General features: G+C 41.9%; 3 protein-coding genes across 7 annotated transcripts; 1 reads left to right on the top strand and 2 right to left on the bottom strand.

Annotated features, from left to right (window-relative positions):
- Positions 1-11,486: 11,486 nt before the first annotated feature.
- Positions 11,487-48,108, bottom strand: LOC311006579 (uncharacterized protein). Of its 5 annotated transcripts, none has more exons than XM_083999430.1 (29): positions 47,989-48,108; positions 45,102-45,161; positions 43,830-43,988; positions 42,004-42,141; positions 41,572-41,688; positions 40,654-40,809; positions 40,290-40,469; positions 40,052-40,174; positions 39,714-39,827; positions 39,274-39,577; positions 38,484-38,599; positions 38,106-38,223; positions 37,900-37,991; positions 37,645-37,795; positions 33,201-33,307; positions 31,870-31,960; positions 30,221-30,354; positions 29,470-29,579; positions 28,475-28,643; positions 28,262-28,366; positions 23,579-28,078; positions 16,248-16,297; positions 15,820-15,856; positions 15,584-15,730; positions 14,616-14,738; positions 14,248-14,345; positions 14,051-14,143; positions 13,839-13,953; positions 11,487-13,313 (listed from the first exon to the last, which is right to left on the bottom strand). In XM_083999430.1, exons 2-29 carry the CDS (start codon positions 45,144-45,146, stop codon positions 13,155-13,157), a joined length of 7,851 nt encoding a protein of 2,616 aa, XP_083855556.1. In that variant the 5' UTR covers positions 45,147-45,161; positions 47,989-48,108; the 3' UTR covers positions 11,487-13,154. The 5 variants fall into 5 exon arrangements, with proteins under 5 accessions (XP_083855556.1, XP_083855555.1, XP_083855553.1 ...); XM_083999429.1 differs by having other exon boundaries at positions 16,248-16,300; XM_083999427.1 differs by having other exon boundaries at positions 16,577-28,078.
- Positions 48,109-49,436: 1,328 nt separating this feature from the next.
- Positions 49,437-51,151, top strand: LOC311008160 (guanylyl cyclase-activating protein 2-like; the record flags this gene model as incomplete). The annotated part of the gene is made up of 4 exons (XM_084001594.1): positions 49,437-49,853; positions 50,164-50,313; positions 50,816-50,915; positions 51,027-51,151. The coding sequence occupies exons 1-4, from the start codon at positions 49,653-49,655 to the stop codon at positions 51,149-51,151; spliced, it is 576 nt and encodes a 191-aa protein (XP_083857720.1). The 5' UTR covers positions 49,437-49,652.
- A 5,643-nt stretch (positions 51,152-56,794) lies between these two features.
- guca1g (guanylate cyclase activator 1g) lies at positions 56,795-58,949 on the bottom strand (the record flags this gene model as incomplete). Its single annotated transcript, XM_083969378.1, has 4 exons — positions 56,795-56,916; positions 57,472-57,568; positions 58,521-58,670; positions 58,755-58,949. The coding sequence occupies 4 exons, from the start codon at positions 58,947-58,949 to the stop codon at positions 56,795-56,797; spliced, it is 564 nt and encodes a 187-aa protein (XP_083825504.1).
- Positions 58,950-65,121: the final 6,172 nt, after the last annotated feature.

Genomic DNA, 65,121 nt, shown 5'->3' on the forward strand with positions numbered 1-65,121 from the left:
TTTGTTGTTTTCTTACCTGAGAGAAATAGATTCAGTCTGTCAGGTGCAGGAGGATCTCCAAACTAACACAGAGACACATGTCCGTGAAATCTCATCCCTTTGATGCAGACGGACGGCCGCACTCTCACAAAAAAAGGTCATGGCCTTTGAAGAACAGGAGGAGACATAAACTAAATCTGTTCCCTAAGTGAAGATTTATTTCTATGGCGATAACCTTTCAGAGGAGGAATGGCATCGTCTTCACTGATAATAAAAAACAGGCAGGGAAGGAAGAGGCACAACAAAGAAATCAAACACACAACCGGTCAGCCAAGCATCTGTTGCTTTGCTGTACTCCAACATGAATAAATAACAACCACAACATTAAGGTGCCAGAACAAAAAATAATAATTGCAGCAGTGAAATGAACCCCCTCTCTCTCCTCTAGTCTCAGCAGCTTCACATGATGCTTTTGTGTTAGAAACGTGTTCCCCGCTCATTACTCTTAAAACCATGGGTGGAAACCAGAGATTCTTTCCTCTTGTTGTTGAGCGTGGCGACGTCTTCCTCTTTATTAAGAAGGAATTCCTGCAGGGCGGTAAATACAGAGCGACTGAGCTGACTTAATCTGAGGGAGAAAAGAAATACAGCAATTAACAGTGGGATCTCCACCCAGCGAGGCTCTGCCCTGCATTCTCTCTTTGAACCAGCTGACACATGCAGTTTTTCTGGCTGCCTTCATAGATATGTACAGTATGTAAATAAACAATTAAGATCTGGAATGTGAGATTAGGGGAAAACTCATGCTCGTGCTGTTGTGTTATTCATAACACCACAACCTCATCCTCTTCCTCCCATTTATCATCCTCCATTAATTTTTTTCTCCTCAGCTTGTTTAGTTTGTTCATAGGTTTAAAAATGATAGATCTAAAGATGAAATTCAGTGTGTGACAGGAGCTTATTATGAAGTGGTTGTTGTAAGCTTGAACATGATGCTGTGTCATTTATTCTCTTTACATTAGTAGATTAATATTATATTTGTTTGTTTGCTTTTTTGACCAACTTAACTATAGAGAATATTCTCAAACTTCTCATCCTTTACAACATCTGCAGTTGTGGCATGTTTTTCCCTTCTACAGCACTTCATCACGAATCGATCCCAGTACGGATAGTGGTACATACAGTATGTGCTGCTGAAGCTGAAGTTTACATAACTGTCAAAGAAAATAACACAGACTTAACCAGCAAAGACAACAAAGCCTACACAATCGGCAAAGACATCACTTACTGGTCCAGCAACAAGATGGTTATCTTGTTGCTGCCAGTCTTGCATCCTGTCTTTTTTCTCCAAATCTAGCTAATGAGTAAAAGTCAGTCCAGGATTTACTCTTCTTCCGACAACATATGGTCTCTTCTTCCTCTGCCAAGATGAACGTACTGAAAATCATAGCTAGGAAGAGATGACAATGTTGGTGACAATGATGTGTGAACTCCATGCCAGCAGGGGATGCTGTGCCAGGGGTAGAGGACATTCTCCCTGTTACAAGTCAATTAAACATTTAAATGATTCATTTTAACATAAAATGCTTAGTACTGCTCCCAACTGCTATCAGTCTGTATAAGCTAACCACCTCTATAGCTGCAGCTTTCAGTGAATGTGGTTCAGAGAGAGGCGTCAACCCTTCTTACACACAGCACAAGAGAGACAGGTGTACATATTATATTCACCTTAAATGTAGTTTGCAGTAGGATGTGGATACTCTGAGACCTGATGGCGCACTGTAAAACAACAGCAGAGGAGCAGACACCAGTTTGTTGGAAAGAGTAGAGGAAACAGCAGAGAGGAGCCTGGAGAGAGACGGGAGAAGGTTTAATGTCAAGCTTCTGCCTTTTTGTCACTTCTGTTCTTTTCCGTGTCTGTGAATTCTTTCTCACGCTGACAGGAGACATTCAAAGCTTTTGTCCTCATGAAAACTTCAGGAGCAGAGGGGTTGGATCCTCAGGGTACAGCCCAGGGATGGTCCAGACCACCTGCAGACTTCACAGCTTTATTCTCATTTTCTCTTTTTTCATTTTAGTGCTGATTCTTTTAATATGAACACAGATTAATGTGTGTATTATCAGAAAACCTGGGAAGTGGGGATAGTTTTTTAGTAACATTGTAATGTTGTTTAAACATTGTACAGACATTTCATGTAATGACAAGAATGCACTGTTTGTGTTTTCTAAACTGAATGCATTTTGTCACATTCCTCCTTAAAGGGATAGTTCAACATTTTGGTAAACTGGCCTATTGCCATAATCCCACAGGAGTATCATTACCTTTAATTATTGGTGCATGTTGTTTTCAGATCCGCACGGCAGAGACGCGAGCTGCTCAGTGAACACAATGGAGGTGAATGGTACAGGTCCACTGTCCCTCAAAACTCATATACTGTAGGCTATATAATACACAATCCAACAACAAAGAGACAGAGACAGAGACAAATGAGACACGGCTGCTGGGTGGAGGGATTTCGAATGCGCAAGTAGTTCCAACTTCCAAGTATTTGTTTCATGTGTCGTAATGTTACATCCATGATTATTTCATAGCGTGGTGAATGTGCAGGTCACAACTTGTCCATGAGAACATTTTGAAGTTGTTGGATTGTATGTTTGATGAGTGTGATGAGGGACAGGGGACCTGTACTGTTCACCTCCATTGTGTTCGCTGAGCAGCTTGCGTCTCAGTCTGTCAAGCCTTGGTTGAATATTGGTTTATCAATATTTACCCACTCCTTTTATATTGCTACACTGATGTTTCCATCAATGCACAGCCTTCATACACTTTTGTTTTGTTATCTCCAGATCTCTAATTAATTATATCATTATCTCAGGAAAACAAAGCTTCTTTTTTTTGAGATCTGAAGAAAATTATCCCGTAAACTAAAAGTAGACACAACTGACTGATTTTGACCACATCACATGAAAATCCCACTGCACATGAATCTCTCAGAGATTCAGGTGAACCCAGTCTCTCAGATGTCTGCTGCTTTCTTCAGATCAGTCGCTGGGTAACATATGAAGCACACGGTCAACGAAGTGCAGAATTAAATGAGAATGAAAATATCTTGGGATTATGTGAAAATTAAGTCGCCTCATAAATCACTGTGCATCTTGACATTGTGTTGGATGGTGGAGAGCAGAGGAGCTGATGAACCTGCTGGGATTTGTCAGGAGAAATCACCAAACTCACGTCTCCGGTGTCAGTGCAGCTCAGCTTCCCTTCTGTTTACATCCATAACATCCAGTGGTGGAATTTAAAGTTACTGCCCTTAAATACTTCCCATCCCCCACCCCCCAAAAAAACTCTCATGTAAAAGCATCATCGCTCTCTCTTCCATCCAGTCAACCCACTTTTCTGGATCTAATGGGAAACTTCAAGTCTGTAGGGTTTTCTCTCGTGGATGCCTGCACTGCTGTGTGAAGGTTTTAAACATGTATAATTAGCAGCAAACACTCCATGGTGCAAACTGACTGCATTAGCACTGTGGTGTTTACATGTCACTGACTTTAGCCTCGGAGCTCACTCACCTACTGTAACAGAGTGTTTAGTCATCGAATGCACTCAGTTCATTACAGTTATGACTAAACAACATTTACTCTTTGAAGAACATTACAAAACAAACCTAAACGTATTTTGAGCCTTTATATTACGTGACAAAATTACAAAAATTTGAGTTTTTATTATTATCATTTTTACTTTTTTTCCCCTCTTAAATCCTTCAGTGGTTTGCAGTCTTGCAAAACAACATTTCCTCTTCCTAATATTAGCAAAAATGTAACCTCTGGTTTTGTTGCTTTGCCTCTTCAAGAAAATGGGAACTGCAGCTTGTTCTTCTGACAGAGTAAATGTCCAAGTCTTAGAATAAAGTCAATGAGCAGAGAGAGAGATGTTAGAAAATCTGCAGAGTTGCGTTTTGACGTCTGTCACATTATACAGAATGACTGATTGTGATTTGTTGATTAATGCAGGTTTTTACTTTAGTCCACAGAGAGTTACTGTGCAGCAGCAGCAGTTCTCCTCTCTTCATATCAAGTTCCCAAAATCTCTTTTTTCCTAAAAAATCACTCGTCACCGTCGTTGTCAGCACATTTTGCCCTCAGTTTTTCCTCGGTGTATAAATATCTTCACAGTGCAGGAAGGACAGAGGGGGAAGTCATCTGGACATGCTGTATTATGTATGGCTGAAGGAGTTGGGGGTCTTGAGCTGGCCGCCAGGGAAGACCTTGTTGCTATGGAAACTAATGAACCATGTTGGGAGGGGAGGGGGCAGGGTCGTGCATGTAGTCCTAGATCTCTGGAGAAGATGCTGAAGTGGGCCATTTCTGTCCTGGGTGAGAGAGGAAAGGAAGCTTTTTTCTTCTTTTTTACACATCCTGAGATGGCTGGATGGGTCGAGACCAGGTGCATCATGGGATCAGTGACCAGCGAGTGGAAGTAAAAGCAGAAGGTTGAGGCTGGATCACACCAACAAGGTTTCACTTAAAAAAACAAAACAAAACAAAAAAAGATTACATGATGGTGTAAGCCAAAATTATACTTAGTCCAGTGTATATTTTAAACTCAGATTAAATTTAATTCTGAATTTAAAAAACAAACTAATAAAAAAAAGATAGATAGATAGTTTGGCCAGAATAAAACTGAGAGACAAATTCAACCCAGTGAGTTATAATGATAAAGATTCATTTTTGTCCTGACACCACTTCACAGGGGAAACTGCTGGAGCTGAACAGGAGACTGGGTCGACTGTGGCTGTGACCCACTGATGCTCCAGCTCCTGCTGCACTGAGAGTTGTTTCCAGAGGGTGGGTGGAGACCTGTTTGCCACAACTGCACTGTTGGCTGAATTGTCAGAACAGGGTCTCAAGACAAAATTGAGCTCCACTATCACATTATAACAATTACTATTAAGCATTTATTTTAGCTAGCTATCTGGCAACAATGTTAAGTTTTATTTTGGAAAAGCAGCTGTACACAGTTACTGTGCTCTCTGCCACTCCTTTATACTGACAGGATCCTGAGAACATGAAGATCATACTTATTACATTATCATTTTCACATGCCTTCTTGTCCCTATGGATGAAACTCAGTTTAAATTCAGTTTATGTAGATAAGCTTGGCTTTAATAAACTGAAGCTGGATTAATTCATTTTAAACCCAGTCTTACTAAACTGATAAGAGCTGATCTGATAACAAATTAAACTTTGTTCAACCTTGTGCAATCCAGCCAAAGACGCCACAGGAAGTATAAAAGACACCGAAGAAGAGACAGGAGAAGGTTTCCGTAAGGACACGTTAACAAGTGAACTCAATTCAGCTTCCAAAGGTGACTAGTACACACACACAGAGACACAAATACGGCAGTCTGCAGTGCAGGAGGAATCTCCACCTCACTGCTCTCCTCCACACACACCAGCAGCAGCAGCAGCGTCAGACCTAATTGCAAAGTGGGACATTATATAGGGCACAGTGAAAAAATGGAGGCTAAAAAGAGAATAGGAGGTGAGTGAGAGAAGTGATGCAGTAAAGTCCTGCAATGTCCAAACAACACAAACACACACACACACACTTGGTGTAAACTTTTAAGCCTTTTGTCATTCAAGGTGCAGTGTCAGCCTGTAACCTGTAAATGACATCATCAGCATCACGGTCCACTTTTACTCTGATGTAATAAATTCATCCTGCATCTTATCAAGCCATCACTCGTCAAATCAAGTTTTCTACCGCAGTAATTCAGGATCATTTGTTCTCATTCGCTGATTAGACGTTCATCCTCGCTGTTGTTTTGAACTTGATATGTGGCTGATTGCTGATTGTCTGGCTGCAAATCGAGTTTCTCCCCAGGGATGACAAAGTTTGAATTATACTGATTATCACACACACACACACACACACACACACACACACACACACACACACACACACACACACACACACACACACACACACACACACACACACACACACTCTCTCTCTCTCTCTCTCTCTCTCTGTCTGCCTCACACACACACTTCGGCAAAGCAAGTAGGAATAAAAACCCGAGGGGAAAGAGATTGTTTTGGTTGAAAATTTTCTCCTGCAGTGATAATATGTCCACCTCAGTTTTCAGATGTAGCTTTGCAACAGAGGAAATGTCACAGGGGCTGTAATTTCACAGCAATTTGAGAGGTGGATAAGACAAGACGAGGAGAGTGCTGCATGAGTGTGGTCCTCTTAATTATATCATCAGCAGCAGTCAGGATTCAGACAAAAACGTGGAGCTGGAGCAGACGTTGAGAGACGGCTCTTGTCGACCTGTACATCTTGATCTGTGTGGATGTGGCCTCGTCTGTGTTGTGAGTTAACACAATCGGTTGAGCAATTTGCACCACGTTAGCAGCACAATATCAGTGAAAATGGTCAAAGTCTTCCAAATAGAGGGGCCTGAACCTTGGGGCTATAGCTGCTGATATTCCCCAAGAAATCACAATCAAATTACCACAAACCAATTAACTCAGACTGACCCTGGAGCTTCCGGTGGTCGGGTTGATTGATCAGTTTGCCTGCTGGGTAACACGGCCTCAATGCAGATGAACAAGATGATGGGAAATGTGTAGCTGCAGGATAAATGTGGATTATCATATATATATGTGGATTATTGTGCCTACGAAATGAACAGATTGGTTACCATGTTAGGTGTTGACCATGTTACACTTTTTTGATTCATTTATAGAAGCAGCACCTGTTTGTAAATTTTCTCTCATCAGGATTTTGGAGACATCAGGAGAGCAGCCGCACAGTGACTGTACAGTAACGTTAGTAACAGGAGCCTAAGCGACGCATAGTAGCCTGCCATGGTATTTTGAAGAGCTGTAATGTATCATGGGGCAGTTCTGTGTGTCCAGTATGCTCACAGCACATGCTCAGTCAACAATTCTTACTAATCTAATATACAAAGTATATCTAATAATACAAACATACACAAAATGCATACAATTCTATGTGCGAAATCTGCAGTGTGAATGCATTACACATGGTTCCCACAACACAGCCTCATGCTGAGCTGCTCCACCATCACCACCCTGGCAGTGTCTGACTCCGCCCCCCAACTCTCAGCTGATTCAAAAAAGACCACAGAGGAGGGAGGGGCCTGTGTGGAGCTGAGACTTCAGTGACTGCTGGCCCTGTCAGTCAAAGAAGCCACACCCTCAGTCCTCCATACCTTTAGTCATTAATAAGGTGTAACCAGGTGAGTTTGGTGAACAGTCGTCGTTATGAAGAAAATCAGCTGTAAAGACCAAAACAGTTTTTGTACCAGACTCTAAACATGTTAATGTGCTGAGGCAGATCAGAGTGTTAAGATTCCCTCCACTGCTCCGGGGGGGAGGAGGAGGAGGAGGAGGAGGAGGAGGTCACCACTGATGCCGTGGATCCTCTGGATCCTGTGGGTATTGGGAGGATCAAAGTGGGATGACTGATCATTGCATCCCTGCTGATTTATCTGTAAAGAGTCCTGCCTGCTTCCCTAGAGGGATGAAAAAATCATTGGCTCTTGGATGGGTTTTCCTCCCTGGATGTGGCCCCGGCTGCTTCCCCACCATGTTGTTTCATCATCAACGCTGTGACAACATCAGTGACAGTGACCAAACACCCCCACCCCGAGCGTGTCCGTCTGTCCTCTGCAGATTTAATTGCAGGAGTGTTTCTCCTGACGAGCTCCAGTGTTTCACGTTGATGCATTAAGATGAAGACAGGGTCATGTGTTTGTTGAGTTCCCAGAGCCTGTGCTTGTTCTCTTTCCACCACCACCACCACCACCACAACCACACATCACAGGTGCCCTCGTTCACTGGCTCTCTACCTCTCTCACTCACTCCATCTCTGAAAGCACATTAATCATAGCAGTCTCCCACATGTTTTCACCTCTACCTCCTCCCGCCCTTTTTCTCCTACTCCTCCAGTTCTCTTCCTCTGGTGCTGGAGGCAAGTGGGTCACCAGCAACTAGAGGACTGTGGAGGGAGGGAGGGAGAGAGAGAGAGAGAGAGAGAGAGATGCAGGTTTGAAAAAAAAAATTATCAGGACCCAGTTTCCTGCAGCCTCCACATCCAAACCGAGTAACTTCCTGTCAGTGTAAAGTGTAAAATTTGTGCTGTCCAGGCTTATAAATGTGGAAATGTGTGACTCACCCTTGTCAGTAAAAGACAGGAAAGTCTAATCCTGGACTGTGCCACATTTCTACACACACAAAACAAAACAAACTGACAAGAAAAAGAAACTTGAATGCAGAGAGATGTGATTCCCTGCTGATCGGTGGACAGGGGGCTTTTATTGTGAAACAAAGGGTGGAGGTTGGAGAGAGTGAGAAAAGCGGATTGTACCCCTCTTCATACTTGCCCCTTTGCCTGTAACAGGACATTCATTGTGTTGTGTGAGATGAGATCTGCTCAAACGAGAGAATGTTAATAAAATTAAAATCCACCGGAGGCAGGAAATCGGCTGTTGTAGCTGTAGCTGCTTTAAGAAGACTAATGGGGCAAAACCACAAAGTTTGTGTGAATTCACCTTGTTGGATCCATTCATGATGATCTCAGGTGACAGTGACACAGAGCCTCTGTGAGGATCTGCTCTGTGGTTCCAGCAGTAAATGAGTCAACTTTGCCATCTAGTGGCCGCATCTGCACATTACATCTAACAGACATGAACGAAACGTCCTGGGATTAAGTAATCATCATTTTGTTACATTATAACTTCACAGCTTCCCTTCTTCCATGTAAAGTAATCAACAGTGTTGTTTCAAAAAGAAGAAGAAAAGAAATTGGTGCAGTCAAAATAATGATATGCTAAATAATACCTTTAATTTTCAGAAATATATTAGACATTTTGAAAACTGTGGCCTACATATTTCATGAAGACAATTCAATACATTATTTCAGTAACAAACACATTAAAGGTTATAACTTTCCAGAGTGAATGGTTTTTCAGGTATTGACAATATTGCAAAAAGTGTTCAAACCATCCTTCATCTCCCCTCCAGTCATGAAGTAGCCTTTTGATTTTTTCAGTTCATTTCGCTGTGAATAATTTTGAACTTTTACATAGGTACAATTCTGAATTCAAGGCTTTTACTTTTTCAAATTGTTATTGCCCTTTCTGACATGGATTATATGTAGATTAAAAAATAAAAACAAAATAAAGACAGTATTTTGTGGAAATACACTGAGTTTTGTTTTGTTGTGACTGGTTTTGGTATAAGGTGTGAGACTGCAGATATTTTAATTATTTAAAAAAAAAGAAAGAGATTCTATGAAATTGTTCTTTCTGCTCCTTAGACACATTAGCATTTTAATTATTGTGTTTGGTCAATTAATTAAAGAAATTTAATTTTTATATTACATCATTGTGTTGCATGTGTCAAAAAATGTGAATGACTTTTCCTCAAATAAAGCATGAGTCTCTAGGATTCTGTGCTTTACTCTATATCTGCTGATGAAGATCGTGTGCTTTGCTCGAAAACTGCAAAAAGAATGGACTTTGGAGTTACAACTGTTGTGTGCGTGAGGATAAACCCGCAAAGCAGAGCTGAGATTTAGTCATGGATAATAGCTGGAGGATGTAAAGAACAGACTTCTTGTGGTCAAAATGTCATTGGTTATTGTCAGCCGATAATAGTGTTTGATTCATCTACACTGAAGAACATGAATTGGACCACTGTGCATTTCCCCATGTGCACGTTTTCCACTCGACTAATGGGTGCCTGCATGTGGCTCTTATCCCTCTGAAGAGGAGAAAAGATTGTCTGAAACTTTAATGATCCCTGTGAGGAAAAGTCTTAGTCATCCGCAGCAGCAGATATTAATTGGATGTGAAGAAGAAATAAAGGGATATACAAGTGAGTGTGGACTTCAAAAGCCTGCAGCAGCTGAACATCTCTCTGTAGATGGGACACAGTGTTTTCAGTGTATGGAAAAAAACACCACTCACACCAGGACAACTATTTTGGACTTTTCATTTTTGGCAGTTAAGACTTAAAGCAGAAGTAAGTGGTCCGGTCGTTTTCGCTAATGCTGCGTTCCAGGCAGGCTTTTGAAATCGTAAATTACAGCTTCAAGTCACAACTTACGACTTTGTAGCGTTTCAGGCAACCCACTCGTGTTTTTCCGACCTGTTTTACCGGTGAAAGTCACTATAACGGCCACTCGTAACTTCCGACCGGTGAACTCGTACCAGATCGAACTGGTACGACTTCACGGTCGGAAAAATACGAGTTTCCTTGAACGCACCATAACAGTCCTCGTCCCTACGTCGCCACATTCACGGCGTTCACTCATGGCTGCACACACAGCCCTGCATGCCGTTCTCTCTCCTCATTGGATAAAAACTGTAGGATACGATAAATGTTTTCTCTTCGGCTCAGAGCAGAGCAGGGACTGACAGACCCGTGTTTCAGACCAAACACTCTATGTAAGTGATTGCTGTCGGAAGATATAACTATTTAAGACTTATATTAACACAAATATATCACTTACTTCTGCTTTAATATTTTTGGCATAAGGAAACTACAGTCTGTGAATTTCTTTGAACTGAATATAGAGCTTCTAATATATTTCATTTAGTATTCAACTCACACTTAAACTGTGTAATATTGTGGAAGTGCAGACTAGAGCCAAAGCACAGCAGTTTCAATCCAAAGTGCGTATTAGCACTTCAAAGGAGAAGTTGGCCTCTTCTGTTCTCCAGAGGATCTGTGTCTGAGGAATCCTCTACGGTGGCCATGAGAGCTCAACACACTGAAAAGACAAAACCATTCAGGAAAAAAATTGACAACGCATAGGACTACCTACTGCAATAACTCACAAAACCAGCAAATACACAAATGCGCTGCAAAAACTCACAACAGAAGAGTTTGTATTGACCCAAAAAAGTGATGGTCGGGGTCAAAGACTAGTGCTAAGCTAACAGTAATATGTGAATCATGTGATACTGACCTGAACTCTCTTCTTTCCAGTGTGTTTGTATTTTTTTTTAGACCATTCGGCTCAATCAGACACAAGTCTGTCTGTTCTGCGCTACATACTACTATGTGATGATAAATGGTTCAATTTTCTTTTCTTTTTTTGTGCCTTATTTCATTAATTTTGCTTCAGTCACTGTGTCTGCTGGTGTTAATTGCATTATTGTTTTTGGACCTGTATCAGATGTTTAATGGCCTATTGTGTATTTGTTATTGTTGTTAATAAAAATAGCATTCTTACAGTTTTTTTTGTTGTTTTTTTAACTATGATGTAACTGAATGGGTAATTTTTTCGGTAGTGGCAAACAGGGATCAAAATAAATACATTCAATAATGAACACATACAGTTCAAGTGTGCATAAAGAGCAGGTCGAATGATTTGTTAACCCCACTGTGTAGTTTATCATCAAACCCAACGAGCGGACTGTGATCCAGGTTGTTAGTAAAATACACACCATCTGAGCAAACTGAAGAAAAGTCCAATAAGCTTTATTAAATGTCTTCTGGGATGGTGAAGGGTGAGCTGAAAATGTTCACCTCTGACACAGTATTGCACCAAGTGAAGCCTAATGTCACCAGAAGGCCAACAGCATCACTAACGCTTAAAAATAGAGGCAGTAGAGAAAATATGTCATCTGAACATTTATCAGTAGTTAACCTCTTTTTTTTCCATAAATAGATTCAGTTCATTGTTTTGTCCATCAGTCACCTTTATGTACAGATCATTACAATTATATATCAAACTTGTACTCCACCGAGGTTTTCAACAATAACAGACCAATAAACGAGCTCAAAGTCATCTTTCATTCACTTTTCTCCTCTTTAAAAAAAAAAAAAAAAATCTTATATTATCTTTCTTTTGTCTTGTTAGTTGAGCTTGTATTGTGAAAACCTCATGTCTCGTCAAATTTTCCACCTCTTTAACAATGAAGAAGAAATGTACAGTCATCATACATCAGGCAGAGTGGATAGAAATGCATATATACATACATACAGTCCATAACAGATACTGTACACTATACTTTCCGAGAATGCACGCATAAATACAGAAAAACTTTAAATACATACAGTATGTATTTTCGTATCCTTTGTTTTGTTTTTTTGCAGTAAACTTTCAAATGGCACGCCATGATACTGGGGCAAAAGATATTTTTAAACCAACGGTTTAAACCTCCCACTCACTTAAACGGCTTGACAGAACTTCTTCAAACTGCCAAGGTCAGGACACACACGCCTTTGGCTTCACGGTTTAAAGGGAACAGGGCGGGAGAGCTGTAGTGCCTCTGAGCTTAGATGAGATGATTACATTTACATTTGGGAGGATCAGTGCATAGTTTTTACTCAGCATCACGATTATGTGCAAGGTGTGAGACCAGGCAGGTAAAGCAGCAGCTGGTGCCAGCGTTTGTGATTTGGATGTGGAGCAAACAGAACAGACAGACAGATGTTTGCTCCCAGCTCAGGGAGGAGGGGCAACACGGTGGGGAGGAATTCATAACAAGATTTATACAGTAGTGTTGACAGAGAATGGATATGGCTTTCTGCACCTTCTTGGTTACATCGCAGTTCAAGTCTGTCTTTCCCAAACTCCTTCTTGAGGCTTTTGTGTGTCAAAAATGAAGCTTCTCTCCTCGTCTCCTCTCTAACGTGGATCAAAAACAAACTGTGGGCGACAGGCCGTGATAATTAAGGACTCCACCTGCTTGTTTTGAGAAAGACAGCGAAGACAGAGGAGGGAGGATCATGCTTTAAGGCTTGGTTTACCATACAAGATGTCTAGAAAAACAAACATTGTATTTGAAGCCACACTGTCCAAACCAGTGCTCAGACATCTAATAAATAATTCATCTGTGTCCAGACGTTAACAAAATAAAGAAAAAGAAAATCAAAGAAACTGAACATTACATTAACCGGAGAATTAAATCTTTAACTTCTTCTTTGTTGTCAGTGTCAGCAACAGGCAGAGCATCTCCACTCTCACCCATCAGATTAGCATAATCGACTATGCAGGTGACATCAGTGTCAACATTCATTCCCTGGTAACAATCACCAGGAGCATCTTCGCCTTCAGTTGTAGTGTTTCATGCAGACTTGGGCTTTCGGTTTTGACCTTGAGCTGGCCTGTTTCCAGCATGACCTCGCTACAGGGCGCCAGTGAGGCACATGAGGACCAGCACGTGGACCGTGAGTAAGTAGGCCAGGAAGAAATATCGAGAGCGGGCGCGGCCAGTCAGCAGCCTGGAGAAGTAGAGGCTCCGCCCTCTGAGCCAGCGCCGACACGCAACCATCCCACCTTTCACCTGCAGGGACACGCGACACACGGTCATGAGAAACACAGAGAAACACACTCAAGATTAGGGCTGAGTATCACTACTGATTAACTGAATTGATCTGATTCCGATTCACTAGTAGGTCCCGATTCGATTCGATATTGATTCATTTAGAGATGTTTCAGTTTTAATACCAATTTGCATGTCTATGAAAGAGATTTTCACAAAACTAATATTGCAAATTGTACAAAGATGGAACTCTCTTACCTGGTGTATTATTACAAATATTCATGTTAACATTAAATTGACTGAAAAGCAGTTACATCGATGCACATTTATTTAACATGACCCACTCCAGTGCAACAGTGCAATGGCCTATCAAAAGATTGATCTGAGGATTTTAAGAATTGCTATCGGATCTTTCAAATGAATATCGACATGAATCGGAAAATCTTTTTTATTTTATTTTTTTAAACCCAGCCCTACTCAAGATCATACCGTTTTATTTGCAGCAAACATGATAATCAGGGCCAAGGCTGAGGGAATAAAATATACCTTTCGTGTTATCAGAGGCTGGTTTGGGTTCAGACTGAGAGCCTCCCACTCCTCCTCTGTCTCCATCTCAATGCTGAAATCCCTCTGACCGTCTCTGGACAGACTGGAGCCCACACTGCACAACAGAGATAATTGAAAAGGTTCTGCACTGCTCAAAGAGTGTTTGATGTGTCGGATAGGCAGACAGATAAGTGGCTGAATCTGGGTCTCACCTCTTTGCGCTGTCCTCAGCCAGACGCAGAGCCTCCTCAACCGTCTCCCTCCTGGCTCTCTCATCTGCAAGAGTCTGCTCCACTTCGAGCAGCCTGAACACACACCACACATACACGGAACACGTTAACATATCCATGACGTCAACCAATGCTACACAGAGACACCTGGGGAACATCACAAAGAGGCGTAGGCTCACCTCTCTCGGAGCTGAGCGGCTTCAGCTGTTTCAGCGATTATGAGGTGGTTGCTTCTCTCCTGTGGAGCTCCTGGTGCCACCTCAGCATGCACTGACCCCTGGTGGTGATGACAATTCACAGGTACAGTATGTATGAATGTCAGAGTATTACAGTACACCAAAGTCATGTGCAAAGATCTACAGAGACTTGTGAATTTGCATAAACCACCAAACATCCACCATTAATCTGATGTCAAAGGTCAGGACCAAAACCATTAACTGGATGTCTGATAATAATGTCAGTATAAGACGCTTTAAGTATATAGAGAAACCGCATAAACAGTTTAGACAAACACAGCATAGATCCATTCACATTTAGAATGATTTACCTGAGCCTGGCCCTGGACCTGGTTCTCCAGCCAGTGGCAGCGGTTCTGTGTTTCCCTCAGCGTTTGGGAAACCGCCCTCATCTGAGCTGCAACAGCACCTTTTTCCTCCATGGCCTGCTGCAGCTGGAGGAGGAAGGAGTGAGGAAGAGTATTCATGTCTGATTTAGTATATTTTAGCGTCAATGGTGATGGGTTACTACATCTTTGTATCATGAAGGAGACACTTTGACAGGTTTGTAGGAGGGCAAACTGGAGGGCAAACTGTCAATAATGTATTTATTAACGGCTTTTCTGTACTAGAACTCTGGTTCTAAGGCAAATACTGTAGTTTGTTAACAATGACAGACTTTCAATTGTGAAACCAACCAAAAGTTTGGTTGGTTTCACAATTGACGGAGTTGTTTTGGAGGCGTAACATTCCGTTATTATCTCATAGTGTGTGGAATGTGCAGGTCACAATTGTCCACGAGAGCGTTTTGGAGTTGTTGGATTGTGTATTTGATGATGGAAACCAAGAAATCCCATTAGCCTCCGTAGTGTAGCTGTGAGCAGCTCGCGGCTCTGCTCCGTCGTTCTAAAAATAGCTCGCACCGACAATTAAAGGTAACAAACCTACTGCTAAAGACTATAGGGATTATGGATTATGGCCAATTTGCCAAAATGTTGAACTATCCCTTTAATAAATACATTCATTTTGCAGGTCATTTTGCTTCTTCAGAAACCCACAGTAACCAGTGGGTAGAAATGTCAGGTAATTAAACCTGAGGTGTTATAGTTTGTTTTTCTGATGTGAAAAATCACACACACACACACACACACACACACACACACACACACACACACACACACACACACACACACACACACACACACACACACACACACACACACACACACACACACACACACACACACACACACACACACACACACACACACACACACACACACACACAGCTGTTTCATACCTTGGTGTTAATCTGCTGGAAGTACTGGTCTCGTTGTTGGATCTCATACAGGCAGCGCTGCAGGTCTCTGTGCAGCTGAACCCTCTCGGCCTCCAACCGACTCACCACCTCCTCCATCCCACTCTGACCAGCCAGAGCCACTGTCTCCTGTTGCATGGTGGGATATAAATATGAATATATATAATATAGATACAAATATTCCAGGCATTATAAAATATTCTTGCGAGTAAACTAACCTTGACTGGAGCTCTGTCCTTCCTCCCTCCATCAGACCTGCCCAACAGAAATCTTTTAGTGTGAGGAGCAAAAACATCAAATGTCTGATCCATCAGTTGTTTCGTCTCTTCCACGTGCAAAAGCTCCCAACTACAAACCACAGCTCATCAAGTCATTCAGTCTGTGAGCTCCTTACACTCTGGTCAAATATCAGACCTGCTGCCAAAGTGTGTGACATCTTTTCATGAAAAGCATCTTTGCCAAGAGTTTTTGTGAGAGGACACCCTGCTGTTGTCAGGCATACTGTAAACAATTATGCATACACTGTACCATCCCAACATCACATTTTAAAATACATGAGGTCAGTGTTCATGATCTTTAGTTACACTGCACTTTAAAGTGAAATACATAGATTTATTTAGCTTGATATATGTTCAGTTGATTTTACCCCAGATTTTCTGCTTCTGCTTCTTCTTGAGTTTGCAGCTCATCCAGTGTCTGCTAAAACATAAAAGAGAAGCAAGTGTTCAGTCACAAATATAAAACAATTTCTCGTTAAAAATGTAATTAAACTGATAATTTCACAGACACCCTGATCATGTGCATCCCAACCAAAAAAACAAAACAAAAACCATGCACCAAGTCAAAGCAATGGTATGTCGGAAAATGAATAAATCAAACTTGACCCTTCATGCCGTATAAGAACATAAAACCACAGCAGAGAGAGGAAGTGCAAGCAACAGCCAAACTAAACACACAGCTGATGACTTGACTTACCAGCCCATCACTCTCAGTCTGGAGGGCTCTGACGCCACTTCCTTTAGACTTGTCCACACTCTCTGGGCTTGACCCCTGCCTGGACTCTACCACTCGTTTGGTCCCGGCCAACTCATCCATCAGCCTGTCCCGATCGTTCTGGAGGCTGGCCATGGATCTGGAGAACGCCGACAGCTGCCTGACGTACGTGTTGTTTTCGGAGACGGCCTGCTTCAGTTTCTTCTCTTTCTCGGACACGTCCTTCGACAGCTCGTCCAACAACTTGCTTAACTCCGTCTGAGGGTCTTTGCCCTCTAAAGCAGTCAGTTTACGAACGAGGATGTCCCTCTCTTTGGCGAACATGGCCAGGTCAGACGTGGCGTCATGAAGGCTGCGCTCCATCTTGTTCAAAGCCACCTGAGTCTCTCTGAGTTCTTCATCATATCTGTTTCTCAGGATCTTGAAGTCTTCGATGAGTTGGTCGCGGTCATTCTGCAAAGCAGCCATGGCTTTGCACAGAGACTCATTCTGAGCCTTTACATCTTTATTCACAGTTTTGGCCTCTGATAACTGTTGTTCCATTTCCAGAAGGTCTTTGGCCAGCTCTGCCACCCTCTGATCAGCTGTCTCTTGCTCGCCCCTCATCAGCTCCACCTCTCGCTCAAAGGTGTCCAGCTCAGAGTTGTATTTGTCTTCAGCTTCGGACAATTTTTTGTCCGTCTCATTTTCCACCTGCTGTAATTTTCCCTTAAATTCATCAGTTAAGGTTTTCTGGGAGAGGAGTTTTTGCTGTAGCTCATTGCACTCAGCTGCTTTGGCTGCCACGGCTTCTTGCAAATCAGCAATCACTTTTCCCTCATTTGTCGTGGCTCTCTCCTTTTTCTGAGTCGATATTTCTGTTTCTAGTTTCGAAACCTGAGCTCTGAGTTTAGAAGCCTCTGCTTTTAACGTGTTGCTCGCCTCCTCCTCCCTCTGCAGCTCCAAGCGAGACTCTCTCTGCTGCTTCTCAGCTGCAACCTTTTGGGTTTCCAGGTTTTTGATCATGTCCTGCTGCTTCTTCAGCAGAACCTTCAGCTGGTTGTCTTTCAGGGACAAAACCTGGTTCAGATCCTCTCTGTACCGGACCAGCTGAGCCCGGAGCATTGCGTTCTCTGAGTTGAGATCATCCATCTGATGTAACAGTTTCCTTATTTCATGTTTAAGACCTTTGGCTGCACCACCTTCCCCATCAACAGAGCCCTCTTTGCCCTTTAAGCCCAACTCGCTTTTTGCCTCAAGGATCCTGTATTCTGACATCAGTCGCTCCCGTTCACTCTGTAAAGACACCATTGAGTTCTTAAACGACTCCATCTTAGCTGCCATCTGCTCCTTCTCCTGGACGGATCTGTTTGCTTTAATTTGCTGACTTTTGACCTTGGCTTCGAGCCCTCTCAGCTCTTTATCAGCCTTCTCCCTTTGGTAGCGTAGTGACGTTAACCTATCCTCGTAGACTGCCACCTGGGAACGATAGTTAGCCTGGAGTTGTTCTAGATACCCTGACATCTGTCCATCTTTGCAGGATAACAGAGATGAGATCTCAGCATCCTTGCTCTGAAGGAGTGTTTTCAGTTGCAGAGATATTCCCTCCTGCTTGTCAAAGTCAGCTTGAAGTTTGTCATTTTGAGTTTGTAGAAGGAGCAGCTGAGTGTCAGTATCTGCATTTATCTTCTCTGTTTGCTGGAGATTTAGCTGTAGTTGGGAAATCACATCCTCTTTGTCGGTGAGCCGTCGGCTCAGCATGTTTTTATCCTGATCTTGTCTCTCCACTTGAGCACTCAGTTCCTTCACCTGCACCGCCATGAGCTCGACGGACTCGGTCAGCTCGGCGTTGCTCGCACTCATCACAAACAGCTGTCTCTGCTGTGCAGCTGCAGCCACAGAGTACTCATTCAGAGTCCTCTCCAGTCTCGACTTGGTGACTCGCAACTCATTCACCTCTTTATCTTTAACCCTCATGTCTTCTAGGAACCTTTTGATCACAAAGCCCTGCTCCAGGAGTTGGTTATCCTTCTCGTTTAATGTTCGCTGGTACAAATTATTCCAGAGTTTTGAGGCATCTGCCCCCTCAGGGGTGGAGGACAAAGCAAACAGCTTCGCTTCATTAGTCCCAGCCGCTCTCTTTAGAGTATTTATCTGTAGATCTTGAGAATCCACGTGTTGTCTCAGCTCATTCACCTTTTGACTTTCTTGTTCTTTTAAAATCTTGAGGTCTTCTATCTGTTGCTGCAACATAAACTGATTCTCCATATACGCATGCATTTGTTTCTCATCTACACTTTGTGATTTAATCCTCTCCTGAACCTCAGACTGTTGGCTTTGCCTTGATAGTTCCAGAGCCAGCTGGTCTCTTTCAGACTCAACACTCACTACCTTTTCTTGAGCCTCTTGGAGAAGATTTTTCTGAGTCATCAGCTCAGCTTCAAATTGTTCACATCTCTCTTGCAGACACGACATTTTCTCAGAGCTCTTCTTCATTTCTTTTTCTAACTGTTCACAGGCTGACTGTGAGCTCTTCAGAGAGCTTTCTAGATCTAAAATTACTTCCTGGTATTTGATGCAGTTCTGCTGCAGCTGATTTATCTCCTGATGCTTTTCTTTGAGCAGCTCTTGCAGTTCCTTCCTCACGTTCTTGGAGCCCTCGTTGCCTCTCTGAACCGTCTTGAGTTTGTCCTCGAACTCTCTGACCAGTTTGAGCTGCTCCTCCTCTTTCTCTTGACGAACCTGATTGCTCATCTCCTTACTCGCTGCCAACTGAGAAGACAGCTGTGCATTCTGGGTCTGCAAAATACTGATGGATTCGGTCAGTTCATCGATTCTTTCTGAGTTCTTGAGGATTACAGTTTCCAAATATTCATTTTCATTTTTCACTTTGTCTGAGATCTCTTGGACATTTTCCAGCTCCTCTTGCAGAAGAGACTTGTCATCCTCCAGGATTCTTACCTTCTCATTCAGGCTTATTGTCTCTTGGCTGTGTCGGTTGATGATATCTTTTAGCTCTTTAACAACATCATCTTTCATTCCCAACTGCACTTCATGGTCGTTCTGTATCTTGTCAATTCTCTCACACAGATTTTGCTTCTCCTTTTGTAACAGCTTGTTGATTTCCAGCTGAGCACCAAGCTCTGTTTTCTGGGCCTCAATCTGGGCAGTGAGTGAATTATTCAAACTGAGTGCTTCGTCCAGTTTCAGCTGCATGTTGTTTGTGTATGTATTCGATTCCATGTGTTTCTCCTCCAACGAACAGCTAGCCTCTCCCAGTTTTTCTGCCAGTTGGCTATTTTCAGCCTGGATCTGTGTCAGTTTCACTCCCAGGTCCTCTGTGGACTCTTTAAGGCTGCAAATCTCAGCCTCCAATTCTTTATTTTTGTCAGTCAGTTCGCACATTGCCAATTTGTGTTTTCCTTCATGCTCAGTCAATTCTTTTCTCATTTTCTGATTCTCTTCCTCCAGCTCCTCTATCCTCTGCCGTTTCTCTTTGGAAGCTGTGCGCATCCTCTCTTTAATTCTGTCATTTTCCTCCTCCATTTCTCTGGCCTGCTTTTCCAGATTTTCCATCTCGGCCTCATGTTTGTGTATTTTCCTTAAGGCTTCCTGTCTGTCTCTTTTGGCTCCCTCCAAAACCTGTCTCATCTTATCCATTTCACTGCTAACATTTTCGTAAGCTTGTAGAAGAGACTCATACTCTTGTTTCAGCTCAGCATGCTTTGACTTCCACTTGGACAGCTCATCTGTTTGAGAGTCTTTCAGAGATTCAAGCTGGCATGAAAAGGCTTGTTTCTGCTGTGTAATGTTCTCTATGGTAAGTTTCAAGCTCTCGCAGGCTGCTGATAGACTGCCATTATCATTAAGGATGCGATCGACTTCACTGCTGAGCTTTCCTTTCTCCTCGTTTAGAGATGAGACAGACCTTTCCAGCTCCATGTTTTGTTGTTTCAGCTTCAAAAAAGACGATTCCAGAGTAAAATATTCAGCTTCTCTGGCTTCATGTTTGGCTAAGAGCTTCTCTGCTTCCTCCTTGAGTGTTGCAATTTCCTTCATGAGCTCTTTCCTGGAAACTAAAGCTGCTTGAAGTTTCCTGGTTAGGATAGAAATTTTGCTTTGGTAGTTGTGATCATCAGTCTTGTTGTCACCTTCTCGAGATTTCTGAAGCTCACCAGCTTCTACTCTCATTTTTTCAATAGCAGTTTCATGCATTTTCATCTGGTGCTGTAGCTGAAGTTCAAGTGCAGCAATTAGTCCTTCCTTTTCTGCAACATGAGCCTGAGAAACTGATAAGGCATCATCCCTCTCTTTTAGTATAATGTTGAAGGTTTCAGCACAATTGCAAGATGAACTAACTGTGCTTGCATTAACGTCTTCCTGTCTGATGCTAGTTTCAGGCATCTTTTGATGCAGCTGCTCATTTACTTTCTCTGCCTCCTCCAGTTGCTTGTTCAGTGTTGTTACCTCACCTCTGAGCTCATCAATTAATATAGAAGCATTTTCCTTTTCTTGCTTCAACAAATCCAAATTTCTCTCAGTTTCAGTAAAATGCAGCTGAGCTTTTTCAAGCTCCTCAGTCAGAGTAACTTTGTTATCACTGAGTTGCTGCTGAGTTTCTGATAATGTCTGTTGGATGGTTAAAACTTCTGAAGATTTCTGGGAAACTAAAGCAAGAGCTGCCTCAAGTTCCACTTTTATCCTATTACTCTGCTCCTGAACAGCCTCCTTTTCTTCCATTAAAACACAATACTTTTCTTTATTTGCACATATCTGTTCCTCCAATAGAATTTGCTTCTCGTGTTCAGTATTTACTTCTGCATCTTTGATTGTTTTTCTCTGTTTCTCAATCTCTTCTGTTTGCTCTTTTGTTTCTGCATGGGCTTTCTCCAAGGCATTCTCCACCATGTGAAGTTTTGACTTCAACGCTTCTGTTTTTTGCTCCATGACCACGAGAGCCTCGTCTTTACTTGCCATCTCATGAGACATGTTCTCAGCTTTGAATTTCAGTGTTTCCAGCTCTGCTTGCAGGTGTGATAGAGAATGACACTGACTCTCCTTCTCTGCCAGAGACATCTTCAGATCTTGAAGAGTTTTATCCCTCTCCTCCACCAGCTGTCTTAAAGTGTCTAGTTCATCCCGATAAGACAAAGAGGTTTTGTGGAGCTCCTCCAGTTCCCTCACTTTCTCGTCTGAGCTCAACTGGACGGCGTTCAGTTCGTTCGTCTGCTGACAGTGTTGTTCCAACAGAGCCTTGTAGTCGTCTTTCAGTTCAGACAGTTCTTGAGTTAACCTCTTTTCACTTTCCTGAGCTTTCTTTAGCGTTTCTTTGCGTGCAAGCAACGCAGCCTGGGCCTTTTTCTGTAGTATTGCTTTCTCTGACTTCATCTGTGCAAGTTTGTTTTCTAAATCAACAGCAGAGGCGGTGGAGGAAGATTTGTCCTTCAGCTCATCTTTACATGTTTGGAGTTCATCTTGAAGTTCTTGTAATTTCTCCATCAAACTGATTCTGTCTCTCTCAAATGCCTCTCCTTTTTCAGTGACACTGGACTGAAGCTGCTCGATGACAGCGTTTTTCTCACTGAGTGTTTGCAGTTTTTCTGACAAACACAAATCTTTCTCATGTAATGTATCTTCAAAAGTTTGTTTTTCTGACTGTAACTGTTCAACAAGTCTTTCACTGTCTGTTTTGTGTTGAACAATCTCTGCCTCCTTATCAACAATCTTCTGTTCAAGCAGAGAAACTTTTTCTTGATACATTTTTTCTGCTTCCTGAGCCTGGTTGGTTAGCTCCTTAAATTTGTCCTGTAAACATGAAAGCTCAGTTTCATTGTTAAATGTCTCTTCTTTCTGATTTTCATACTGCTCTATTTTTTTCAATAAGTCCTTTCTTAGAAGAAGAGCAGCTTGAAGCTTCTTCTTCATTGCATCTTTCTCTTTTGACACCTTCGCCAGATCACCTTTAAGATCGTCATTTTTCTTTATCAGCTCAAGCTTCTCTGAATTCATGGAGTCAATTTCACTTTTGGAGCGTGAAATGTGATCCTCTAGCTGCTCTGAAACCTCTTCAAGCTGTCTTGAGGTGGTTTTGTGTGCTTGCTCTGCACTCTGTAACTGGGCTATTAGAGAAGTCTTTTCCTCACGGAATTTCATTCTTTCATTGGAAGCAGATTCAATGACCTGGGCAATGGACGCGTCTTTATCCCTTATTTGCTGACTGAGCCCCGCCAGTAATTCCCTCTGCTGACTTATCTGTATGTTGATACAGCTGATTTGCTCATCTTTTGCTTGCAATTCACTGTGTAGAGATGAGTGTTTGACAACAGCTTCTTTCACTTTCTCTGACTCAGCGTTGAGCTGCACCTGTAAATGCTCTATTGTTTCTTGTAGAAGAGTAACTTGTTGACCCCTCTCCTCATTACTCCTCTTTCCTTCACCAAGTGTATTCTGTGCTTCATTTAATTTTGCTACTGTTTCATTCAACTCTTTTTTCAAAGCATCTACCTCAGACTGATGTCTCTCTTGTAACTGTTTTATCATATCCTGTACAGACATTTGTCTTTCAGAGGAGGAATCTTTGTCAGTATCGTTGTTTCTCATTACAAGTTTATGTAATTCATATTCCACAGTTTTCAGAGCCTGTTGCAAACTATTGTTCTCTTTATCCTTCTCCTGAAAAGATGCTAACACCTTCTCCAGTTGAATCCTGGATGCTGATGCCTCCACCTCTTTAGCGCTCAGTTGATCAGAACCTTGCCTGACAGCAGACGAAGTCTCGGCCAGTTTCTCCTGCAAATTGTCCAAGTCTTGTTTCAAAGCATTAACTTTAACATCTTTAGATTTCATTTCATTTTCAACACTTTTCAATTGTTCAGCAAGTAGATTTTTATCCTGTTTTTCTCTATCCAAAACTAACAGCCACTCTTGCTCAGAGTCCTGCAAAATCTGCTCTATCTTAAGAACGTTTTCTTTTAACTGAGAAATTTCTTCATCTTTGGCACTAACCTTGGCTTGAAGGCTCTCCTTCTCCGAGACCATTTTCTCCGTTAGTTCATTCATGCTGCTGGACTGTTGCTCCATTTGAATCTGCAGCTCCCCCTGTGATGTCCTTATCTGATGGTCTCTCCTTTCAATCTCTTCCTTCTCTGCAACAAGTTTCCTAACTTCCTCTTGCAAATGTGAATTCTCATTACTGATGGCAGTGAGATGTTTATGATGATCCTCTTTTGACACACTCAACTCCTCAATCAGTCTCTTGTTATGCTCTTCTAGCTTCTGCATTTCTGAGACCAGCTGAGAGGCATGTTTGGCCTGGGCTGTGTACTGGCTATTTATGGCATGGAGAGCCATTTCCCTCTGCTCCAGGTTTTCTGTTAATGCATTCATTTTCGAGACAACCTGAAGATGTTGTGATTTGAGTCTTTCTAATTCAACAGTGAGCAGCGACACACTTGTTTGGTTAGAAGAAAACGCTTCATCCTTTTCCCTGGACAAACTGGAGTTTAAGTCTTCAGACTTCTCTAGTTTGTGATGCATGGCTGATAGCTCATGTCTCAGTGTTTCTATGGTGCTCTTTGCCGTCTGATGTTCGTTATTGGAATCATCCAGTGACTTACGAAGGCTGGACACCTCTTCAGTTGTTTGGGAGAGTTGCTTCCTCACGTCCTGCAACTCCTCCAAGTTAGCAGCATATTTCTCTTGTAAGTTGTTGAAGGCACCTTGGGTTTCCTCTGCCGACTTTCTGAGGTTTACAGACTCAGCTGACAGTAACTGAATTTTACTCTGTAGCTGTGACACCAATTCTGTGCTCTCCGTGAACTGAGTTTTGAAGAGCAGAGCTTCATCTGCTCTTATCTGGATGTCCTGAAGAGACTTTGATTGGTCCACAAAAGCTGCCTCTTTATCGGCCAGCAGCTTCTTCATATTCTCTGCCTCAGTCATCTGGACCTGCAGGTTGTTGTTGAGCCTTGCGACAGATTCTTCTAGGTGTGAAATCTGTTCTTTCAAGCTCTGACATTCTGCGTCTTTGGCTTGAAGATTTGAATGAAGACTTTCTACAGCAGCTGAAGAATTACTCTGATATTCAAGACTTGACTGTTCCTTTTTCTCCAGGGCATTTTTCAGGATCGATGTCTCTGATGTCAGACTGTCAACTTGACCCCTGAGCTTCATGGCAGAATCTTCAAGTTCCGAAACTTTTGCACTTAAACTGATGTTGTCATCTGATTTCTGTTTCAGCTGCTGCTCCTGCTCAGCAACCCTTCTGTTGAGTTCCTCGATCAGATTCTCCTGCTGTTTCAGGGCATCATCTTTTCCTCTTACACTCTCGTTAAGTGTCTCCTTCTCCGAGTGGGCCGTTTTGAGTTCATTGTCCTTGTCAGTGACTGACTTTTTGAGACTTGTGACTTCTTCTTGTGCTTCAGAGAGAATGGTGACTGTGTTGAGAAGTTCTGATTTTAATTTGGTATTCTGCTCATTCAGTGCCTGAATGCTGTCTTTGAAATCAATTATCTGTGCTTTCCTCTGCTCGTCTTCCTGCTTCAGCTGATGAATTTCGGCAGTGAGTTTCTGCACAGCCGCCTTTAGGTTGGTGATCTCGGCCTCCATCTCTGCAGTGTTCTCATTCATGGCACCGAGCTGGCTGCTGAGTGAAAGCACAGATTCGTTTCGTTTGTTCAGCTCATCCTTGTGGCTTTGGAACTTGTTTGTTAACTCTCTTAATGTCTGGTCTTTTTCCTTTATCTGCTGATTGGCCAGCGAGCTTTCTTGCCTAAGTGCCTCCACCTCAGCCTGTAGCTGTGATATAAGATCTTTCTGCTGCGTGACCTCATTTTGATAAGCACTACACTCCTGTGCTTTCTGTTGACACATAGTGTCTTTCTCCATCAGCCCAGACTTAAAGGCAGATCCTTGCTCTTGAAGCATGGATATAGTGTCTTGCAGTTGCAGCAGTTGGTTCTGCTGAGCCTTCAGCTGAGAGCTTGATTCTGATAACGTTTGTTCTCTCTCATTCAAGGACATGTTGAGTTGACTAACTTGCACTTTAAAGCCGTCAATTTGTTCATGTAAACCCTGAAGCTCTTCTTCTCTCTCCCTCAACAGTTTGGACAGATGAATACATTCATTTGTTTTCTCAAACAAATCTGCAGAATTTGACATTTCACTTTGCTTCAGGACATTTTGTAACTCAACAGCTGCGATAGTAAGATCCTCCTTCTCCTTCAACAAGCTGCTGATTGTTTTCTGATTGTCCGCGATCTGGATTTCGAGCTCGGAGGTTTTCTCTTGGAGTGAGCTCCTCTCACTGGTTAGATCAGAAATTGACCTCACATTCTGAGCTAACTCTTCCTGTAGTCTCTTATGATCCTCTGTTAAGCTGCTGATCTTCACACTCAATGTGGAGTTCTGATCCACAGTTGCTTTCAGCTGTGCATCAAGCTCAGATGCGACCCCCGTCTGCTGTGTGAGTTCCTTCGCAGTAGATTCACAGGCAGCATGAAGTTGCTGGTTTTCCTCGGTGAGAGCCTGAATGTGTTTGTTTAAGCCCGTCAGCTCTGTTCGCTGCAGCTCGGTTTCACTCTCAAGCTTTTTGCCGTTTTCCTCCATGACACTGATTTGGTCGCTCAGAGACTTGACCATCTTGTTTGTATCATTCAGCTCCTCTTTGTGTTTCTGACACTGTTGAGATGTGTTTTTCAACACTTCTTCTCTCTCTTGAAGTTGCTGCCTGAGTTGTGAGAGTTCTTCATTACCAGACTCAGCCTCAGCTTGAAGCTTGGACACAATATTTCTCTGAGCTGTGATTTCATTCTGCAATCTGAGATGCTCTTCCTGCTTCTCCTTCAGCATCGTATCTGTCTCCATGAGCCCAGATTTCAGACTGTGCTCCTGTTCTCGGAGCAGAGACAGTGTTTCCTGAAGTTGTGTGTGCTGGTTTTGTTGGGCCTCTAGTTGGACTCGAAGATCAGCAGCAGTCTGCTCTTTCTCTGCTGTGTCACGCTGGAGCTGGTTGACCTGAGAAGTCAAACTTTGCGCTTGTTCCTGCAGCTGGGTCACATGATTCGTCGTCTCCCTGAGTAACTGGTTGAGATTACTACATTCGTTTGTTTTAGCCAGCAGCAGCTCCGAGTTTGAGTGTGTGCTTTGCTCAAGAACTCCCTTTAGCTCGTTCACTTGAAGAGTCAACTCCTCTTTATCTCTCTGTAGCCCTTCAATCATTTTGTCATTTTGGGAATGCTGCGTTTCCAATGAGGAGATTGTGACTTGAAGTGACTCCTTTTCAGCTTTAACCTCTGAAATGGTTTTGACACTTTGAGTCACTTCTAGTTCAAATCGCTCTTTTTCTTCTGTAAGGCAAAGTACTCGATTCTCCAGGGTGCTGTTAAGTTCAAGAGCAGACGTAACCTTTCCAGTAAGTTCTTTCATGCTCTCCTTCTGCAGCTCCAGCTCCTGTGTTAGTCCTTTGAGCTTTTCTTGTAACTGTTGTTTCTCAGTCTTTGTATTTTTTAAGAGGTTCTTCAGTTTGGAGATGTTGTCAGATTTGCTTTTAAGATCATTGCTCAACTTCTGATTCTCTGAATCCCGCACCTGCAACTCACTGTTGAATTTCTGCCTCTCATCTTCAGCTAGTTGATCATTTGACTTCAGCTGGTTTTCCAAAGATGCTATTGTTTCCAGTTTCTCTTGCAGCTCTTTCTGAGTGTGTTCTCCACTCTGTACTTGTTCCTCTAACTGTTGGGACAATGTCTGCATTTCATTGTTGTATTTTTCCACTTGTGCCAGAAGTTTGTTTTGCTCGTCCTTGAATGACTTCAGTTCTTTCTCATGAAGCTCCTGCTGTAATGTGTCTTTGTTGGTATTTTCATTCCTGAGCTGTGAGATGAGCCCCTCTGACTCCTGCAGCTTCTGGGTGGATGAAGCTAGCTGTTCCTTTAGTGAGGTGATGTGTGTTTCACATTCAGAAAGATGATTGCGATGGCTTGCGGCCTGTTTCTGGATGTCCCCTCGCAGCTCCTGAAGGGTTTTGTTATCCTCCTCTGTCTGCTTTATCAGCTGTTCCACCTCAGCCACTTTAGACTCTCTCTCCTCTTTGGCCTGTACTAACTCCATCTCAGCATCTTTAAGCTTCCCAATCACCTCTGTGACCTTGTTATTCAGCGACTGCTGGTCTGAATTCTGAGACTCTCTCAAGATTGTGGCCTCCTGCTCAGCTTTCCTCAGTGCAGTTTCCACATGAACCAGGTTCTCTTCTTTAAGTTTGATCTCCTGCTTCAGCATTGTGACCTGCTCTGTGTACTCCACCATGTTTGCAGCGAGTGTTGATATCTCCTTGTCTTTTTCCAACAGGACGTCTTTAAGACTATCGATTTCCCGCTCACAGGTTTGAAGGTCATGAATAAGTTGGGCTCGTTCTTCCAGGTGAGCTGTGTTTAGTTTGTCCAGCTCCTCGTTTGTCTGATCAAGCTCTGTCTGCAAAGTTTCTATGGAAACTTCCTGTTTTTGAGTCTAAAAGAAAAAGAAATACACAACAACAATGAAGTTATATATAAGCACTCAAAATGTTTCAAGTAGTGTTATTTGATCAATTGCAACACAACTGAAATGAATGGACAAAAACATAATCAAGGACACTTTAATTAGGTTATACTGAAAATAAGAGGACTGAAGTTTTCATTCAGTTATCCCTACCTTCTCCTTCAGCAGGCTCAACCTCTGCGTGAGGTCGGCAACTTCTGTTTTCAGCTCAGAACATTGTTTCTCTGAGCTGCTACACTTCTTGGAGACATTTTCAAGCTGAACGGAGGAAAAACAAACAAAACTGATTAACTACAGCTGCACAATGATCAATGGTGAATAGTCAAAAACAACAACAACAAAAAAAGAAGAAAAAAAAACACTCACAGTGTACTCAGTCTGAAGGAGTTTGTCGGAAACCTCTTTGTACTGGGTCTCTTTCTCACTCAGAGATTCTCTGAGGCTGTTGATCAGCTCCAGTTTTTCTGAGGTCTTGGCCAAAGTGTTCTCCTTCTCAATGAGGGAACTCTCCAGACTCTCCTGGGTGTCACTCAACCTAGAAAACAAACTCACCACCTTTAACACTTCAACACTTCAAAAGATGAAATTTATGTCAAACTGCAAAAGTAGCTCACACTGTGCAGAGGTGCAAGTATGTTTAAACTCTCTAATCATAATAAAAATATTTAATATTTAATATTAATAAGTTGATCATGGTTGGGAGAATCATTACAGAGATACAGCCCACTTAATGTTTATATATTTTTCAGCAACTAGATGATGAAAACTAAAAAAAAAAGAAGTACTTCTTTTGATTTAGTTTATCAATTTTAAAGATGCAAAGTTCCCCTTTAAAGATCCACTGAGCAGTGATGATTATACGAGCAATGCTGACATTTTGTTTCTCTATCTTCTCTGGCACACTAATATACACATCACGGCAAGAGACACTTTGCGGTTTCATATTTCTGTTTATGAGCTATTACTGTAGAGGAGCAGAGGAATCCATTTAAAGAGTGGTGGGTGGAGCAAATTTGTGGGAAACTTAATTGGCAGGAAAAACTGTTTCATTTAGCAACTGCTGAATTAATTTTACTAAAAATGGAGGAAATTAAAACACTTCATGGGCACAGACCAGGCACCACCATACAGTAGTTGCACCATCCCTGTTCTCATTCTGGATGAGGACCACTATCCTGCTCTCTTCTCATTTCTATTCCTCTCTCTACTGTCTACTAAAAGCATTGGTATCTTTCATTTTCTATGCACGTTCTAGATGAGTACAGAAACCTTTGTTAAGAGCAATTATTAAATGGCTCTGTAATTAGAAAGAAATGTGTAGTGCCTGTTAATGATCTTTCAAACTGTGCAGAGTGGCTCACCCTTTGAGTTGCTCGTTGAGGCTGGTAACCAGCAGCTGATGCTTCTCTGCATCTCTGCTCTGTTGACTTCGAACGCTGGCCAATTGGCTCTGAAGTTTTTCTGACTCGTTCTGCAGTGTCACAAAAATAAAGATCAATATTCAAAGATTAAATTCGTAAAAAAACTGGACACAGAAAGTCTCACTGCACACAGACGTGGGTGAAAGCAGACCCGCTGGAGAACAGCAACAGGAGATTTCTAATTACCTGTCACTGTTGTCGCTGCTGTCATTAAATCTATTAGATTTTTATTTTCCCTGTTCATGTGGTAATGATGAACACTTGACTTTTGCCAGTTACAGGTTTAAACATTGAAGTGAAGTTTACAGCACCCAGTGAGTCTGCGACAGAACGCCGCACTTGCTCCAAAACATTATTTGACAAACGTGTCCAGGATTAAACGAACACACCACACCATTAGCCGTCACCGCCAGAGGTGCTCTCCAGCGCACACAACACATGAGGGGACCCAACACACCTGAGAGACCCAATATGGCTGCTCATCTTCATCTACATCAAACGTCACCTGTGTTAGAAGGGTCTGTTACAAAATCCTAGTTCTCGGGGGGGGGGAAACATGCATTTCACTCAGTGTGAAGTAGGTAAGTTATATATTCACATTGAGAAGGTAAGACAATATGCAATAAGACAAACTGGCTTAATTCAGCCCAGGGACAGTGAGATAGTGTGTTGTTGGATTTGGTAAGGTTACCTGTAATGACTCGATGCGTGCCTGTAGCTGTAGTCGATCCTCCAGGTCTTGACAGCGCTCCTCCAGACTCAGTATCTGCTCCTGCAGCTGGTTCCTCTCCAGCTCCAGCTCCTCCACAACAGAGCGCAAACCATCTGAAACCATCCAGACAAAAAACAGGTGAGAACAGGTAGTGGGGACCTTGTGTGATAAGGCAACAGAGGGAGGGCGGAGCTGACAACATAAACATACAGCAAAAAGTTAATTTCCACTACTCTGATTTCATCAGTACAGCAATAATCATGTAATTCGATCTGAGGTTCTCTATGCACAGAAACACTGTCTTCTCTGCTTTTGAAATCACTAATGTAAGCACTTCCAATGTTTTACTGGTGTTTCAGACTAAAAGCTTTTCAGATGCTCAAAGGGAAAATCTACTTGAAAATTAACATACTGCATGGCTGTCACACTTTTGTTCAAAAATGGAAAGAAAGGTTAACAATATAATAGTATTTAATTTATTCATCCAAATGTGTGGTAAATAAACACAACAGACTTGGTGTCATGTACCCTGGTAATTGTAAATCTTAATTTAACTTAATTACCCATAGCTTCTTCCTCATGTCACTACAAATTACAGCACTACTACAACCTGTTTTATCGAGTTAGGAGGGTTGCAGTTGCACTAATTCAAATTAATTTCTAATATTTTTGAGTGAAAGCCATGCTGTATTGGTACAGGAAGGATAGTTTAACATCTGTAGGAAATCTTTACAAAATGTAAAGTCTATGAGAAACATTTGTCTCTAAAGAACATGGGCTAGTTAAAGGGAAATTGACAGATTCATTCATTAAAACACAGGTGGTGAAATTACAGGATGTTTAGCGGCAAGTAACCAAAACTCACATCAGTCAGTTTTCAATTTAAAACTCGACTCGACTCAGCAACTACTACCGTATTTCAATTTCATTTCATTTCAATGTATTGTTTTTCTTTTTCTTGATATTTGCTGATGTGTTTTTTGGCAAAAAGCAGCTTAAAAGGCAAAAAACAGGAAATGAAGAAAAGGTTGCAGAACATGCAAACAAAACAAAAAACAAAACTTACCACAGATGGGGAGAATCCTGCCGCCTACATTTATATGCCCTCAAGAATTCAATGCATTCAGTGGACAAATCCCAACAAACACTAGCCAGCTCAACCAGCATGCACGTGTCAAAAGAAAATACTGGAGACAGATGACGATGACGAACCAATGAATGAATGTTGAACTCTTGGATCCAGTCATTGTCTCAATAAAATAGTGATAAGCTTAAATTCAGCTTGCTACAGTGTGACCCTGGTAAAAAAAAAATCCACGGGTAGAAAAGAAGCTGAACCAAGCTGATCTTTTGAATATGTAAACACAATAACCCAATATAGAAAACCCAGGCCTTACTGTACATTCACAGTATTGGCAGGTTAGGTGAAAAAAGACAAAACCAACCAACAGCCACAGTCCAACACTCAATAACATAAGTTTGGAGTGTTATGGTAAAAACAACAAAATATCAACCCAAAGACAACTCAAGTTTCCCAAAGTAAAGTGCAGATGACCATGTGCATGCCAGTGTAAACTGTCCAGCGGGTATCACACCTGTATCAGGAGTACTGTACTCGGGCCACCAACCTCCCATGTTCTCTCCCTCCATTGGGGTCGTGCTCTCCGAGATGCTGCGAGGGTCCTGGAACGGGACCTGCCCGTCAAACTCAAAATCCTCCTGCAAGTGGGACAAAGTCGACTCAGCCAAAGCAGTGACAGATTACAAAGCATCTTTAAAGTAACGGGCTAACAAAAAACAGACTCCATTCTCCATTTGTACAGATCAGTTAAATAAAATGTGGCTACTTTTTCCATCTTTGGAAAAAGCCAGGTAACTGTTTCACATGCTTACAGTCTCTAAGCTCACCCCCTGGCTCGAGCTCACAGACATGACCGGCATCCATTTCCAAACTCTTAGCAAGGCAGACAATAAGTTCACATCAGACATACTGAGCTATTAAAAGGAGTCAACATGACGACCAGTCCCACCAGTATCCTGTGAAACCACTGCAATCAATATACTTCAAAGGACTTATTGAGCACCTTGTGTAATTCACTAACAAAAAAAAAAATCAATTACATCTAACCAGAAAAACATTGAAGTTTCCATAGGAACCTGCAACTTCCTGCATTAGTGGGTAGCCATTAGTCTGTACAGAAAGTTATCCAGCCCGGAATTCAAAATCACCGCATCATTTGCAGCCTGGCTCTGCCACTGCATTCAATAAGTTTAATTAATAAAATGGACTTTTAGTTTGGAGGTTCAAATTCATTCATTCATTTTCTATACCGCTTATCCTGCACTAGGGTCACGGGTGAGCTGGAGCCTATCTCAGCTGACTTTGGGCGAGAGGCGGGGTACACCCTGGACAGGTCGCCAGTCTATCGCAGGGCTAACACATATTTAGACAAACAAGCATTCACACCTATGGGCAATTTAGAGTCGCCAATTAACCTAACCTGCATGTCTTTGGACTGTGGGAGGAAGCCGGAGTACCCGGAGAGAACCTATGCATGCACGGGGAGAACATGCAAACTCCACACAGAAGGGCCCCAGCCGGCCGGCGGGTTCGAACCCAGAACCCTCTTGCTGTGAGGCGACAGTGCTAACCACTGCACCACCGTGCCGCCCCGGAGGTTCAAATTTACAGAACAAATTATTTTGGGACTTGATGTTGGGGATACTCAGCCCAGGAATAGCTGCCAGTATTGTTATATTTAGGCTTACAGGTTTTTATTAAGTTAAAATGAATTGCAACTGGGACTGAATTTTTTTTGTTGAAGATTTTATGGGACAAATTAGTAAAAAAAAAAATAAAGACACAAATTTCTGTTTTCAAGTTTGACTTAAACTGGAATACTGTCACTGACTGAAGGTGTGCTGGTACAGTAGGTATAACGTTAGCCCGTCCACCTACCTGCAGGCTCCGCTGGGCGGGAGCCGTTGACTTCTTGGTCCTGTGTTGGCCGAGCCCCCGAGTTTGAGCCAGCTCCTCCTCCAACTCCTGCTGCCGAGTGGCCAGTGCTGGATCGGAGCAGCCAGGAAAGAACCAGTCATCCTCAATCAGTTTTGTGCCACAGGGAAAGGGGGGAGGTTGGATTGAGGATGTATTTATGGATGGGAGGTGGGTATAAAATGGACTGGACAGAGTGATGGCAGAGAGGTTTTGAAGACAGGATGACAGAGATGTCGAGCAGACAAGAAGTGTGATGATGGTGTTGGTGGTTTTGATGAAGAGGGAGATGAGGCACTTTCAACACCACAGATAAACTTTGTGACATAGAAGAACAGTTTCATATAACAAGAGAGACAGACTGTAAGAAGAGTGTGGAGACAGACTGAGGGAATCAACGATGGAGAGAGAGAGGAAGTTACTCAACCTCCAGGTTCGTGTTCAACTCTGTATTTGCGTAAGTTATGTGGACCTTTCAAACACTTCAAAAGCAACATTCTGGTCAGAGCCATGCACATCTAATTTACATAGCAAAAGAAAACAGCATTCAAACATGTGGGAGACGAGGATGCAAAAGTGGCTGTGGGAGGAACGAGAGGGGCCATTTTCATGAGTCACACTTGAAGCCAATGTTTTATCAACAGGGAAACCAGACAGTTATATAGAGCAACACCAGACAGGTGGAGATCTCAGGGGGACGGACTCTCACAGTGCACAGTTTATACTATCTGGATTTTCTTTTCACTTAGCAGCACAGGATGCAAGCAGGGCAACGCCAGATTTATTAGGATGAACAAAACATGTTCCCATCTGTTTTGTGACAACAGGCTGATTCTGATGTCAGGGGGAGGGAGAGGGAGGCAGCTCAAAGCAGAAGGTGGGGCAGGAAAAGAGGAGGAGTTCAGTGGGTTAAGCAGTGGTCAGTGTGGGGTCAGTGTATGAGCAGAGTAAAGCGGTAATGGGCTCTATTCTATTCAAAAGGACCGTGCATATAACAGAACATCATTACAACTGCATAGTGTTGAACATGATTCAGAGCATGCATTAGGACTGTTATATAAATGATGATGTATAAAGCCAGTCTGCCTCATACTGGGTGTTTCACCTACACTGACCACAGCAGCAGAGGTTGTGTGTATGGAGGATCGGGATCAGAGCAGAAGAGACACTGGTTTTATTCATGAAGTCAAAGCAGTGAGTTTTTTTTAATTTTTTGCTCAAATCTGCTGCATTTCTTCATCTTGTGCCTGAGAACGTTATGGCGTCTGACACCTGACTACATGCAACTTGCACGCACATGCAACTTAAAAAAAAAAACATGCAAAGACACAAATGTTACAAATGCAAAAAACTACTTTGTCCAAAAAAACAGCAAAAACTCACTACACAACAGAAGTGTTTCCGGGGACACAAAAAATTGTCTTTGAAATTGAAATTAAGGTGAGTTTGTTTGGTTTGTAATAATGTCAATATCACATGATTCAGATATTAACACAAATGTGTACTGTTAGCTTAGCACTAGTCTTTAGCCAGGTCCATCACTTTTTGAGACGCCTCTGTTGTGCTGTGAGTTTTTGCAGAGCATGTGTTGTCAAATCTCTGAAGACATTTTCTGAATTTGTATCATGTTTGTGTCTTTGCATGTGTTTTACGTTTTAAGTGTCTTAAGCTGCAGTGCATTGAGCCCTCAGGGCCAGCGTGGATATCTGCTGTTCAGACTTTCAAGAGGGAGGATGATTAGTAATGTCAACCAAATCGCATCTTTTATTACAATGGACATTGTAATGTTAGCCCTGTTCAGACCTGGTATTAACATCTGCCTCATGTGATCCAAGTTCTTCAGTTCATCTCTGGCAACAAAACGTTTCAAGTGACTTCTGTGGGACCCCCTTGAAAATGAGATGCTACATCTCAAGGGGCTATCCTTTAAAAAAATCAAATGTATGTTCTCAGAAACAATCAAGTGTGTCTGAGGTGTGTTCACACCTGAACTTGGTCATGTCCATTTGTGTTCAGATAACCTGAGACAGGTGTTCATACCAGGTCTGGAAAGAACCTAAGAGTTGTTGGGGGTAAATATATTTTCAGCTGTAGCAGGTAAACAGAGAAGCGAAAGCAAAGCAGGAGCTGATGTTGAAGCCATTGTGTCTTTACATCTTATTTATAGTAAATACAAAGCTGTAATGTAAACACCATTTTCTCAGCGTAACACCTTGCACACTATTGTCATCCTGACAGCTGATCAGAGCAACTGCATGTGCACCTGATTTAAATCACAGAAATTACATTATTGGAACTGATTGGACAGAAACGCAGAGGTAGAAACAAACTCATTGTACTAACAAGATCCGAGAAAGGACGTGAAGCTTTGAGACAGGCTGTTGGTTTTCAGCCAGCATTAGCAGCAGTGGTCAAGGGAGCGGCACGGCTCCATGAAACTCTGGCGACAAATTAACTGCAGTAGAGCTTCATGAAAAGTGTTAATTACCGCAAGGCCCTTGAGTTGAGTTGTGAGGCTTTTGAGTCTTATTATTCACAGTGGGTTCATTAATGTCTACTCCACTTCACCTTCAACACACTAATTTAACAGCCAGTAGTTCATCAGAATCAGCAGCGATAAACAACATAAAAAGGGACGATTAGACACTTTATTCTGAGCAGCATCAGACCTAATTTTACTTTATGAAATATTTCTGAGGAATACATTTTGCATCAATCTTAAACAGCTGGATGTGATGTGGAATAATGTGAATTTCTTTAGGTTATCGAAGATTTGATTGAAAGTAAACTCTCATTAAATATCCCAAATAACACAGCTTTACTGGTCCATGTGAGCTTTATCGGTAATGACTAAAACAATTACAGAGATTACTTGTCCATCTTCTGTGATATTTGCCCCCACGAATCAAGACAATCTATATAAATGTTATTTGTGACTGTAGCTGATTCTTCACAAACTCTTGCCTAACCACTTTTGAAGGGTGACACTCAGCGGTCCTCTTCCCAGAGTTAGTACAAATCTAGCCATTCCCACCACAGAAGAAAGATAACAGCATTGTTTGATTTTATTTGATTGATATCAGAATATTATTGTTATTATTGATAGTTATACCACGGTTTCTTAGTGTGGCCACACCAATAATCAAAGGAAAAAAGAAGAAACAGAAGGACAGAAGAACAGAAGGGGGTGAAGGAATGGAAAAGAGGAACAACACGGGAGAGTGGGGAGAGGAAAGGAGAAACAAAATGGCAGACTCTAACATGCAGCCCGTCACTGTGCTGCCCGTGGTTCGACCCCAGTGAAGACAAAGTGAGGGGAACCGACCGGCAGCACAGTGACTGAGAGCTGCACTGATGGTTTGGCGAAGCCTGCGTGCACAAAACTGATGGGAAACTGTTCTGTGTGGCTGCTCCCATCCCTGGAGCAGGGGCTGGAGTGGGAGGTGGGAGAGTGTGTGTGGGGGGCGGGGGGTTGTCCATGAGATGGGAGGCAGCACGGGGGGGGGGCAACCAAATGCTCCCCATTAACAAAGGTGAGGGCAAGGGAAAAAAATAAAGAAACAGAAAGTAATGTTGAGTGAGACAACAGGCGACACATGGTACAACACAAACTGTGAATCTCTCTGCTGCAGGTAGTGGGGGTCGGGGTCGGGGAGGGGGGTCGGGACAAAATACAGCCTGAAGTGAAATTTAGACTCACTTGCCAGTTTATTAGAATTATTGAATGATACTATAAAGTGTTTTTGATATTTTGTAGTCTAATAAACCAGCAACTAAGACGTTTCTGGAGATGCAATGTTCTCACTGTAGCTGCTATAAAATGAATGTGCTGCTTGGTGACTGAGGTGACGAAGAGTCATGAGAACATAAACTCTAAATAGCCGAACGTCTTGGGACAATGCCACCTGACTCACTCCTTATGAAACATTAGACCACTAGGAGGCATCGTGACAACTTTATGATAGCTCAAGACGGACAGATATATAATAATTTCCAAATAATCTCAGATTTATTATCTTGTTGTTTCCTTGACAATATGGCTGCAAGTGATTCCTCTGTGTCAGAGCAGATTTACATATCAACAAGAAATACAAAGCTCTCTCCAAAAGAATTGATGGGGAAGGGGGTTATTATTTTCTACATCTACAACTCGCTCCATAAACAGTTTCCAATACTAACGACTGCAACGTTCACATGGATATAACCTCCATTTTAAAATCCGTAGGTGGTAAGTCACAGCTCACCTGTCCTATATAGAAAGGTCTACTCTACTGTCTCTTCATTCCCACTCTGATATATTCCACATCTGCTTAGTGGAAGTTAACAACTGAGTTTAACCTTGTGATTCCACCTTCATTCACTCATACCACAGAAAGGACATCGTTTCATCCTCTAGCAAATGCCTTACCCTCTCTTTCTTCCTCCATGTGGCTGATGCGGAGCACCATGGCAGCCTTCTCCTCTCTGGCCCGGTCCCTGGCGCTGACCGCCTCGGCTACCATCTCCTGCCACTCCAGGACCTGGCTCTGAGCGTCATCGGCACTGCCTGACTCACTCGCCTGTGACAGGAGGGGAGCACAGGACAGACAGGACACCTACACTCAGCGCTCTTCGTCAACACACTGAGAACAGGAGGATTTTTAAAACACTGTGGTTCCCTGACCTGGGAGGCGGCTCTCTTGGTGAACTGCTCTAGGTCGGCTTGTAGTGTCCTCTGTTGCTCTTCATACAGCACCAGCTTGGCCTCCAGCATTTCTAACACAAAGCATCAAATGTACAAGTTTCACATCATAGATTTCACATTGATTTAAGTGACTTTATTATGAAGAATTCACTGTTGTGTTAGTGTTTCAGCTTTGAGTTCATTACCATTCTTTGTTTTGAGCTCCTCATACTGCTCAACTTTCCAGAGGTTTTCCTCTCTCTCCTCCTCCAGCTCTGTGATGCGACTCCTCAGAGCAGTCAAGTCTGGGGGGGCGACTCCAGCCTGAAGGGGACATGGTTATCTTTTAAATGGGTCTCATCCTTTACATTGTAGTTTTGCTTGGAAGTCTTCTGCATGCATTTTGACGCGTTTTAACATTTTACTCTGGAGAACAAAACGTCACTGGCCTACTGCAGAGTTTACAGTTATTCCTTTCAGACCAATTAATAAAATATGTCCATTATTAACATAAAGTCTGCTTTATACCTTTCAGTGAATAACGGGTTCATTCAACAACAAGGCCTCTTAGGAGATCATCATACCTGGCTTTTCTTCAACTCCTCCTCCAACTGTCTGATCCGATTTTTAGACCAGGCTTTCATTTTTAGGAACTTGGCTTCCGATCTGCCGGCTTCATCTGTCTTCTGCTTTGCTTGGGCTGCAAAACAAGAGAAGGAAGCCGTTCCTGATCAGGGATCCCACTGATTCACTTTTTCCATTGCATTTATTGGTCATAATGTTATAATCAAATGTACTAATAACATTTTTTTCAAAGCATTTATTACATGTCAAAATAGGTGGATTTATATTTAAAAATACAATAATTCGGGGCGGTGTGTGGCGCAGTGGTTAGAGCGGCCGCCCCATGTAGAGGCTACAGTCCTCAATGCAGGCGTCCCCAGTTCGAATCCCGTGTCGGGCAGACATTTCCTGCATGTCATTCCCCCTCTCTCTGCCTCCCCCTTTCCTGTCTATCTCACTGTGCTATCAAATAAAAGGCAAAAAGGCCCAAAAATATACTTTAAAAAAAATACAATAATTCAAATATATTTATAAATACTTTATATATCAAATATAAAGTGAAAATCCTGGAGTTCAAAACACAGGTTTTGGACTCTCAGGATTTAAAATCTGGTTTCAGGCTTACATGTTATAATCTGTCTTTTTTTTGTTGTTGTATAGTTTGTTTAAATAAATTCATAAAGGCAGAGTCCCCCTGTTAAAAATCTGAATAACTGCTGACCATCTTCAACAACCATGAAATTTACCCAGCATTTCTGGGACATGTAGACTGAATAATTAAAAGACAATGATGTAAGCGAATCATCAAACCTTCGAGTTCAGCTATTCTTTGGATAGAGGCTCGATCAGCGGGCTCACTTCCACCTCCTGCAGCCTCCTCGGGGGCAGGTGGTGCCGCTGCCGAAGACTTCCTCAGCTCCTCCATCTGCCCCAGGAGATCCTGCTGGATTTGGTCTATCTGTGTTTGATGCTGCTCGGTCATTCGCCGTGCCTCCGCCTGCTGTTTCTCCATCAGGTCACGAAGTTGGGCGCGCATCACATGCTTCTCTGCTTCCATCTTGGACTCCAGGCTCTCTCGTTCAACCTGTAGCCGTCGGAGCCGCTCGTTGAGCTCCTGCGGTTGAGGACAGTTCAGGATGCGACCAAAACAGGAAGACAGAAATCCTCATCACGACATTACAAAATATGATGTACACACAGGGGACGCAAGAGGACAGAGATGTTTAAAGTGATGAAATGTCTCTCCTGACCTTTATCTGTTGGTCCCTGCCGTCCACCTCCCCCTGAAGAACATCGATGACCTGGGTTTTACCCAGCAGCACCTCCTCTTTCTCATGGAGCTTCTGTTTTAGAGCCTTCAACAGCTGAGAGGACACAGTGAACATCTGTTACACCAACAGGCTGCTGCCTAAACACTAATACAGTCAGACTGATTTACTGAGACGAACTCCATCACATAGACCCTTGATAATTGTTGGAATGGATCACATGACTACTGCAGTGACTGGGCTGTGGCTCTGTTATGTTCCCTTTAGACCGAAATAAACGAGTGACATGCTGCTGCTTAAATAGTGGGTGGAGTCTTTACCTGCTCCAAGTCTGCGCTGGCATCAGACTTTGCTGCTAGTTTGAAAAGCTCCTGCTCGTGCATCTGGTTGATCTCCATCAGCTGGTTGTCTTTCTGCAGAATGATGTCTTTGAATGTCTGGATCTGAAACAAAAAAGCGGTGCATCATAACAAACACTAGCATCTAACTCCACAGTAAAAGCCTCACTTCTGATCAGAATGATGTCGGTGTGACAGGCGAATGCTTTGAAAAACCTACGTTTTGTTTGTACATGGTCTCCTTCTGACTGTACTGCTCCTTCTCTGTGGCCAGCAGCTCTTTGAGGCTGTCGCTCTGCTCCTGCAGCAAACTGTAGCGTTCATCTGCTTCTCCCACCTTCCTGGTCAGACTCTGCACCAGCAGCTGGAGCTCCTGCATCGCTCCGCTGTCTTCCGCGGCCTGCGAGGGAACAGTACAAGTCAGCAACAGTGAGTGCTGTTACAATGTCCAAGAGAGTTTGCAAGAAATATAGATGTATGACTTCTTTTCCAACTTGCTGCTGCTGTTGCTCCTTTTGTTCAAGATTTGAATTTGTTTGCAGTGGCAAATGACAGAGAAAAGTGTTAATACACAATGTTCAAACCTTTTGCTGAGGTGCAGGCGCCATGGGCTGATCTCCTGCCAACGCTGTCTGCAGGTGGACGATGTAAGCCTCTTTTTCTGCCAGTTTCCTGTCCTTCTCTGTTAGCATGCTGTCCATTTCCTCGCCTCGCTGACGCTGAAACTCCACCTCCTTCCGCTAGAATTAATTAGTAATAAAGCCAGTTAGAGAAATTAAGAGACAGACACATTTTAAAACAGATTTCAAAACCGGTCTTCCTCTCACGGGCAATTCCCTTGGATAGAAAGGGCTTAATTAAATCTCACGAACAAGGCAAAATATAAAGAAATGTTGTAACACATGTTTGCCGAAGGGCACCTTGCTCAGTGAAGTGTTATATTGCTCAGTTCCTGTCGTATACACAGAGAGAGAATGTTTGAACTTGTTATCTATCCATCAGCTAAATATGAAAAACAGATCAGCAGATCTGTTAATAACTATAACTCCACTCACTTTGATTGTAACACCATTTATAGAGACAGGGATGGACAATTAATCATTAAATTAGGATTGTGACAAAATATGACAGGTGCATTAACACTACAACTGCTTTATTGGAAAACATTCATTTAAGCTTCTGGGATTTGTCAACATCATGTAAAAACTAAGGTGTTGACGGTTAATTCAACTTTTGATAAAATCTATTAATTTGTCAGATTCCCAGAAGTCTCTGATCAATACTGTGACATTAACATCAGATACATTTACAGTATATTGTCCGTTCTCACAGTGACACTCAAAATACATATCCAACACATACAGCAGAGTAATACTTGTTTGAGGCCAAAACATCTGCGAATAATTTTGTACCCGTCACCAAAAAACAGATCAACTGTGAGATCATGAGGAGGACGACTCCATCTCATGTGTCTGTAACTGGGAGACGGGGACAAACTTTACCTTGTTTGCCAGTTCCTCGTCTCTCTGAGCAAGATGCTGTTCCAGTTCCTCAACTTTCTTCTTTAGCAGGACGATCTTACCCCGACTGGCCTGCTCCCCTCCTCCTTCTGATGACCCCTACAGGGAAACACCAGGACAGTGTTGGAAATATCCAATGACACATTTCGGACTACTTTTTTCCAGAGGAGCAGATACATGATTCAAATGTAGTTCTCATATTCTGAGTCTGCTGTTTTCTTAAAAGTGGGGACCGACTGTATTGGTCATTAAGGACAATGGTAAATATGTTACAGAGACTTTATAGTGAAGCCTTTATGTCACTAGATCTGAAAGATACTGTAATTAAACAATATATGGATGATGTCAGACACACAGAGGGTGAGTTTTAGGAAACGTATCTAACCATACCAGTGTGAATGTGTGTGCTTGTACCTTTTTGCCATGAGTTGGCGTGCCCTGTCCTCCCTGCTGTTTCTTCAGCTCCTCCAGCTGTGTCGTGAGCGATGTCACCTTGGCCTTGTTCTGAAGACGCAGCTTTGACAGTTTGGCCTCACACGCCTCCTTCTCCACCTGAGTCACAGACAATTTGTTACATCAATTCAAATTCTGTTCTTCCTCTTTTGCCAGAACAGTGGTGTTTGCAGTCTGAAATATACTCTGGCATACTAGCTGCTCCTCCTTCATACATCCATGGCTGCCATAGTAATATGACTGTTGTTAGCTAGCAAGCCCACTATTCTCAGTCTGTTCGTTATGTTCGTCATGGCACTGAGGCACTGAGGCAGACGCTGATGGAGGAAGAGGAGGAGAGAAGCCGGGCAAGGGACTGGACAAGGGAAAATCTTGGACTGGCTTTTGAGACAGTGAGTAATGTCTCTGCCGGTTACATAGGCTTCGTTGTCTTTTCCTGTTACGTTGGCTTAAGCTTGTAAATAAAGGTTGTGTGTTGCTGTCCGTGAGTGGTGCGCCTGTTATTTACCTCAGTACTATTAAAGGTAATTACACTCCACAACTGCAGGGAAACCCTCAGAGCATAAAACCCAATTCTTCAAAAATAGGGCTTTAATATTGGCCACGAGTGCTACTTTGCTTTAATTGAGATCAGTTTTTTTTATACACAAATGATAAACATAATCCTAGTACATCTTATTTGCAATGTTAAGTGCAGCAATGTATGTATGGTGGAGGGTTGTAGTGGAGCGGATGTTCCTGTCTACACTCACCTGCAATGAGGCCAAAACATTTACTGTGTTGTGGCAGAGCTCTAATCTCACATTCCTGTCTTTATCACTATGCGATGACAGACTTTGACTTGGAAGTTTAATAGTTAACTCTATCAGGGATTTAAAGAATGGTCTCAGTCAGTAACTAACTGTAAATAAATAACAAGCCCTGACCATATTAGAAAAACACATGTGACCACCAACTGTGCTTGGATCAGTCAGACACAGATCCCTGTCACACACACCTCAGAGCTCACACTGCTGTGAGCAGTGCAGGGGAAATTATATTTAAATATCCAAAATTATACCACATGGAACTATCAGGTCACTATTGTAAACAGTGAGTAGGAGTGTAAGGAGGGTGAGGGAGCAGTAGGTTTGATGCCAATATAACAACAATGGTCACAACGAGTTTCTTATGGATAATATGCAACTACAAAATAAAAGACACCGATGAACTGAAAACGAAAGCAGGCACTTTTTTGTTTCATGGTTTAGATAATGAAAAGATAATAAAGTGTCCGCAGATCTTAAGTGTCTCACAGACAAATTTCAATCCTTCATATGTCTGTCGAAAAGAACAAAACATCTAACTGAAGACATAATGAACCTAATCGAAGTCCAGGTTCTTGGATAGGATAAAATCATTTAGCACAAATGATTTGTTTGCCACGTTTAGCGGCGCCATTTGGAGAGGTAAAAACTCCCAGCAGTGGGCGGGGGAGTGCGAAGATAACACAGACTGCGGTGGAAACAGCTCCACGGCCGAGTCGGGGAAGACAGGTCGGAAAACGAAGACCCTGACAGTCCCAGCCACAGATAAAGGGAGATGATTCCATGGAGTAACATGAGGTCTCAACACACATACTAGATACTCCAGTAGTACTGCAAGGAGGGGAAAACTCAATGATCCACTACTGCTGCCCTGATGAACAGGAGAGTCTAGTGATCAAACACCTGAGCAGCAAACCCAGAGCAAACAGAGCAACAGACAGAACAGGTCGGATGCAAGAGCTTTGAGAAATGTATCCTCACCTTAAGTTGTTCATCTTTGGTGCGAAGTGTTGCATCCTTTTCGCGGATCATCTCCTTCAGCTGAGTGACGAGTTGCTCGGTTTGAGTCAACCGCTCTGCCATTTCCTCCACAGCGACCTCTCCTGCAACGCCAGCAGCACGTTGGGGAGAGCCCGGCCCCTGAGGAGAGACAGACATCTATGATACACAGTTTGCTGTTCTTAATTATTAAGGAGCCAGTTACCAAACTTCAGGTGAACAAATCAACAGCTGAGTCTCAGATAAAGAGCTTGGGATTATGGTTGTGCGTATAGCCTCCAAAATAGCAACCAATAAAAACAAAAAGCCTCTGAATGAGAAATTGTTCAAGTTTAAGTAGGGAGAGACACTGAAGCTGCATCATGTCCCAGTCTCCACAGCTCTGAAATAAAGTTGTGATGGTAACTCTAACCCTTGTAACATAAACGACAGAAACTCTCAGGCTCAGGTGCCATATCTTATTATATTTCATTATCTATGATCAAAACAAGCAAGGTCAACTGTTACTCTATGACTGCAATTCATAACATGTGGGCAAATAATGTGTAGAATCACGAGGTGAAATAATCCCTAACACCACTAGCAGTGAAGACATTCACACAACAATAGTCGGCTTATGGAAATTTTAGTTTTTGTTTGTTTAGTTTTGTTTCATCCTGTGTTGTGTCAGTCCAATAGAAGGAGCGGGCTCATCAGTGGAGAGGAATTCAGAAGAACAGAGATGAGGTGATGGCTGACAGGTGAAGGGCGTGAGAAACGCTGAGTCAAATGGTTGTGAATAGTTTGAGCAGTTTTATTGCATTCATAATAAAAGGTGATGCAAGCATCTCTTAAAAAGTAAGGATAGCATGTAGGCAGCCGAGTAAGTGCAGACTGAGGGGACAGAGGGGTTTAAGCTGGTGCAGTGGTTCCCCCCTAACAGGAAGTGTGAGCTCCGGTCGTCTGAGTCAAAGCCCTGTGCTCAGCAGTCTACCTAATTCCAGTTTATCTGGACATGAAACACACTGCAAAGCTTCCACTGGGTTTCCTTTGAGCAAATTAAGTTGTTAACACTGACCAAAGTCAATGGCCACTCAGGGGCACTCATTTTAATTCAAAACAAATTCATGAATATTACAGCAACAAATGGTTCACAGGAAACAAGTTGTGAGACAAATAACACAATGTTTCTTGCAGTAACACAATCCCAGTCACCAGACACTGCTTACAATGCCACTATTCAAGCAATGGAAAGAAGAGCACATGTATACTTACTCCAGAGCCAGGCTCTCCCTCTTCACTGGAAAACCACTTCAGCATGGTTTCAGTTTGGACCTGATACACACACAAACAAAGGCATTGACATTATTCAGAACCTAGAAATTCTTACTGGTGGTTTGATATAGGACAGCTCATCACAAATTTATTATCAGAGTCAACTCTGCCTTAATTTTAATCCTCTCCATCGTTACGACATGACTACTCCAGAAATCCAAGCCAAGACAGTTACACTGACCCTTTAAGAATCCATCCAAGAAAATAAAATGAAACACTAACTCTACGTTTTATTGATTCAACATCTGAATGATTTTTACACCCTGCAGAAAAATAGAACAAATCCAATGTATGCTAATTATTAGCATTAAAATGCAATTTCATTGTCTTTAACAGTGTGAGATAACAAATATTAGTTTTAAGCCAACAAAGTATTGAGATAAATGAGCAGATCTGAGGAAATGCACAACTATGCTCTCACTGTGTTCTTTCCTTAAAATATTCATGGTCATCCCGGCAGACAACAGGCTGAGCAGTGCAGGCTTACAGGTCACTTCATCTGACAAACTGAGAAAGCAGGCCACAGGTCTGCCAAGATAGTCAGGTGATTGCTGGGAGAGTCCAACCCAGAGCGATAGATATAACAGAGTGGCGACAACCTTTGATGTCGCCGCCAGCGCGGTCACGTGGTTCATGTAGCTCCCAATAGTTCCAAACGAGGCTGCCGCTGTCATGTTCTGCTATGGGACAGACAGCACTGAGCTTGCTTTTGGACGGTAAATATTAAAAAATAAACCCTACAAAGGTATATTTACAACTGATACTGAATTACTGTATGTACATCAATGTCAGTTTTCAAACAAAAGGCAAAATCTTCTTGCTTCAAGGATTTATTTGTCACTCTAAAGTGAAGATTAGCCTGCCCTACAGTAAAAATGGCATAAGAAGAGGAGTAAAGCAATATATTAAGTGGGAATATATACATTTAAGCATCAAAGATGTTCAATCAAACCTACACAGTTTGAAACAACGTTCAAAACACACACAGCCAGTATCACAACTAAACATAAAGCCCGTTAGCTTAATGCTAACGTATAATGCAAAACCTCATAGACGGGCTAACAGAAATTAGCATCGATATCGCCATTTCGCGGCAACCAAGCCATAGCAGTAAAGCTGCCAAAACCTGGCTTTAGCGCTGTCAACAAGTCACAGTTTTAATATTTTTTTCATGCAAGAAAGTCACCGTTTAATCCAGAGTCTGTGGTCAGTTCATAACGTTTGTTAGGGACTTGCACCGATGTTTGTTCTGGGAGAAGTGCAGAGTCTGCGTGAGCCCCGACCGGGAACCAGGGGCAGCGGCTGTCCGCAGCAGCAGCAGCCGCTCTACTGAGCTGATCTGCCGGCGGGCCGACCGTCCTCCTCCCGGAGGAGGAAACGAGCCAAGTAACGTATCCGCATGCTTTTAGAGGTTGACTGCTGGCTGGTTAAATTATTTTAAAGAGATTAATGTTGGTCTTATTGATGAAAATTAACAACTGTGGCTGTGGTATTAGTTTGTTTGAATGAAAAGTGAGCAGGGCTGCTTCTGGGCTACGGACTTAAATCACCACAGTTACGTAAATAAATAAATGTTTTTCAATGAACCGATCAGTCTAATAATTTTTATTTTGTTAAGTCAACATGGTTACTGTACTTGGGAACGATTATTACCACTTTATAACTTAAAATTGGTCGGTATTTCATCAACGTAGCTCAGTAGTTTCTTGCTGTGCAGCCATAGAAACAGACGTGGTCCAGCGCCGCGGGAGGAATGTTTGGAACTATTGAGGGCTCCATGACCCGGAAGTCGGCCCGCCATTTTTTACAACGGAGTCCTATGGGAGTGTCGCCACTCTGTTATATCTATCGCTCTGGTCCAACCTAATCATAAAGGCCTCTTCATGTTTCAGCAGGGGACAGCTCAGTTTCGACTGCAGACAAGAGGCACAACTTTGTTTACAACTAGCCTGTCAGGTCTTACAGGATTAATTTGGACAAGATTTTGGAGCCTGACATCATGTGATTAGTCCATTGAGGTTGCATGATCAACCAGATTCATTCAGCCTGCTGCACAGTCCAGCACACGTGACGCAGAAGAAAAATCAGGTCAAACTGGTTCTGTCACGCATACCACAGCAGGACCCTGCACGAGCACAGTGGCTTCCTGGTACCTTTAATGAACGTCGGGATCACAAGCATCAAGCTCGTTGACAGGCGAACTGTGCCAAAGAAACTTTATCCGACTGTGACAGTGGGCTTGTTATCAAATCCTCCACTCTGAGAAATGTTACACTGAGATGTTAACTAGTATACATTTCAGGGTTCAACACAGAGCACAATGAAATAGCCTATACTGTAGAGAGATGCTAACGCTATACTAAACATGCAGCTATCTTTAAGTCTCATATTGCTGATGATAATCCCAGCTTTAAAAAAAAAAATGAAATAAGGAAAGGCATATCAAATAGTCCTGGGCTGGAGACCATTCCCATCTCAAACACAGCGTTTCTTACAGTCTGCTTCATTTAAAGTTGTGTGCAGGTCGCCGAGGAATTGACACTTGCTAAATTTACTAGCCTCTATTCACACCAGTTGGACACCAACAATTAACACAAAAAGGCCTCACACTTGTACCAAGACAAGGCCTCGGGAGCCGGAGTGGGCGTCGGCAGGTCCACCGGCTATTTTAATAAACTGCAGTTATGGCTAACGATGATCCTGCTAGCTAACTTTATCTTGCCAGCTATGTAGCTACCTGCTAACGTAGCTAGCGCTGACCTGTATCTTGGCTATTCACTTGATAAATTAGCTCGCAACCAGTAAAATAATACTTTTGAGTGTTTACCGGATTCACAACTTCACGAAGAATCCACCTGACATCTCGGCACGTCGACAAAAGTCCCGTAGAATTACATTTTATTCCACTTGACGACGAAATTGCAAACGGGACAGAGATGCATCCGTCACGTTTGTCAACAGAAAACAGAAAGGAACTGCGCATGCGCAAACACACCAAACTGACCGATAAGACTGTCATCGGCTACGAAGCGATGAGATATGTATGAAGGCCGGGATTGTGAGAAGAGCGGTTACTTGATGTAATCTTTATCTCATGGTGTTGACGTTGTTGTTTTCTTTTCTCCAGAACAGGTCCGTTGTCCCGTCAGCTGCGAATACAAGAGGACGAAAATACCAAGATCACTAACTGCATTTCATTTCCGTTTTCGTTCAAGCGGACATCTCTGCCTCAAAAGGATGCACAGCTAGTTTTTTGATTCAGCAAGAAGTTTGATTTCAACTTATAGCATATTGTGAAAATACAAAGTTGTATTGTTTCCTCCTGAATACCGTATTTCATGGAAACTGAATTGGTTTCAAATATTTTTATTTGAAGCAATGGAGTAGCCTACACAAAGTGCCATCACTTTACATTGGCTTCAGATTTTACAATAGCCTAGGCCTATTATTTACAATATGAACAACGCTCAATGCAGATTATCTTCTAGAACCCCTCTCGTTAAAAAGAAAAAGAAAAAAAGAGGCCACTCTCAACTGTAAATTAGTTAGCTACAGTTACAAGCTATTTTCCCCAAAAAGTAATTAATCAAATTACTTTACAAATAACTGTAAAGTAATTTGTTGCTGCATCATTGTTTTCCATCTGTTCTTTAATCCTCTGTGGTTTCACATAGGCTACAGTAACAAGTCAATTAGAATTGAGATAGTTGTAGCCTAATTGTGTTGTTAATTAATAGGCCTACAGTATAAAGACTGAGTCCTCTGTCAAAAGCTGTGAGGAACAGACAAAATTCATATTTTTTCCCTTAATCATTTAAAGGCAGACTCCAAACAATTTATTGTCAAAAACAAATTGATTATACAGAGAATCCCTTTAATACAGGATGGTCTGGTAGTTGATCCCCACTACTGAAATCTATGTTTCCAGGTATGATCACTGCAGTAGGGTGTTCATACCTAACCTGGTTTATGTTTTGTTGTAAGGCCATCAGGCAGGTCGGGTTGGGTAGATTGGCCTCAGAAGAACCATAGTGGATCAACAGTTTTACCACGACCACGTTCAAGCAGGATTTTGACGTCAGCTGGGCTTTAATCTCTCTGGGAGCTGGGTGGTAGCCTTTTGTCTGGATTGATCAATCCCCCCATCTCTGCAGTCAACGAGCTGACAGATCTGCTGTTCACAAACAAATTGATTTGAGCTCAGATGTTGGTCACTCAGATTTTTTCCTAAAACCAGCGTGGAGTAGTTTTGTCATAGTTAAGGGGGCAGAAATATTGAAGAGCAAAGGTTATTATGTTGAGGGATTTAGAGACGATCACTGAAAAGTCAATTGGATTTGTCCACAGGTTACCTGGAAATAGCCCACACACTGTTTTCTACTGACAGCACAAGCCATGGGTGCTTGGCTGGCGCACAGGGATGAATGTGCTTGACCACCTCTACAAGGATTTTTAATTATTTTACAAGCTTTTTTCTATTACTGAATTATCATGGGTCAAGTACAGGGTGTCGAAGATAAGGAAGTGACTCTTCAACACATTCAGGAACTCTACCGTAAATTTACAAGCGAGTGTCCGAGTGGAAATCTGCACTTACATGAATTCAAGAAAATCTTTGGTATCACCAGCAGCTCCACAGAAGAAGAAACTGCTTACATGGAAAATGTGTTTCGATCCTTTGACATAAATCAGGTAATGTAACAAGACAGTGATGTGTTGTTAGATATTTAATAGAAATACTAGCCTACTGTATAATTAAAAGTGGAAATGGAAAAGCTAGAATTCAAAAGGTAGGCTACATTTAGTAAAGTTAACTTTATTTTAGCTTTAATGATAAAATGTTGATAATGAATATTTGTCAGTGTTTTCATTATGTCGGTTGTTCATTATTCATTCATTAACCTTTATTTAACCAGGCAAAAGTTGCTAAGAATAAATTCATATTGTTGCTGGGAGGCAGCTGGGACTGACTGATCCATCCATTGTGCTGCTTTCCTCTTAGGATGGTAAAATAGACTTCATGGAGTATGTGGCTGCAGTGCATCTCGTTCTTCGTGGAAAACTAGAGGACAAACTGAAATGGTCTTTTAAAGTTTACGACAGAGATGGAAATGGCTGTCTGGACCGACAGGAAGTAAGACAAGTTGTCAAAGTAAGTGTTCAGTTCCATTAATAAATCACAATGATGTTTGCATTAGTGACTATTTTTTCAGGGTGGGACCTCTAACTAGTAGATGACTTTCCTGTGGACTATTTCATCTGAATGTTTCAAACTTTCCATAAATACTCCCTGAACAGGCACAAATATGAGGGATATTTGTCACAGTATTACCAGTGTGAACAGTTGAACAATTCATGTTTAAACTTGTAATCTGTAAATATAACACTCCTTCAACAAATGCAAAACATTTCCTTTTATTTCATTTGCAAATATATGAAAACCTCTGCATGCCTATGCATTGTCTATTTCTGTGAGTTGAAAAATAATCGGTGCGTCTCTGTTTTGCTTGCTCTTACTTTTTCTTTTCTTTTTTTCACATAGTAAGTGTTGCATTGCAGGTGTCAGCACAACAGAATAAAACATGTCAATATCAGAATATGTTCTCTAAAACACGTAAACTGACATTTCTTTGTCTCTTTCCTCATCCTTTCAGATCATCTACAGGATAAAGAGGCACAATGATCCTAGCATCACAGTGAACATTGATGACATCTGTGACAGAATATTTGAACTAGTGGACAAGAATAATGACAGTAAGTGCCAGGATGATTTATATTTGATACAGATAGGTGGATACATTATAAACCTACTGTCATAAATTCTTTAATTTGTGTATCACTGTGTTTCTCTTGTGAACTGTCCAGGTCAGATTTCTTTGGAGGAATTTATTGAGGGGGCTGAAAAGGACCCATGGGTTCTGGATCAGCTGAAACTGGACATTGGGCCCTGTGATTGGTACATTGGACAACAGAAGATTAATGAGAAATAATCACACAATTAACTGGATGCATATCTTGCTAGATTGATAGATAATCTGCATCAGTTGATCTGGGAGAGAGATCTGGGATGCGGGATAATCTCAGCCACCATCAGACCGTGTGGAAGTACAACCTAATGTCTAAAAATCTTCAGGTGGTACAGAGTGCAGTGAAAAGAGCTGTTGATCACTCAAGATGGACAACCGAGTAAATGCACAAGAGCCTAAAAAACAACCATTAGCCCATGATTGCATTGTGACCAGCAGCGGTCACCAACCTTCTTCATTCAAATATCCCTAAGCTCGTCCTGAGTGAAATTAAATATCCATCTGTTGTAACGTCCAGAAAAAAAAGACTCAGACAGTGTTCACAACCTGAGGCCCCTTCATTCGGTCTAACTATAACATGTGTGTATAACAAGTGTTTCGGTCCAGTTTTTTGCACTGTAAGTAGAATCTGAGAGACACAGCTTCTTGTTTTAACAATTTCACAACACATTACACTTTTAATTCTCATTAAATATTGAATTTCATTCATTCCACAGAAAATAAAGACACATGGTTTATTTTTGTGAGGAAAACCAATTTGTTCATGTTAGACAAGAACGTCTTCACATTTGCAGTGAGCAAATGATACTACTGTAAGTCGTTTTTTTTTTAGAAAGTACAACTGTGACAATGCACACAACAGCAAGACTCTCAGATCAGTTAGTATGTTTTCTACTTCTGTTGTGGAGCCTGCTTCATTACGGTTGGTAAAAACTGTATTTGTATATTTGTTTATTATGATTACATTTTCTATTCTTGCCTCCTTGTCTGTCGATGAAGTTGAACCTGGCCGCAGCCTGCAGAAAGGGTGGAGTTACTGACTTTGACTTGACCATTGAAGGTTTAACTCCACCTCATTTGGATTTCATTGGTTTAACAGACTTTTAAACCTGCCTACATCTGATTTCAGCGGTTTGACTGTAGAATGTAAGTTCAAAGCTTATACCTACAGGGTAAACTCAACACGTTTCATATTTCATATTTTTAAACAATGCTTTCTGTACTGACCTTAAAAATTAGGTGTTAACTAACTTCTTGGTGCTATTGTAGGCTACTTTTTATTCCACTGCATGTCTCATAGCTATTGTTACACATAAGTTTTTAGATGATTACTTTTTGAATGTTTATCCACGCCCAAATTTGTCAGTTAAAACAATGAAATCACAATGGGCGGGGCAACATGTTTAAATTGAACCTTGCCCTGTTCTGCAGGCTGCAGCCAAGGATTATTTGTATGCAGTCAACAAGTAAACACTTGCATGTGTTTTCTTAAGCTGCAGTGTACTGAGCCCTCAGGGCCACCGTAGTCTGCCACTGCTGTTTAAGATCTTGTTGACAGAACCTGTAAGTGTAAACAGTCTCTATTGCAGTGTTTGAACCTCTGCCTCAAACTACCTGAACTATCTAAGGGTTAAATGTTTAGGAGGCCAACCGCCAAACACTGTGTTGCTCACTCGTGCAGACTGGAGCAGCCTTACCACTGTGTGCCAGATACATGTCTTCTTTTTGAATCTGAGCTATTGTTTTGATAGATTGTCTGAATACATGGTTAGTGAAGTAGCACAAATGTGAGGAGAGGATAACTGCAGAAGTAGGTGAGTTCGACCAGGAATTCATTCAGCCATGCAAATGAGTCTTGCTGTCAGAAATAGTTTATCTCTTCAGCCACATGGTAGCTTTTTTTTTTTTTGTGAAAAGATTGAAATAAACAAGAGTATACCAATGTGTATTCTTATTTTATTCCTCTACTTTATTCCAGATTACAAACAAACAACAACTCTGAAGTATGGAGGCTTCATGGGACCTTCTGCAATATTGCTTTAACCCGACTTTCTATTCTTGGTCTGTAAGACTCTTTAAGCAGAATAATATCCTTGAGTCTCACAGTGAGACCAATGAGAGCCACACATACTGTGAGGCAAAGAGCCTTAGTGAGAAAGGTTAAATCCATATGCTAAGGTGCTACGGGGTCTGGTGACTGCAATGTGCGCATGTGCACCTCACTGAGCTTCAAATGCATCATTATTGCTAAGTTTGCTTCTGGTAACAATCCAGTGAGTAAAATGCAGAGTGAATGAATGGGTTAGACACCTAGCAAAATTTAACTGAGCTGAGGCTGTCATCCTGCGTCATTGACGATGATTGTTTCTCACACGACTAAGTGCAATTTCAACAGAAATGTTAACTGTCTCAAGGCAGTCTTTCCCCATTATTTTTGTAAAATCTGTTTAATGATTTTTAATTTAAAATTCAAAAAATTCAGAACTACAAATGAATAATATTGGCAGCAACACCATTAATTACAATACCATTAACCATTCATCTTATCTGAAACAGACCCTCTTTGTTTGACATGTTAAATCAGCTATTTTCTAGATGACATCTCTTATTCCTCCAACCACATGTCAAATGTTGGTGTGGCCTCTCAGATTTCCATAATTGTAACATTACTGATTATTAGTACGATTTATCTTGAGGCCCTCTTTTTAATGTGTTTTTTAAGTATTTTGTTGACACATTAATTAAATACTCATTACAGTAAGTTTCAAGAATTTTCTTTTGTTTATATTGGCTCTGTTGCATGCCCACATTCCCAGTGGTGATCTTTAAATCTTTACAGTTTAAAAGGTAAATTTCAACCAGATGGGAACTGAGAATCATCTATTTGTGTAATTTTGCAAAACTGTGACAGAGTCTGTTTCCCTCTGTGACTGGGTCAGAAAAGGATTATATTCAGGTTAAGGTGGAGGGAAACAGACCATAACCCAACGCTTCACACCTTTGGACAGGTTATATTTCATGAGTTTGACTTACGGGACACAAATCAGACGATAAGAGCTCAATATGAAACACTAGAGTTCCAACATGTGACTAATGTCTTACAAGATCAAATTTGAACTTGCGTCAAATATAAAACATCCAGATAACATAATCAGCTCTTTGTCTCAGGCTGCAGTCTGCATGCAGTGAATGCTCTGTACACTTCTTCTGCCCTCTATCCCTCACCCTGAACAAATAATTACTGCCTGAAACCAGTGGCATCACCAATACAGGGAATTATCACAATAGTCATGATACAGTAATGACTTTGAAATGTGGGTGGGCTGCAGTCTATTTCACTTTGTGGATTGACAATATAGACATAGACAAACTGATGAGCCTCAGGCAGCCTTGACCAGAGACGAAGGGTTGCAGGGGTGATGTTTTCACTCTGGCGCCTCCTTGTGGCACAGTCAACAACGTGAAGTTGACAGAAATTGAAAAAAAAAAAAAACACAACATGTTTCTGTAAAAATATGTTTTAATAACAAAATAAATGGGTATCTGAAGCGAATACAACACAAGTTTCTCCTCAAATGCAACATTTTTCTTCTCCTCAGGCTTGTACAAAAAAAAAACAGACAAAAAAACAGGTAAAATTACATTATGTACAATGTTTTAACAAACTGTGTCACGGTTCGCCTCATTTTCCGATGTATAGGCAGCAAATAATCTCTTGTGAATCAGCTGTTCAGCATTTGCCCAGTACTGAGTGAGTGACAGACACAGTTGGAGATGAGCTGGTGAAGGAAGTGAAGTGGAACATGTAGAGGTCGAAGAGCCAGAGATTCATCACAGGTTTGTGAAAGAGGAGTGAATGTAGGCATTTCAAACAAAACTGATGCTGCACTGTCTGAGCTCTGCGTGACTGTACGTTCCGACCGAAAGCAGCATAAATGTCAAAGTGACAGGAAGTCTGTCACTTTCCTATGGGAGTCTCCTGGCAGCAGGTCAGAGTATGGTAATAATTTCTGATGCAGCTCAACATCAAGCAACTAGTCCAAACTGTAGAAGTGCCAGGGAACACAACCATTTAAACTTTTGTATCCATTCCTTCTCTCTCCATCTGATATCTACACCTGTGACTGTTCAGTTTCTACTACAATGAATGCATCTCATATTCCTGCCAGTAGATGGCACCAGTTGATAAACAACACAGTTACCATGGGTCAAGTTTTTTCAAATGTACTTACTATTGAAGTTTACAAGTAGCCATGTGAGTTACGTGAGTATAGGCCTAACTATATGAAATGGCAATAAAACATTTTGCCATTTTTTTGTGGTGAAACATCAACAGAAAAAGTCACATACAGTACTGATGGTGAGAAAAATAAAGACAATACCAGCAGAGCCCACACAGGTGCACAGGGCGACCAGGGGCATAGGCGCTAAGGGCAAAAATATGGAGTGGACTGTCCCGTGGCTACAGAGAAGTGTTGCCTTTCTCTTCTGATGCAGCAGAGTGTGTCAGCAACATTTTTTTTTATCAATCATTGTTATACTGACAAAAACAGACTTTGCATTACATAAACAAACAGCACAACTCCACCCCATCAGTCATGAGTTAACACAACATGATGAACTCTGCATCATGTCATGATATGATGTATGTGACTGATTACTGCAGGATATTTATTATATGCAAGACAGTAGCCAAGCTCTGCTTTGGAGTTTCAGCTGTTAAATGAGTCAAAAAAAAAAGACAAAATGATTAGGCACACAAGGCAGGAAGCGCAAGCGCCAACATTGCCAGGGCCCTGCAGGTGCAATCTGGTGCTTTTGATCCAGAAAAAAAAGAAAGAATTCAATGTTGTGTAGCTTACCAGGATATGACCCCTGTTGCACACTGCTGACCTACTACAAAGTTGACGGATGACATGTGTATTTGTTTTGCATGGCCTTTAAATAGAGTTTGCAAAACCCAGAGCTCCCAACAAACTTGCTAGCAATTTTCTTCATGCTCACCCCTTTCGGTCTGACAGTACAGAAAGCAACTGAAGCCAGTTCAGGCATACAGCTCATTTAATTAGGGTGGGATATCTGAACCCCCCTCAATAAAAAAATACTGAAGTCAATCCAGAGTTGTCTGACTGAACTGTCAGTTATCACACATAATGTAACAACAGCTCACTGTTGTTGTTTTTGTTGTTGTGGTGGTGGTGGCACCAAGAAAAAAAAAAGAATGCTGACTTGAATCATACTGACTGGGCAAAAGGACCACGAGCTGGATTTACAAATTAGCACAATATGATGTTATCGAGATATATCATATACATTTTATGTCATACAATGACTACAACATATTAAACCAAGTTTTAAATTGTGTATGTCTAAATCACTGAGCAATAACTAGCTTTATGTAATAACCAATTTTACCACATTGACGAATAAGAATAAAAATTGATTTGATTAATTTGATAATTTACAGTTGACTCTTTACTTATGGGTTATTTATTTGTTAACAAATGTATGGCTGTCATCTCTAAAGTAAAGATATGTGCATTCAAATGTGTTGAAATATACAACAGCTGACTGTACAGCTGTTTAACAACACTCTCTATCTTTCGATAGAGACATGAACTTGCTGCCAAAACCGACCAGAACAGCAGAGGCTCGTACCTTTGGACCAGCCGTCCAACCAATGGCTGAGCTGCAGCCATGAAAAAGCACAGCGCTCTCCAGCTTCATGTCACAGGAAGCTCCACAAAGAGACGCAGGCAAAGCTTCAAAACCCATGAGGACAACACCTCACCGTCAGATGGGTGGCGACCCCACTGAGCCTCAGAGTCACGGTAGTTTCACACAGTTCTGGGTGACCCAGCCGGTGGCGTTGACATCCAACTTGAGCAGGTTCATGACCCATTCATCCTTCTGTGCTCCCTCCATGAACTCAGATAAGGTTATCTGACCTGTGGGGACAAAACACGACCAGCACTGATGACTGCAAGGAATGATATGAAACACATTTAAATGAATCCAGTTTATGTAGGGAAACTCATTAGCTTTAGACAGGAACAGTAAAAAAAAATGTAAGGTCTCTTCAATAGCAGGATGCACTAATAATAATTCAGTTAAATGTGCATTAGAGTAAAAGAGTTGTTGTTGTTTTTTCCAAAAATGTAGCCCTGAGGTTTGTCAAAGCTTGTGTGAGGCAGTATAACATATAAAAAATAAAGTTATGAATCTTAACTCCAAAAGTTTTGAATCAGAGCTAAATCTGGCATATTTACATTTTGTATGTTCATGTAGAGTCCCGTTACAAATAAACAAATAAATGAAAATGAAAAGTACATTGTTGGCTCCACCAACCGATAGATAGATAAGCAGAGGCAAAAAGGGTTCATTAATTTTGAATAGTATTTTCCTTACAGACAAACAAAGACTCCAATGTACATTGTGCAAACACATCAGCACATCAAAAACAGTCCATTAATCACACAAATGTGCACTTGTGTCCAACGTACCGTCGTGGTTCTGGTCGACCAACTCAAAAATCCGGTCACAGATCTCAGATGGAGTCATGCTGACGTCTTCCGTCTGGGCCTTGATTTTGTAAATTATCTGTGTGAGATGAACAAAACGTGAGAAGTGTGTCAGTCTGAGCTTCATTCAGGAAACCATTCACCTCTGCATCTCTGCCCTGGATATCAAATATATATATCATCAACTTCAGGACCAATTTTAAGATTTTACTCGTTACTCTTTTAAAGCCCTTCTTGGCCCCCATTCATATCTCTGATAGTTCTGTTAAAATGTTTTTTCATAGCTTTTCCTTTTCAAGTTTTTCTCTGAGGGTTCTTTGTTTGTGTTATCCCTCTTTTATTCTATTTATTCCTATTCTTTGCTTTCTCAATTATATCTTTGTATTCTATTGAGAAGCAAATTGCTATGAAACACTGTGTAAAGCTGTCTTTGTATGTGCTTTACAAATGAAGTTATTTTTATTATCACTATTATTATTGATATTATTGATGTTGTTGTACTGACAAGGTGATGGATGAACAGTACAGTATATTTATATAACATACGTCTACAATAGAAACATCTACAAGTGTCAAGATATGAAATTGCTTTTACATTTCTATTGTAAATGTACTTGTTATATATTCATAAATAGATACTGTATACATATAGATGGATTGATTGTCTTGCATGTTTTAAATTTTACCTAATTCCTTGTCAGGTGAAGCAGATGATGGGCACTGAGGGCTAAATTTATGTCTCCTAGTTTAGAGGCTTACTGTAAAGTCTCCTAAAGAGGTCCAGAATAGCCTCAAGAGTGGAGACCACCCACTCCTTATCTAACAGGGTGAGGACTGCTGTGACCCTAAGCCTCATCACTGGGACAGTAAAGTAATCTGTCTTGAGAGGATTTGTGTTATGAAAGCTGGCTCTTTTGGTTAATTTCAGACCTGAGCTGAAAATACGACCATACTTTATTCAAATTGGACTTCATCTCTACAACTGAAACTTACTGTACAAGTAGTGAATAAAATAAAATAAAAAATCTCACCCTTATGAGCCGTTTCACCTCCTGCCTGTCCAGCTTGCCGTTGCCGTCCTTGTCGTACATCTTGAACGACCACTTGAGTCGATCCTCGAGATTCCCCCTAAAGATCAGATGAAGTGCTGCCACATACTCGAGGAAGTCAAGTGTATTGTCCTAGAGGAAAATAAGATTGGGAGTTTGAACATGAATCAACATCTACTGTACCATTAGAAGCTGCTGTTTTTTTTTTTTTTTTACCTGGTTTGTATCAAAGGAGCGGAACACAGTCTCCACATAGAGGGACTCCTCCGCAGAGCTGCTCGCCACCCTGAAGATCCTCTTCAGTTCATGGAGGTGCAGGGAGCCGCTCGGGCACTCCTTCATGAACATGATGCACAGGTCCTGGATCTGAGCTAGGTCCATCTCCTCGTTGTGGCTCTCCTCTTGTCCCATGGTCTCTGGTCACTGTGCTGAAGGTGTCGGTGAAGATGCTGGCTCCTCTTCTGCAGCTCACACTCTAGTCACATAGAAGAAGAGCTCTGCACCGGCGTCCAGTCACTCTCTGAGCCACGGAGAGGTCAGAGGTCGCTCAGATTAACTCCTTAATCACTTTATCTTTAGCTGTGAAGGTGTCGTCCAAGTAGGCTAGGTCTGAAAATGTATCATGAATGTTGTAACCAAGCAGCAAAAAGAGAAAATAGAGGTTCAGACCACACTCAGAACATCGAAACATTTTAACTTGTTTTCAGAATAAAACTCTAAAGCGCATCTCCAATTTACTTCATGATTATATCACAGTGAGGTGGGCGTGTCCATGTCCATTCACAGGATGGGTAGGAGGTGTGTGTGTGTGTGTGAGTTATTTTTATCCATCTAGTTAGGTAGAGAAGTCCCAAGCAGCTATGCTCCTCCCTTGAGATAATGAGATCATTTTCTCAAACTTAACTTTGTTTTTCCAAGTTAACAACATGATTAATTGGAGATCTGAGATAATGGTACAACAGTCGTCGTTAACTACATAGCTGACCAGCTTCCACACCCTGGGCGTCGCCATGGATGCTGAGGATGCTGATCAGCACACTGCCACCCTCTTTGTGATGGGAAAGGGCAGGGCTCTAATTATTAAAGCAGAAGTAAGTGATATATTTGTGTTAATATAAGTCTTAAATAGTTATATCTTCCGACAGCAATCACTTACATAGAGTGTTTGGACCGAAACACGGGTCTCTCAGTCCCTCTGCTCTGCTCTGAGCCGAAGAGAAAACATTTATCGTATCCTACAGTTTTTATCCAATGAGGAGAGAGAACGGCATGCAGGGCTGTGTGTGCAGCCAAGGAACGCCGTGAATGTGGCGACGTAGGGACGAGGACTGTTATGGTGCGTTCAAGGAAACTCGTATTTTTCCGACCGTGAAGTGGTACCAGTTCGATCTGGTACGAGTTCACCGGTCGGAAGTTACGAGTGGCCGTTATAGTGACTTTCACCGGTAAAACAGGTCGGAAAAACACGAGTGGGTTGCCTGGAACGCTACAAAGTCGTAAGTTGTGACTTGAAGCTGTAATTTACGATTTCAAAAGCCTACCTGGAACGCAGCATTAGCGAAAACGACCGGACCACTCACTTCTGCTTTAAGGTCTTACATTTCTCCAGATATAGAGAAAAGTATCCAGATATTTCAGGAAATTGGAGGAAATAAAATGTTAAAGGGATTCTTCACCCAAAATCGATAATTGACCAATTTTCTACTCATCATCATGCCAAGGAAGGGTTTGGAGAAATTTCGGAGCCATCAAAATGCTTTTAAAGCAACACTAAGGAACTTTTCAACCTTCATATTATTTTCATAACTTTTGTAATGGTACATCGACTTACAACAGGTTGAATGACACCTCTGTCATGGCCTGAGGGGGTCTGTATCGCCTTCACTGGCACTAAGCAGCTTTGAGGAGCATGGCAGGAACCCGGCTCTCACTTAAGTTTCACTTTCACTTTTGCGAGTCACAACGAGGAGGGACCAGGCAATGCGGTACCTTTCCGTCGGATTGTGTATGTGTGTTTACTGAGAAATAATCCACTGTTAACAGAAACTTAGTTTGGACGTCTTCTGTTAATTTCCATGCACCGGGAGATCAGGATGTTTACGGCACTACGTGCTAGTGCTCATGGGAAATGGAGTCTTCCTTCAGGCAAAACACTACCGCTTTGGGCCACTGGCGCCGCCAAACTCAACCAAAACTGAAAGTTCTTTAGTACTGCTTTAAAGGTGTACAGAAAAGAAAATTTAATTTGAGCCCACTTTGGGTGATAAAATTAATGTGATAACTCATCTTTCAGACGATGGAGGCCAAACTTTGTGCAAAATTCTATTTTTGAGTAAATCCGGGATGAAAGTGTGTATTTTTTTTTTCGCATTGGATAATGCAGGCGCACGGATTATACGTCAGCCTGTACACGATTCACCAGCCACTGATATTGGATCCGTCATCCGTCATTCAACGTCTGAGACACGCACACACACACGGAGCTCGGGCTCGCACCAAGCTTTGAATATCCCGCCCGCTCGATAACGACCAATCAAATTCGTTTTCCTCACTCGGGTAAACTCGTGTTGCAGCTCGTGACAACTCGGCGCGACAAACAGGACAAACGGCCATTTCTGTACACCTTTAAAGTTCCAGGGGGGGTCCGGCTGGCAACGGATTTTCATATAATGGCGGTGGATAGTGCTCACTTTTGAATCATCCAAAACACACACTATGAAACGTCCAAATACCTCCATACTGCTCGTCTGTACTGACCCAAATGTCCTGAAGCCACAACATGAAAAAGTTGTTCGGAAAAAAAAAATGTGATCTCTGTTTTGAGCCTTGTTGTAGCAGCAGCTCCCAGTGGCTCTGTTGATGTTTGAGCGCATGTGCGAGATTTGCTGTGAGATGTTCGTTCATCATTGTAAACCACTGGATGTATGATGTTGCCAGCTAGACCCCCTCTGGAACTTCAAAAGCGTTTTGATAAGTCGAAAGTTCTCCAAACCCTTCATGACGGTGAGTAGAAAATTGGTGAATTATTGATTTTGGATAAAGTATCCCTTCAAATGTATGGCCTCTCAAGACTTTGTTAATATACAAAAAACAAACAAAAGCAATGGACAAGACAGCCTTGGTTGGGGGAAAATTGTGTTCAGTGTTGATTGACTTTAGTTTTAAACAGCTACCTGACTTTAGTTGTCAAGACAGCTACCTGTTTGATGATAAGGCTTTATTAACATTAATTTCACATGATTTACATGTTATTGTACATTAATCTTTAAATGGGTCCGTCACTCCTTGTTGTAACCCTATAACCCTGTTGTGTTGTGAATTTTTGCAGCTCATGTGTTGCAGTGTGTTGAGCCCTCAATGCCACCAGGTGGATAAATAAAGATACATTATTAAACCTTTGGCCACAAGATGTAACAGCACAGGAAATGAAGCTGTGGCCACAGCAGAGGGCAACATGTTGACCTTCATCGTGTCAATGTTACTGTGAAGGAATTTTACATTCCTCTGCAAACCTACAGTATTAAAGGGATAGTTCAACATTTTTGAAAATTGGCCCATCGCCATGATCCCCCTAGTAATAGCAGTAGGTTCGTTACCTTTAATTGTTGGTCCGGGGTCATTCCTATGTTCCCACAGCCCTATGTTCCCACAGCCCTATGTTCCCACATTTCTAACTTTTGTTGTCACTGAAAATTAGGCCCTATGTTCCCACAGCCCTTTGGTCCCACCATTGGTTGGGTTTAGGCAATGAAGAAAAGAGTTGGTTAAGTTTAGTAAAAAGACCCGGTAGAGGCTAGACAGGCCAGATAGATAGAGTCCAGATAGGTAGAGAGAGTCCAGTGGGAACATAGGGCCTAATTTTGAGGAAAACCTTAGAACTGTGGGAACATAGGGCCGTGGGAACATAGGGCTGTGGGAACATAGGGCTGTGGGAACATAGGCACGCTCCCGTTGGTCCAAGCTGCTTTTAGATCGGGGGAGAAGAATACCGAGCGGCGCAGCTACACTACGGAGGCTAATGGAATTTCTTGGTTTTGCTCATCAAACTCAGCAAATACACAACCAAAAAACTCAAAAACGCTGTGGTGGACAAGTTGTGACCTGCACATTTACCATAATAGCGGAAAGTTAAGAGAAGTGAAGCAAATACTCGGAACTACTTTCTTCAGTGAACCACTGGTCGGAGGGACACAGTGTGCGCACCTCAGCCAGTGCCGTAGTATACGGACGTATCTGCAGTAAACAGGCGCTTTTGAAATCACTCCGCCGAGCAGCCGTCTAGAGTGTAAAGTCCGACTTTGCCTCTAAAACAACTCCATCTCGCAACTTTCCGCTATTATCTCATAGCGTGGTGAATGTGCAGGTCACAACTTGTCCACCACAGCGTTTTTGAGTTTTTTGGTTGTGTATTTGCTGAGTTTGATGAGCAAAACCAAGAAATTCCATTAGCCTCCGTAGTGTAGCTGCGCCGCTCGGTATTCTTCTCCCCCGATCTAAAAGCAGCTTGGACCAACAATTAAAGGTAACGAACCTACTGCTATTACTAGGGGGATCATGGCGATGGGCCAATTTTCAAAAATGTTGAACTATCCCTTTAACTGACATTAACGCTGTAATTCTCTATGTGTAGTAAACAACAATTCTCAAATGTGTTTTACTGCCTCTGATGATTCAGAGCTTCCTCGCTCTTAAATTGTAATTAAGAAATACCCCAGCAGTTACCTCAGATAATGGGCAACTCATTCCACAATGGGCTTTTTGTTCCAGCCAATCAAGGGCACACAGTTTGACCAGTCGATTGAATGAGTCAGGTCTGGTGTGCTACTGCTTTGGTTGGAACAAAAAAAACAACCTGCATCCACATCGGCCCTTTTTGGAATAATTTGCCCATCCCGAGCTAGATGGCAGTTGTTGGGTGTTAAAATGTACTGTAAAGTGCATACAATAAAAAAAAAGTTCTATGGTGATACTGATATATGATAATAAATATAAACTCCAACACAAAGCAAACAGAAATACATCTTTAACTTAATGATGATGATCATTTTAATTGTATTACTATAGAGGAATTATGACCAGGATAGTTGTGAGCAGGAAATCGTACAGTGTTTTTTAATCTGTGAGATCAACACTAACCCCCAGTTTCCAGTTACCTACCAGAGTTACTGGATACACTGTGGTCATAAAGGTCAACAGATAATGAAACTGTATCAACAAGTGGAACAAACACATGAAGCTTGAGGAAAATAACTTTTATAGAAATGATTATATACATTTTGTAATGACACACATCCGCTGTGTGAAGAGTAACAGATGATCTAAAGAAAACAAAACCAACATGGATACACTATTTAGATGGATAAATGTCAAAGAAACAATGAGGATAGTTGGAGTAAGAGGTAGCTTCTCTTTCAGGATTATTGCAAAATAATAAACATAGATACATTCAAACAGCAACTACAAAAATAAATATGATAGAATAATATTTCTCTACTGTGTTTGGCAGTGACAAGAATACACTCAAAGGACCCTGACGCTGCACAGACGTGTCTCACAGAGACTGTTGTTCCGACACTTAGTGAAATCATTTCTTCAGCTCTTCATCTTCAGTTCCCATTAAACCACACCGACACCATGAGGTCACGTCTGTCCAGAGCCAGGGCCGTTGTCTAACGGGTCTACACGATGCCAAACTGAGCCAGGTCGCTCAGCTCCATGTCACCAAACGCCTCCCAGGGGCAGACCACCGCAGAGTCTGTAGGAGGGAAGAAGATGAGGAAGGAGAAGAAAAGCTGGAGGAAAAGCTCCTGCTGAACATAAATCAACCTGTCTAACAGCTGCTGCTCAATTCTGCTATACTTAATTATAATAATTATTAATGTTATCAGCTTTCATCAGCACTTGTATCATTAGGAAAAACAACAGTTACAGTTACCATTACTAATATTACCATTACAGTATTCATCATGCACTTATGCACATATGTTTCGCTTGGTCTTGTATAAAACTTGAAATGTTTAATTAAAAACAACGTCAAAAAGATTACTGTAATTATTGTATTAGTGGTCATTTCCTTGTTTCTACAATTAATTAAATAAACCAGGCACCATTTCTGAAGTTTTTCTGCCACTGTCGTGTCTCTGTAAATACTGTCATGAAGAAATGGTCTAGACCAAAAATGACTTTGTTGATTTGAATGGACCCTCACCTCCAAGACCCTCCATCCCTGGGACGTCGTTGTCGAACCTGTTTTGAGAAAATAAATGGAAACCAAAATTACTTTTTTCCACAAAAGTTACTGTTAGTGGTTGAAGATGAAGGTGAGCAGGAGACGACTGGACTCACCCCTTCTGTCCAGCTTTGGGAGCCTTGCTCTTGAACTGCCTGGCCTCCTTTTGCTTGAACTTTGGGGGGGCGGCCTTGTTGCCTTCACCTGCTGCTGCGTTCATCTTGGAGACTGGACAACACAAAGAAACATACGAACAGACTCACTCTTTATCTGTTTATGTAATTTCTAACACCTTTCATCGTCATGCTTGTGCTGCCTACGTGTCATGAATGCTCTCCATATTTTTCTCCTAAT

This window comes from Trachurus trachurus (assembly GCF_905171665.1).
Source record: "Trachurus trachurus genome assembly, chromosome: 3".
In the NCBI taxonomy this organism is placed as follows: Eukaryota; Metazoa; Chordata; class Actinopteri; order Carangiformes; family Carangidae; genus Trachurus; species Trachurus trachurus.

Bases quoted from the DNA above. Each gene is read 5' to 3' on its own strand.
- LOC311006579 (XM_083999426.1), bottom strand. From the start codon at position 45,146: ATGCTGAAGTGGTTTTCCAGTGAAGAGGGAGAGCCTGGCTCTGGA. The intron at 39,578-39,713 runs GTCAGGAGAGAC...CCTCAACCGCAG, and splicing joins GCAGGGACCAACAGATAAAG to GAGCTCAACGAGCGGCTCCG. The intron at 28,079-28,261 runs GTAGGGATAACT...TTTTTCTTTTAG, and splicing joins TGAGCCTGCTGAAGGAGAAG to ACTCAAAAACAGGAAGTTTC.